This window comes from Sminthopsis crassicaudata, chromosome 4 (genome assembly GCF_048593235.1).
Source record: "Sminthopsis crassicaudata isolate SCR6 chromosome 4, ASM4859323v1, whole genome shotgun sequence".
Taxonomy (NCBI): Eukaryota; Metazoa; Chordata; class Mammalia; order Dasyuromorphia; family Dasyuridae; genus Sminthopsis; species Sminthopsis crassicaudata.
The window spans coordinates 345,001,406-345,073,494 of record NC_133620.1 but is presented as its reverse complement, the minus strand read 5'-3'; the positions used below and the strand labels follow the sequence as shown (position 1 = coordinate 345,073,494).

Sequence of the window (72,089 nt, the reverse complement as noted above, 5' to 3'; positions counted from 1 at the left end):
ATTCAAAATCATCACCTTTAAAAGCTCTTAAATGCCAATTAAGAGGTGGTGGGAAATGGGAGGGAACAAAGACCTGCAACTTTAAGCTAAAATTCTAGTATTATAAAGTCTCAAGTCACAATTAAAGTATAGTTTAAGACTATATTTCCTTGCATGTCTTTACTCAGTTAATTCCACACATTAGTACACGCTAAAATTGTGAACTTGTTTATTCTGATATAAGATTTTAGAAATGTATTTGCATTGATATTGAAGTATCATTACTAGAAATTAAAATCTGTATTTGATTTGATTTTAATTGAAAATGTTGGTTTTCTGGTAACTAACCTAAAGAGATCACGTTTGTGTCTCCTAATTTAATGAAATATATTTAAATACTATGTTGCTTGCCAAATAGTATATTGGTTAATTTGTAAATATTATGAGTTGTGTTTTAACATTTTGTCAGCCCACCTGGATATGGGGTATACATTTTGTGAAATTTAGTCCAAAATTATTAGAATGTTACATTTAAAGTCTTTTCTTACTTTCTCCTTTTAACAGAAAAGTACAAGCAAAAACATTTGGCACATAGGAATATGTGTAACTGGAGAACAAGTTGCATCTGAAAGGCATGTCTAAAACCAAATAAGAAAGTATTGAGGAGGTTTCCCTCTGGAGGGAGGGAGTCTAGCTCCAAAATGTTTAGGTTAGGTTTTCATGAAATGACACCAATGGTGAAACTAAAATAAGGGATGGGTAGAAGCTTTCCTCTGAGCTCTGCTGCTTTAGGAAGGGTTAGTGGAATAACATTGGAATAAATTGTACCTAAACATGGATTGGTGGAGACTACTGATTCTGATAATGGAACTTTACTTCTAAGGTTTTTTTAAAATAGCTTTTTATTGACAAAACATATGCCTGGGTAATTTTTCAACATTGACCCTTCCAAAAACTTCTGTTCCAACTTTTCCCCTCCTCTCCATTCCCTCCCCTAGATGGCAGGTAGTCCCATACATGTTAAATATGTTATAGTATATATTAAATACAATATATGTATACATATTTATACAGCTGCACAAGAAAAATCAGATTTAGAAAGAAGGTAAAAATAACCTGGGAAGAAAAACAAAAATGCAAGCAAACAATAACAGAAAGAGTGTAAGTGCTATGTTGTGGTCCACACTCATTTCCCAGTGTTCTTTCACTGGATGTAGCTGGTTCTATTCATTACTGATCAATTGGAACTGACTTGGATCCTCTCATTGTTGAAGAGGATCTTGATCCTCATCATCAGACTTGATCCTCATATAGTATTGTTGTTGACATGTATAATGATCTCCTCGTTCTGCTCATTTCACTTAGTATCAGATCATGTAAGTCTCTTCAAGCCTCTCTGTATTCACCCTGCTGGTCATTTCTTACAGAACAATAATATACCATAACATTCATATACCACAATTTATTCTTCCTTCCTTTTCCTCCTCCCCCTTCTCCCTTGGCCCAAGAAGGTGAGGCAGAGGGAATAGGAATTGGAAAATTCCCTAAAGGCTGATTTAAAATCCAACCTGAGCTTTGCACATAAAAAGAACTAAACTTCTACATGGAAAAGTAATCAATGAATTCCTTAAGACAATAATACACAAGGTAAACCAACAAAACGCTAAGAAGAATTTCTCCAACTTTAGTCCATGTGGTTCATTTATTTCCTTCCTTAGCTTCAGCCACTGGTTTGAACTCTTCCTGTTCTATCTGTAGTAACCTAGCTTTTTCTTCTTTCTCTATCTCAATTTGTATTTTAACCTGCAATTCCAGCAACTCTTGCTGTGGCATTTTATACCCTATACTGTCATACATACGCATTAGCTCTAGGTTACTCCCTCTCCGAGCTATATTTACTGGGTGTGGGGATAGCCTTCTGGGAGCTTGATTACAAGCTTCCTGCTGTTCTTCAGTGGTGATCTCTGTTAAAAGATCTTCCATCTGGCTCTTTAACCTCTTTATATAAGCATTATGTTCAGCTGTGTCCTTGAGCCTGATCCCGGAGTTACTTGGACCATATTGCTATTGTGTAACAGTCTGGTTATCTTTAGTGGAGACCCGTGTGCAAAATTTGGAGCCATAGTTAATAAAATTTGCCACTCTGGATGGTTTCACAGCACACATTAACTTGTGCATTAGTATAACAGGTGTATATCTTGTCAGGTCTTATCCCAGATAATTGTACTGCTCGTTTAATGGCCTTTAATAAAATTCTAGCCACAAGCACTGGGTAAGGAATAAGGCTTTGTTCTGGTTGTGCTGGGAGGTTCACCCACTCTATCACCCTGTCTCCTTGATGAAGGACTGCTGTGGGTGCCTCTTGTGTAGCAAAAACTGATATTTCCAAGGGTTTTTGAGTGACTCTTTCAACCACATTGGATAAAGCCAGTTCAACTTGTCCCAAAGCCTCTTGAGCTTCTTTTGTAAGCTGGTGTAGTGAATTTAAAGCACTGTCTCCCCTTAAAATGTCATATAATGGTTGCAATTGACAGGTAGTCAAGCCTAGCACGGGACGCATCCATTGGATATCTCCTATCAATTTCTGGAAGTCATTTAAGGTGTTTAGCTTCTCTGTTCTTAAGGAGAGTTTTTGTACTGTAAGCACCTTAGGATATACTTCACATCCTAAATATTGAAAAGGAGCATGTCTTTGAATCTTTTCTGAAGCTATGTGCAATTTATAATTCCTTAGTGTTTCTATGGTTTTTGTAGACATGCTTCTAACATTTGTTCCTCAGGTGCACATCCCAATATATCATCCATGTAATGTAATAACATTACTTTTGGAAATGCTTTTCTTACTGGAGTAAGAGCAGCAGCAACATACATTTAACACATAGTAGGGCTGTTTTTCATTCCCTGTGGCAAAAGTGTCCATTCATATCTCTTATAAGGCTCAGCTAAGTTAACGCTGGGCACTGAAAAGGTAAATCTTTTAATATCCTCCTTATCTAGAGGGATAGAATAGAAACAATCTTTAATGTCTATAACCCAGGCCATTCTCTAGGCAACTGAGTAGGAGATGGAAGTCCAGGTTGAAGAGATCCCATAGTTTCCATCTGTTCATTTACCTTTCTTAAATCAGTCAACATCCTCCATTTTCCAGATTTCTTTTTTACAACAAATACTGGGGAATCCCAAGGACTTAGAGAAGGTTGTAAGTGTCCTTGGTCAAGTTGTTCCTGTACTATGTCTAGTAAGGCCTGAATTTTATTGTTATCTAAGGGCCACTGTTCTATCCACACTGGTGTATCAGTTTTCCACTGGATAGGAACAGGTGAAAGTGTTGGCAGGCCTTCAACAGCAGCCCTGCCTAAAAAACCGAAGTACTCATTTTTAACCCTAATTGTTGTAAAATGTCTCTTCCCCATAGATTGATGGGGATTTTTTCAACTATAAAAGGAGTAAAAACTCCTGTTTCATCTTCAAATATCCATCTTAAAGGGGTAGCACTAACTTCAGCTGCTATTGATCCTCCTACCCCAGACATGTAGGTGTCTGCCTTAGTCTTTGGCCAGTGACTGGGCCAGTTGGCACCTCTAATGACTGTGCAATCTGCACCTGTGTCCACCAGTCCTTCTAATGGTATGCCATTTATATAGATAGTGAGCATAGGTCGGTCAGCTGTCACAGCTGCTGTTCAGTATATTCCTGGGTTTTCTGGAGTCAGAACGTGGGTGACTGTCACCAGATTGCTTATTAAGGGTCTGTATCAATAAACCCGATGCTACTACTTCCCCTGGTTGATAAGTCACACATTGTCTACCTGTGTTAGTGACTGGGATATTATCTACACATTCCCCAGTTTCCCACATCAGTGTATGAATGAACACTGTCTTGTAAGTACTCTCAGGAGGTGAAATGGTCAAGCCTACTGTCCCTGGAGGCAAAGGATCCATAGGCTGGAGAGGAACAGATTTCACCTCTCCAGGGGATATCTCAGTTGTCCCAGCTGCATACGACTCTATCCTCCCTAACTGTAGTCCCTTTCTCCCATCATGTTGCTTCCTGGCTGACTGATTGTGTAATCCCTTTCTCTCATTAGATGGCTTCCTGGCTGATTGGTCATGTCTGGGTATTGCACTTGGAGGCACTCTCTGGGTGTGGCATTGGCTGCCATCATGCCCCAAGTGTTTTTTGCCTGGGGCCCTGGAGCTGGGCCCCTCATCCAGTTTCCCTGAATCAGTCTACACTCTGAGGCCCAATGGAGTCCTCTGTTGCATTTTGGACATGGGGTTTTGGGTCTTGTTCTCCCAGCCTGTCTTCTCACTCTGTCTCTATGCCAACATTGAGCTTTCAGATGGCCTACTTTACCACATTGACAGCATTGACGAGTCTCTCTGGAAACCCCTTGCCAAAAGGGACTCTGTCTTCCTATGTTGGGATCTTGGGAAGTCTGCACCATAACCTGGCTATAAAAGGTATTTGTGCCCACTGTGGCACAGTGTCTTATGATCTCCTCTAAAGGAGCATCCCTATGTAGTCGTCCTAGTATAATCCTTCTACAAACCTCATTGGCATTGTCTCTAGCAAGTTGCCTTACCAAAGTGTCTGTTACTTCATTTTCTCCATTAGTCTGTATGACAGCTGTCTGCAAACGTGCCACAAAATCAGCAAAGGGTTCATTTGGTCCCTGTACAATTTTTGTGTAGGTCTCACCCTTGTAGTTTTTACTGGGGAGAGAAGCCCATGCTTTGATAGCAGCAGCAGCAATTTGCTCAAATGCTGTTATGGAGTAATTAATCTGTGCTGAAGCATCTGCATAAGAACCTACACCTATTAGTAGGTCACAGGTGATTGAAGTATTTACTCCACTTTGACTCTTTTGTTGGGCTTGAATCCTACAGAGCTCACTAAATTCAGAAAACCACAACAAATTTTGTCCAGATTCTAAGCACACCTTTGCAATGACTTTCCAGTCACTAGGGGTTAAGGTTTCATAAGCCAAATTGTGTATTAACATCTTAACATAATTTGATGTAGCCTCAAAGACAGTGCAAGATTTTTTCAGGTTTTTAAGGATATCCATATTAAAAGGAGCATATCTTCTACTCTCTTGACCTGCAGAATTATACTGTTGAATCACGGGGAAAATTTGAAGTTTGAAATCATTATCTACTTCTTTTCCATTTCAGATCGATTCAATAAGCCCTCTTTCTAATCTAGTTATAGGGGTTGGTAATTGCTGGGGGGGAGGTGCTGATGATGTCACCGCCCCTCCCACTACTCCTCCTCCCTCCATCCCTGAAGGTGGAGTTGATGTGGGCTGATCAATAATCTGCTCTCTAGGCAGGGTTGAAATTTCTTCGGGACAATCAGAGTCAACACACTCTGATTCCTCATTCAAATCCCCTTGCCCTCTGGCAATGTCTTGAGTTTGCTTCTCTTCTATCTTTTGTTCCTCACACTTCCTTCTCTGTTCATTTTTAGAACTTTTCCTTCTCCTAAAATCTGCTCGATAGCTTAATTCTAATAGAATCATGTTGTATAGATAAAATACCTCTGGGGAAATTGAACAAAGCCCATTTTTTGCGTAAAATTCTTTCATTTCAAGTCCCACTAGCTTCCATTTATATACATAGTTTTTCTTCATTTAAGAACCAAGGGGACGTGAGATTCAATGAGTCTAAGAGATAATTCATTTGTGGGATGGTAACAAGTAAACTTTTTTCATCAATTATCTTAATTATATCCTGTATAGCATTTCTAGATGAGGCTGAAGCAGGGACTGGGGTTGGAGCAGGGTTGGCTGAGGCTGAGGAAATGTTTGTACCTAACATCTGCCCCATCTCAGCTATTAGAGATTGCTGATTTAGTCCTTAACAAGGTAAGTTCCTTATTTCTATTAGAATACTCACCTAATCTCCTGGTCACCAGAGGACTTTGGTGGAAGTAGGGTGCCAGCCCCATGTTTGGATGCCAAATGCGTGTAAAGGGCTAGAACTGAGCAATGCACTTGGATAATGAAGCACGTGAGACTAATTGCCAATTGGACAGTTCCCTATTAACTTGTTTGAAGGTTGACCCTCCCCAGCTGTTCTGTGCTGACTTGATTGGTGGGAAAAAGAGAGGGAAGTGACTTATGTGGGAGGAGTAGGAGGAACTTGGGTGGTGGAACTCACACTCTCTCGAACTCGTGACCTGGTCTTGGAGGATGATGGTAAAAGATTTAGAATAAAGATGTTTAGTGATCCTGACTCCGGCTGATTTCTGGGAAGATAGAGTTCCAGCAATTCACTATCTTTTCCTATCATCTTAGCCAACCTGAGAAGTATGTAGTGGTGTCTCAGAGTTGACTTAATTTGGATTTCCCTGATTCATAGTGATTTAAAGCACTTTTTCATATGACTAGAAATGGCTTTAATTTCTTCATCTGAAAATTGTCTTTTCATATCCTTTGATCACTTGTCAAATAGAAAATGGCTTGAATTCTTAAAAATATGAGTGAATTCTCTATATATTTATTCAAACCCTTAAATGTAAAAATGTTTTCCCAACTTATTGCTTCCCTTCTCATCTTGTCTGCATTCGTTTTGTTTGTACAACAACTTTTTAACTTAATATAATCAGAGTTATCTATTTTGTGTTCAATTATGAGTTCTAGTTCTCCTGTGGACACAAATTCCTTCCTTTTCCACAGATCTGAGAGGTAAACTATCCTATGTCATTCTAATTTGTTTATAACATCACTCTTTGTCTAAATCATGAACCCACTTTAACATATCTTGGCATAAGGTGTTAGATGTGGGTCAATGCCTAATTTCTGCCATGTTAATTTCTAATTTTCCCAGCAGTTTTTGTCATATAGTGAATTCTTATTTCAAAAACTGGGATCTTTGGGCTTGTCAAATACTGTTACTATAGTCATTGATTATTTTGTCTTGTGAATCTAACCTATTCCACTGATTAACTATTCTATTTCTTAGCCAGTAACTACTGCTTTTTAATAGTTTCAGATCTGGCATAGCTTGGCCACCTTCATTGGCATTTTTTTTCATTAATTCCCTTGAAATTCTTGACCTTTTGTTCTTCCAGATGAACTTTGTTATTATTTTTTCTAGATCTATAAAATAATTCTTTGGGAGTTTGATTGGTATGACACTAAATAAGTAGATTAATTTAGGTAGTATTGTCATTTTTATTATATTTGCTCAGCCTATCCTTGAGCACTTGATTAAGTGCTGATTTTTCCAGCTGATTAGATCTGATTTTATTTGTGTGGAAAGTGTTTTGTAGTTGTGTTCATATAGTTCCTGACTTTCCTTTGGCAGCTTATTATTATATTAGACTCGTAAATAATTTATGTTACCAACAGTTATTTTAAATGGAATTTTTCTTTTTTATTTCTTGATGCTTGACTTTGTTGGTAATATATAGAAATGCTTGTGATTTCTGTGGATTTATTTTGTATCCTGCAATTTGTTAAAGCTTTGAACTATTTCTAGTAGATTTTTTAGTTGATTCTCTAAGGTTCTCTAAATATACTATCATATCATCTACAAAGAGTTATAATTTAGTTTCCTCATTACCTAATTCCTTTCATTGCTTTTTCTTCTCTTATTGACAAAGCTAACATTTCTAATACAAAGTTGAATAGTAATGATGATAGTGGGCAACATTGTTTTACTCCTGATCTTATTGGGAATGGTTCTAGTTTGTCTCCATTACATATGATGCTTGCTGATGATTTTAAATAGATGCTACTGATCATTTTAAGGAAAAGTCCATTTATTCCTATACTCTCTAATGTTTTTAATAGCAATGGGTGTTGGATTTTATCAAATGCTTTTTCTGGATCTATTGAGTTAATCATATGATCTTTGTTAGTTTGATTATTGACATAGTCAATTATGCTTCAGGTTTTCTTAATATTGCACCAGCCCTGCATTCCTGATATAAATCCTATGTAGTCATGTTGTATATCCTGGGGATGACTTTCTGTAATCTCTTTGCTAATCTTTTATTTAACATTTTTGCATCAATATTCATTAGGAAAATTGGTCTATATTTTTCTTTCTCTGTTTTCACCCTACCTGGTTTAGCTATCAGTACCATGTCTATGTCAAAAAAGAATTTGGTGGGATGCCTTCTTTCCCTATTTTTTCAAATAGTTTATCTAATCTTGGAATTAAGTGTTCTTTAAATGTTTGGTAGAGTTCACATGTAAATCTGTAAAGGGCTGAAACTCTTGAGTCAATGCACTGGGACAAGACAATCAAGTATGGGAGGCTAATTACTGATTGGACAATATTCTATAAGCATAAGCTTGGAAAATGGCCCTTCCCACTATTCTGTGCTGGCCCCAGTTGTTTGGTGTATACAGAGAATTGTGGGAGGGTCTAGGAGGTGCAGTGAGATTAGCCAGAGTCATTTCGGAGAGAGAGAAGAGGCGATGAGGTTGCAGAGATCCTATGCGTCCACTCTCTTCACTTCTAAGGCTAAAGACCAAGAATAAAGACTTTTGCTTATCCTGATTCCAGCTGATTCCAAGGATACCAGGGTGCTAATGCAGGTCGCCACATAAATCCATCTGGCCCTAGAGATAATTTTTATTATTATTAATAGCTTGTTCTATTTCTTTTTCTAAAATGAGACTATTTAAAAAACTTAATTCCTCTTTTGTTAACCTGAGCAATCTATATTTTTGAAGATATTCCTCCATTTCACTTAGATTATCAAATTTATTTCCATATAGTTGGGCAAAATAACTCCTAATTATTATTCTAATTTCTTCTTCATTGATGGAAAGTTCTCCCTTTTCATTTTTGAGACTAACAATTTGATTTTCTTTTTTTCTTTTTCTAATCAAATTAACTAAATATCTATCTATTTTGTTGATTTTTTCATAAAACTAACCTAGTTTTATTTATTAATTCAATAGTTTTCTTATTTTCAATTTTATTAATCTCCCCTTTTATTTTCAGAATTTTAAATTTGGTATTTAATTGAGGGTTTTAATTTGTTCTTTATCTAGCTTTTTTAGTTGTAATCCCAATTCATTGATCTCCTTTTTCTCTATTTTATGCAAGTAAGCATTTAGAGATATAAAATTTCCCCTAATAACTGTTTTGGCTGCATCCCACACATTTTGTATGCTGTCTCATTATTGTCATTCTCTTGTATAAAGTTATTGATTGTGTTTATGATTTGTTGTTTCACTCATTCATTCTTTAGGATTAGGTTATTTAATTTCCAATGAATTTTTGGTGTATTTTCTGCTGGCTTTTTATTGCATGTGATTTTTATTGCGTCATGATCTGAAAAACTGCATTTATTATTTCAGCCTTTCTGCATTTGATTTTGAGGTTTTTATGTGCTAATATATTTCAGTTTTTGTATAGGTTCCATGAACTGCTGAGAAAAAAGTAAACTCCTTTCTCTCCCCATTCAAATTTTCTCCAAAGATCTATCATACCTAACTTTTCTAACACACTGTTTACTTCCTTAACTTCTTTCTTATTTATTTTGTTTTTCTTTTTTATCTATTTCTGAGAGAGCAAGGTTTGGGGGGTGGATCCCTTACTAGTATAGTTTTGCTGTCTATTTCTTCTTGCAGGTCTCTTAACTTCTCCTCTTGGAATTTGGGTGCTATACCACTTGGTGCATATATATTTGGTATTAATATTGCATCATTATATATGGTACCCTTTAGTAAGATATAGTTTCCCTCCTTATCTCTTTTAAGTAGATCTATCTTTGCTTTTACTTGATCTGAAATCAAAAAAATTTTTTTAAATTTTTTTTTTTTACTTCACCTGAAACATAATAGATTCTGCTCTAGCACTTTCCTTCACTATATGTATCACTCTGATTTAAATGTGTTTCTTTTAAAGACATATTGTAGGATTCTGGTTTTTAATCTAGTCTACTATCCACTTCCATTTTATGGGAGAGTTCATCCCATTCACATTCTCAGTTAAATTAACCAATTCTATATTTCCTGCCATCTTATTTACTCCAAGTTATGTTTTTCTCTTTCCTATCCCTCATCCCCAGTATGTTGCTTCTGACCACTGCTTCCCTTAAACAGCCCTTCCCCTTTTACAGCCCCTCCTCCTTTCTTATATCTTTTCCCTGCTACTGCTGTTTTCCCTTCTATTAGCCTCCCCCTTTTATTTCCCCATTCCTTTCTCACTTCCCTATAAGGTGAAACAAATTTCTCTGTAAAACCAAATATGTCTGATATTTTCTCTTTGAGCCACACACATCTGATGAGAATAAGATTCACACAATGTTCATCCCCTTCTCTTCTTGCCCTCATAGGTCTTCCTTACTTCTTCATGAAATGTAATTTCCCATATTTTTACTCCATTTTCCTCTTTTTCCATTACAATCCCCTTTCCACCTCTAGTTTCTTTTTTATATTACCACAATAAAATCAAATTATACCTGCATCCTCTAAGTATATCCATAACAGAGATACAGTTTTCAAGAGTTTTTTTTTTTCCTTTTTACCTTTTTATTCTTCTCTCATGTTCTGTATTTGAAGATAAAAATTTTGTTCAGTTCTCATCTTTTCATCAGAAATAAATGAAATTCACTTGTGTCATTGAATGTCTATCTTCTTCCCTGAAAGAGAATGCTTAATTATGTTGGATAGTTGATTCTTGACTGTAATCCAAATTCCTTTGCCTTCTTATCATATCCATTTCTAGGCCCTTTGATCCTTGAAGGTGGAAACTGCAAAGCTGTAGGTAATCCTGATTGTGGCTCCTCACTATTTGAAAGTTTTTTTTCTGGCCAATTGCCAACCACAATGACCAAAAGACCTTCCTTTTTCCATGCTTCAGCTGATACTACATTTTTTAGTTTATTTATTTTTAATATACTTTGTTTTATGAATTATGTTGGAATAGAAAAATCAGAACTAACTAGAAAAATCATGGGAGAGAGAAAAAAAGAGAGAAAAATGAAACAGAGATAGCATGTGCTGATTTATATTCAGTCTCCTTAGTTCTTTCTCTGTTTGCAGATGACATTTGCTGTCCAAAGTCCATGGGGATTCTTTTGGATCATTGAACTACTGAAAAGAACCAAGCCTTTCATAGTTGATCACTGCACAATCTTGCTGTTATTGTGTACAACATATTCCTGGTTCTGCTGGTTTCACTCAGCATCAGTTCATGTGAATCTTTGCAGGCCTTTCTCTAATCAGCTTGTTCATCATTTTTTATAGAACAGTAATATTCCATTACCTTCATGTATCACAACTTGTTCAGGCATTCTCCAATTGAATCCACTCCTTTTTCAATTCTTTGCTATCATAAAAAGAGCTGCTACAAACATTTTTGCCCACGGATAGTTTTTTTCTGTGTTCTCTGGCTCTGAGTGAGTAGCCTCCCTCCCTCTCTGACAAAAGACCCGAGGTGGAGATACTCAGTGAAAAGCAGAATTGAAGATAAAAAGGAGAAATAGAGTCCTGACGAGCCCGCGGTGGTCTAAGCAAACACGTGTTTCTCCAGGTGAGCTTAGAAATCTGGGGGCCTATTTGCTGGGTCAAGGGAGACCCAAGGGATTAGCCCTCCTAAAAATTGCTTTGTTCGGACTGCTTCTCTGACCCCAAGGGAAGGATTTCCTAAGATGATTCTCTCTGAAATGACCACGCAGCAAGACAATTGGTCTTCACTGACAATTTGGTTTGAGACCAAGTTGGAAAAATGGGATAGAAGCAGTCAAAAGAATTTGTCAGGACGGTAGCTAGGTATAAAAAGAAATGTAAAAGGTGAAAATAAGAGCTCTACTTGTGTCTGTGTATGTATGTTTGTGCTTTGTATTGTTTTTCTCCGGTGTTAAAAGTTAGCAAGTTGGTAAGAAATAAGAGTTCAGCTTCTGTGTTGCATGCTTAGGGAAATAGCAGGCTAAATTGCTGGGAATTGGGATTCAGTCAGAGTAGTAATTCTTTCAGAGTGGCTCAGAATGCATTGGTCTTAAATCATGCAATGTCTAGGCATTCTCTGGGAAGGCAGAGAGATGCACTAAATGGGCTTGGAAGTTTAGAGACACTCCGTTTGGATTCTGGGAGGGAAGAATGTTCAAGGTGAAACATTCTCTCCAGGGGCAGGGGTCCTGGGAAAAGCCCCTAGTCTGTTTTGCTGATTTAAAAGCCCTGTTAAGTTGTAAGAACAATGTTAAGAAATTTTGAAATTGGTTATTTGAAAATTTGCTCATGATTTTAAATATTTTTAACCTGGTATACTAATTTGTAAGTAAATGGAACTTGGCTATTTTAAACTGGTGGGAGAGTTTTTCCCTTAAAGCAGTTTTCAGAGCCTACTAGGGGAAAGAGCAATAAAGCCTTATCTGATGAAAAGCTGGCAGAAGAGATCATAAAAGCTGCCTGAGAGAGAGCTGCTAATACTGTCAGAAGAACACTCAGACAAAAGAAAAAGAAAGAAAACTTTTAAAAGCAGCTGTATTAGTTTGATTTAGTATGTTACCTTCTGAAACATGTGGGGTAATTTGTTAATATTGTTATATTTTATGGAGTTATCTAGGTATTATAAATCTTAAAAGTTCTGAAGGGAATTGGAGAGGAGAATGCAGATTTATGAAGGATTGATTTATAGTAGTAAATTGGAAACTTGAATGATATCAAGAAGGAATCAGTTAGAAAAAGAAAGGAAATTAACTGATTGCCTAAATCTTGAGAATTTCTTTGTAGGAAATTGAGTGGGGGGAAGGGCAGCAGTGGAAAATTGCCTTTGTTTCTGGTTCCCATCAAACTGGTAAAGTTGAGTGGGGAGGATAAGCTGCTCTCACAAGATGTTAATTGACTGAATATTTGTTTCTTTGAAACATAATGGTTTTTTTGTTTAAAGAATATGATCAGAAATGTGATGTTTTTAAGAACTTTTCAGGTTCTTTTATGTGAAAATAGGAAGTTTTAATTAATTGTATAGATGCCAATTATTCAAAGGGAATTCAAGTATAATAGTTTTTGCCTTTGTCCTTTTGAAAATGTTTTTGTTATGGCAATATGTAATTGGGGATTTTTCTGTGTATTGGGTATTTTAAAAGCAAAATAACTGGTATAATGTTCAATTTATGAAACATATACTTGGGTATGTAAGAATTGTGTGAACATTCTGGGATAGATTTCTTACTGTTAAAAGTCTTACAATATGTAGATGATCCTCTTGTGGCAGGGAGGAAAAAGAGTGACCTTGCCCAAGTTACTATCAGTCTGTTAAGTAATCTAGGGGCACAGGGATTAAGAGTTTCCCAAGACAAATGGCAATTTGTGAAATGTGAGGAAAAATATTTAAGCCATTTTATAAGCTTAGGGGAAAAGAAATTAGACCCTGTATGGGTGGAAGGGATTCTTCAAATTACTAAACCTAGGACGAAAAAGAGTCTCCAGAGATTTCTAGGATTGGTGGGGTATTGTAGAACCTGGATTGATGAATATGCATTATTAACTAAGCCTCTATATACTCATTTGTTGGAAGAAAAGCCTGATATAGTGCAATGGGATTCAAAAGGAGAACAAAGTTTTGAAATGTCAGCCCCTGTATTACTTTTGCCATCATTAAAAAAGGCTTTTCATTTATATGTAAATACAGTAAACGATGTGGCTTTAAGAGTATTGGCACAATTAAGCGGAGGGCAGCCACAGCACTTTTGGTAGAAGAAAGTCAGAAATTAACTTTTGGGGGTAGTTTAATAGTGAGTGTCCTGCACCAGGTTCAATCAATTCTGAATCAAAGGGGCTGGAAGGTGGCTAACTGATTCAAGGATTTTAAAATATGAAGCAATATTATTGGAAAGAGATGATTGGGTACTCTCACCAGACCATAACTTTAATCCAGCCATGTTCTTATCTACTTCCCCTGGGGAACATGTGTCCCTTGAACATGATTTTCCAAATGTGATTGATTACCAAACTAAGATTAGGGAAGATTTGCAGGAGGTCCCTTTGTTGAAAGGTGCTCAATGATTTATAGATGGTTCCTCACGAGTAGTTAATGGGAAAAGGAAAAACTGATATGCTATTATTAATGGGGAAGATTTGACTCTGGTTCAAGCTGGATTCTTGCCAAAAGAGTGGTCAGCTCAAAATGTGTGAATTATATGCAGTAAATCAAGCCCTAAAATTGCTTGAAGGACTGATTCAAAATATGACTGGGGAATTGTTCATATATTTGGGAAATATGGGAAGAAAGGGGAATGGTAAATAGCAAAGGAAAGGGATTGGCACACAGGGCATTGGTTAATGAAATTTTAACTAATCTTATGTTGCCTAAGAATATTGCAGTGATTCATGTGCAGGGGCACTAAAGAGGAGATTCATTTGAGATAAGGAGAAACTGCTTTGCAGATGAGGAGGTGAAATGTAAGTACGGAGGAGATGATGGTGCTAATTCTGGCATTTCTGCCTCCAATGCCTCCACCTTCCTTTATCCCAGAAGAGAAGCAGGAAACCCAAAGCCTTGGCACTCAGGAGGATAAAGAGGGCACTGGTTCCTCCCTGACGGCAGAGAGGTACTGACCACAACAGGTATGAGACATGTACTCCAACATTTACATCAGGGCAGTCATTGGGGTGTCCAAGGCCTGTGTGATGTGCTGTTAAGTTTGTGGCACTTGCTTGTACACTGTTAGCAGGCAACTGGTCAGCGGGTGTCCTGTTTGTCAGAGGATGAATAGGGCGGCCCAATGACAAGTCCAAAAAGGAGGAGGGTCCCCTGGTATCAGGCCTTTCCAAAACATACGGGTGGACTTTACCAAGCTGCCATCAGTGGGGTGTCTCAGATATCTGCTGGTCGTAATGGACCATCTGACCTCATGGGTGGAGGCCTTTCCCCTTACCTGGGCAACTGCCTCAGCAGTTGTAAAAGTACTCCTTGAGCATTTCATTCCAGGGTATGGGATGGTGGAGCAGGTAGATTCGGAGCAAGGCACTCATTTCATGGCTAAGATGCTCCAATCTGTGGCCCAATCATGGGACTTATATACCCCATGGCATCTTCCCTCATCAGGTAAAGTGGAAAGGATGGATAAGGAAATTAAACAGCAACTGACTAAATTGGAGTTAGAGACACAATTTCCTTGAACCAAGTGCCTTCCCCTTGCCTTATTAAGAATTAGAACAAAACCCCAAAGGAATGTGGGATTATCACCTTATGAATTATTGTATGGTCACCCTTATCTAAAAGGGATTCAAAATTACTCCTTGGATCCAATGTTTGAGACCAAGGATTTGTTTTTAGGAAAATATGTCATGTCTTTATTGCAACATCTAAAAACTTTATACCTAAAAGGGCTTATTGCTCAGGCTCCTCCCTTAGGATTCATAGTGCATAAGTTCTAGCTTGGAGACAGGGTCCTGGTTCAGACATGGAAGGAGGACAAGCTGACCCTGAGCTGGAAAAGACCATTCCAGATCCTGTTGACTTCAGATACAGCAATATGCACCAAAAAGAAAGGTTGGACACATCACACTCGAGTCAAAGGTCCTGTGGATGCGCCAAAGAAGTGAGCAGTAGAGACTGATCCAGGAACATTGAAAGTGTGGCTGAGCAAAGACTGATGAATTGTGCATGTAAAATCTTTTTGACTTACCTCATTTGGGGAACTGTCTTGGAACTTTTCTTGTTTGTACTAGATATTACAATTTGTTGAACTGTATTGTTAGAAATTAGGGGTATTATATACTAGTAAGGAGAATGGGGTGTGAACCAAACCCAAAGGGTTGGAGACTGTGCCTTGTATATGCATGTATGATTTTATGTGGGTACACCCTTTGTACTGGTATCTCAAGACCCTGATCCAAACAATAGCCACCAGCTTTAAATTGACTGGCTGTTGGATATGTGGGGGACCTGATCAACTTACACAGTGGCCCTGGGTTTATGTTCCCCTGTCTCTGGCCTGGAGCTTGAGCAACAGGTCAGTAATACACAATGGAACAGGTTTCTAGTCAGCAGAAGAGAAGCATCACTGGACCCTGACCAGTACAGTTTTAGGGAGATATTGCCTACGTCAGACTGGTACAGGGCCATGGATGGGAGAAAGTGAGTGTACATGGACATTTACTTGCAGGTCAGAGAAGAGAGCTATCATAGACTACAGTAGGTATGTGAATAGATGGAATCAAACCAGTATAATTTGTTATGATGGATCAGTAATTCACTGTATCCAATGTTCTAATAGTAATGTGGGGTGTGCGAGGAAAACACCATCTGTCTGTTTAATCCCTGATCTAGAGGGACCCCAGATATGGACATGTATAACCTTGAATAGCATAGCAACAGGTTCGATTTACACTTCAATGGAATGGAAGTGGGAGAATAGAGAAGGCACTGTTAGGAAAATGTTTAATAGTTCCTGGAGCCATCAGGATCTAACTGGGGAAAATGATTGCATCTGCCAATGGGTAGTTGAAAGTCATCTTTGGAGATATAATTCTAATAGGGGAGGGGGGGGACCCTTAGGTCCCTGGGATGTGAGGTATTTTCCACCTTCAAGTAGACCCTTCATATTTTAGTATGAAAATAATCCTGCCCTGAAGGGGCGTTATTGGATCTGTGATCAGACAGCTTATACTCATTCACCCAAAAAATAGTACTGGGGTTTGTTATATAGGTATAATTAGACCTAAATTTTTCTTTCTCTCATCAAGCATTGGCAGGTAATTGGGGATATGGTTATACAAAGATTTGGAAAGGGAAACACGAAGTGTGGACAGCTCCCTAACCTGCATTGATTCTTCTTTGACCCAAACAAATGATGCCAATGGGTAGGAAAATGCCTGGCCTCCAGAGAGAATTATAAAAGAATAGAGACTGGCAACGTGGGCCCAGGATGGTAGTTGGGGGTATCAAATACCGATATATGTGTTAAATCGGTTAATTAGGCTACAGGCAGTCCTTGAGGTAATAATTAACCAAACTGCTCAGGCTCTTGATCTATCAGTTGATCAGGCCACCTAAATAAGGGAAGCTGTTTTATAACATAGATTAATTTTAGATTATCTGTTAGCAGAGGAGGGAGGGCTCTGTGGGAAATTAAACTTGTCTACTTGTTGAATCCAAATTGATGACAAGGGACAAGTAGTAAAAGAAATTCCAAAAGGCATTCACAGAATAGTTCATGTGCCTGTACAGGTGTGTAAATCCCCTTGTTCTAATAGCTGGTGGTCTTGGTTTGATGGTAGCTGGTGGAAACAACTTTTAGGGTATGGACTAATTGCTATCAGTGGTATTATATTGTTACCATTACGCTTACCCTGTATGATTACACTAATAACCAAAATAGTCCAATAGTCCCTTTCAAAATTATTGCATACAGAGGATGCTGTTAAAATGATGATTCTCCAGAAAAGAGGCTGGAAGGTGTTGGAAGGGGATAATTCTGATAGTGAACTTGATAAACAATGTTTAAGCTTGTTACCTGATCCTGAGCAATGTGTAAGTTCTTCATAGAGCATGTGATAAAAATCACTTACATATTAGGAGTGGGGAGCTGTGTGGAGTAAGATATGGTGAAGAACTTACAGATTAAACACATATTGTTCAGAGACAGCTAGCTAATGTAAAATCAGGCCTATAGGCCCCAGACACGTGAAGGCCTACGCTGCATTCCTTTACCCAAATAGGGATTAACTTATACGTGGCTGAAGAAGCTATAAATCACATTGCCAGCTGCATTCCACTGACCAAATATGACCAATCACAACCTATGGAGGGTGGGATTTTGAAGGTTCTTTGTCTGAAATGATTAAAAGTCGTGAGCATCTTCAAGGGAGTGGCTCTCTCCTGCTGTGAATCTGGCTCACAGACCAGGATGGGGTCTGCTTCTGGAGATTCTAATAAATAATTCTGCTTTTCTATGAGTGATCTCTGAGTAGTCATTTTTGGATAGGATTTTCAATCCCTCACACCCTCATGAATAGGAAATATCCTGGACAAGCCCCCAAACTGTGTGGGACAGTGCCCCTTACCCAAATTAAAAGTAAAGACTCTTGAGATTAAAAAATAAAACATAAACAACAACAAAAAAAGGGATGTATTACAATCTCTCAAAATAGGGCAATTTCTAATAAGATGTCAATAGAGGAATGTAAAGAACAAACTGCAAAACGCAAGATTCTGCCCTGATTCTGCACTTTCTGGTTGTCATGTGAATCCACTTTCCTTTGCAGGAATTCTCAGCCTTCCATTGTCCATGGGTCAGTCAGTCCTTGCTTTGACCAAGTGCGGGGTTGGTCACCCAGAGGCAGAGCCAAAACTAGCAAATGTGGAATGGAGGACAAACTCCATAACGCAAACCCCAGATGAATTTCAAGACCAATTCACTGGGATACAACTGAGAGTCCTGCCCTGTTGAGGAAGGATGCACAAAGACTTTGAGCAGGGTTACTGGGACTCCTCAAGGCCATTTCACTAGGGAGACTGGTGTCTGAGGGCTCGATGAAAAGGGCCCTCTGGGGCATATTATCTTTGGAAGTGGGCTTGGGCTACCTTGCTGCTTTCTGTTTTAACAAATTATTCTTGCTCTCTGAGAACTTAGTTCAGTTGTTTCCACCTTGCTGAGACAGGGAGGGTGTGTGCACAAGTGTGTTGTCCTATAATGGAGGCCCTGGTCATGTAAGAAGTTCTTTGGGGAGCGAGGCTGGATGGGAGCTGAGGGGAGAAGATGAGTGAGATATCAGAGGAGTCAGGGGACTGGCAGTTCTGCTCTTAGTCTCTCCTTGGAATGATCATTGAGTATCCAATTTTCCAGGGGTTCTTCTGGTTCTTAGGCATCTGGAACATTCTTGCATTGCTCCCTCTCTGTTTCTCTCTGGTGTGATCTGTCGCTTGCTCTTCATCTCTGTGTCTGTCTTTCTGTCTCTTTATCTCTCTGTAACTCTGTATCTCTGTATCTCTTGTCTCTGTCTCTGTGTGCCTTTCTGTGTATATCTTTTTCTGTCTGTGTCTGTTTCTCATCTCTGTCTTTCTCAATTTCTGTCCTTGACTGTCTCCATCTCTTTCTCTTGCTCATTTCTCTTTCTTTATCTCTCTGTCTCTCTCCCCTTTCCTTTCTTTATTCCTCTTTCTTGTTCCTCAGTTAAACAGTTAAAACTGTTTCTTTCCTTTCCTTTTTCTCTGTTCTCTTCTGCCTTGCTCTGTTCTTTTCTCCTTTATCCTAACATCTTTTTTTTTTCCCTGTCCCTTCTCCTCCCCTCTCCTTTTTTTCTTTCCATTTCTCTTCTACTTCCTCCCCTGGCCTTCCCTTCTGACTCTTCTCTCTCATCCTTTGTTCCTCAGATGGCTGCCCTCAATACTGGCTCTCTCTTCTGCTCCTCTCCTGCTCTGTGGCTCTCTTGAGTGCTCAGGGGGTTCCACAGAAGCCACTTTACCCTGGAGATGATGCTGCCAAAGAGCAGATGGACAAGTTCCTAAGATATATGGGTAGGATCCTCCAGTCCAGGTGTGTTAAGTGTCTCTATGTCAATGCAAACAGAGCTGGGCTCTCTGGCTTTGCAGACAGAAATGTGAGGTAGTGAAGGTAGTATGTTCCTCCTGGACAGGAGGCTGGAAAGGGGTAGGCTAGAAAGTACTCCTGGAAGTCTTTTCCAACTTTGCATTCTGGGGATATGTAGAGTTTACTCTTGCATATATGTGAGCAAATGTGAGTATGGACTACTTTTCATAGCAGCAAGAGCTTCATGTTAATGTGACCAAATTTAAGCAGACGTAGTGGGAAAAAAAATCCTCAAATCCCTACTAATTCTGATACTGGAGACAAACCACCCACCTAAAACATGCTTCTCCACCAAATACACATTTCACATCCTAGCTTTCTCTTTCAGATAGGGCTTAGGCTGCAGGGGATCTCTCTGTGTGTCTAATGACTATGTCTGAATTTGTGACATTATATTTGTGTGAGTATGTAAGCTAGGTCTACAGGTATGTGGGGCAGGGAGTATGGACAGCTCTGGTTCTAGATGTATTTCCCACATTGCTCTGCAGGTATCAGAAAAGGGCAGTAGACCAGAGATTCTACCAGGATGGTGTGGATATCTTGGAGTAGATGGTTTTGCTGTAATATTCCCAGTTACCAAGTGCCCCCAATCTCTGAATTTCTCCATATTGGGGCAAGGAGGGTATAATGTATGTGTGTGGCAGGGAGGGGGAATGTAAATGCACATGTCAGTAGGTTTGTGTGTGTGTACATGCCCTCCAGAAGTAGGCAATAAAAGGGATGGGAGAAGGAGGGAGGTTTGGGGGGGTAACAATGGGCCTTCAGGGTTGGAATCAGGGTCCCTGGGAAATAACATGGGCAGAGTCTCTAGGAATGGGGACAAACAGGGTACACCATCAGCTGAACTTCACTGCTCTTGCCTCTCTTGTCTCTCTCTTTTTCCAGAACCCTGTAGGCAGTCCTGGCCCTTGCTCCCCTGGGTCTAGCAGAAGCTGAGCCACAGAATTCTATCATCATCCCTGAACCAGGCTTAATAAAGCTAAGTCAAAAATCAGAGCCTCTTTGTCTCTCTGTGGGTTTATCTTTATAAATTGATTGCCTCCAATTTACAGAAAGATTGTATAACTATTATCTGTTTTGTTCATGATATAGATAGGGTAAGTAGAATTTCTTATTTTGCATATAAGTATCATAAGACTTTTCAATGATAAGATCCTTGTCCAAGTTTTTCAATGAAATCATAAGGACTTGAATTTGTGTCTCTGAATCTGAGTCCATGAAAAATGGGGGAGCTGAGGCTTCAGTTAAGAAGATGATGACCATGTTGATGGTCTGCTATTGTAAAAGCTGTTCTCCTGAATATGCAGAAAATTGTCTCTAGAACTCCTTGTCTCATGTTCAGGGTGACTGCATAAACAATTGGACAAATCCTGGTCCATGACCCCATTCAGTATTATTGCATCTATTACAAGAGTCACTGATCCACTCATCAAAATGTAGGTATATAAACATTGCAAATGATGAGAAAGAATCAAGTAGAAAAGTCATTCTCTATTCCCACCCTCCTACCCTATTCCCCAAGACCCATCTCCAGTACTCCCCCACAGACATAGAGAAATATATACACAGGAAGACTCTCTACTATACTCCAAGTCCCAAAAAATGTAGAATGTCTGACGTAGAAGGGACATTTGAGCCAATTTAGCTCCTCTCTCATTTTTTGAAGCTAGGTTACTCAGTAAATCCCCAGAGCACTGGATCTGGAGGCAAGAAAACATAAGCTTAGAGCCCAACTTTAAAAGTTACTAATTCTGAAGATCAAAAGTAAATCACTTAACCAATTTCAGCCTCAGTTTTCTTAGCTATCAAATGAAGATAATAGCCCCAGCACTCAGGTAAGAATATGAAGATGAAATGAAATAATTTTTGTGAAGAGCTTTTCAAAATGTAAAATGGTATAAAAATAATGGTAGCTGCTATTATTATTTTCTATGGGAGAAACTGAATCTTTGAGAGAAAGATGATTTGCCCAAGGTCACAGAGCTAGTTATATGGCCTAGTTGGGATTAGAACTCAGGTCTTTTGAGTCCTGAACTGTGTCCTTCCCACTCTTCTGTTTATTCTTTAGATCTCTCTCTCTCTTTCTCTCTCTGTGTGTCTCTCTCTCGGTCTCTCTTTGTCTCTATTGCTCTCTCTATCTCTGTCTCTCTCTGTGTGTCTCTCTCTTGGTCTCTCTCTTTGTCTCTATTGCTCTCTCTATCTCTGTCTCTCTCTCTCTTTCTCTCTGTCTGTCTCTCTCTTTTAGTTTTGTTCATTTTATGTCTCCCTGTTTCTGTTTTTGCATCTCTCCCCTTCTGTCTTGATCTTGATCATTCTCATCTATTAACTCTGACTCTGTCCCTTTCTACATACTAGGACTCTGGTTCTGTACACATGATGTCGCAGTAGAATGGAAAATGGAAAATAATGAATGTATTTTATTGTAATTATATGTCTTCTAGAAATCACTAGCTACTTTAGAATAAAGCAGATATACCAACACCCTGTATCATCCACCTTCCAAATCTTCCATAGGTTTAAAAAAACTGTTGAACGTCCTGGATTTTCCATCTGGCTTCTCCATACATTCTTTTACTTAGAAAAAAAGGAGTTCAAGTTCTAGGCTTCTCTTAGTGTGATGCCATTGATTTAATGATGACATGATCCCTGTACATTTTTGGAGTAATTCTTGTTTTCAGACTTCAACATAAGTTAGTTGGATTGGGATGGAGTGGGTGAAGAGTCATTTCTTATATTTCATAAGAGTTGAAGGAGATTTTTCTTTCACAATATGGCTAATATGGAAATCTGTTTAAAATGATTGTACATGTATAACCTATATCAGATTGCTTGCTGTCTTGGGGAGGTGTGAGGGAAAGATAGGAAGGAGAAAACATTTAAAATTCAAAACATTGCAAAAATGAAATTATCTTGAAAACAATCTTTGCATGTAACTGGACAAAAAACAAAATGCTATTAAGTGGGTTCTCCCACTTACAACAGCTCTCTCTATGGGAGAATTAGAACCTTAAGAAGATAGCTCTCCTTCTTGGAAAAGGGCAATGGTCTTGGATGGCCTCACCATTCCTTAGACAAGTGGTATTGAATGGCTAACCAGGCAGGATATACATATATTTTCCCCCCTTATTATGAGGTTGCTGAGGGCAGGGACTTCTGCATTTTAGTCCTTGTGTCTCCAGTGCCTATAATAGTACCTAGCACATAGGAAGCACTTAATACATGCTCCTTGACTGATTTTCCATCTCCCAGACTCTTGAAAGAATGAGGATCACATTGCTCTGGGAGGGATGATAAAGGGAGTAGTACCATGCCTTAGGAATTCAATACCATAGAATTCAATAGTATGCCCAGCTGTATTTAGTTTCTCCTGTACTTCCTGTTAAGTTTCTGCTATTTAATTGCAGTAAGTTAATTAAAGTAACTATTGTTACATTTGAACTATAATAAAAATAATATTAGTTCACCATTGTTTATTTGAATCTCTAGACGCCTTAAATCCTAGCACCCCTCACACCACTTGGGGTCTAATCCAGGAAGGGACACAAATTTCAGGATGGGAGAGATAAAGGGACTTTGAAGATTGATTCAGAAATAGATGTTAGCAAATAATAAAGTTCCCTTCTGTCGTCTTCTTCAACTGCAGGAGTAATAACACTGCAGAACTTTTTGGAATTGAAATGAGCCTGGGAAACTCAATGATAAGCTACCAAGGACTGAATCACCTCCAAATCCATCATCAGCATCAATTCTTCAGGATCAAGCTTTCTGAAAAGCATCTGCCCATTGTGACTAAGCAATAAGAATCACATCTCATAAAATAGGTCCAAGAATGGCTATTACCCTAATCATAGAATTGCTCTCTTCCTTGGAAAATGGAGGGATTAGGAATGCTACTGTGCTGTAAGAAATGATGAGTTGGTTGATTTTAGAAAAACATGGAAAGACTTGCTTGAAATAATGAAGAGTGAAATGAGCAGAACCACAAGAAAGTAATACACAATTACAACCGGATTCTTCTAAGAACAACTTTGAACAAATATTAGCAATATTCAAATCAACAACAAAGAACTTCTGAAGAAAGAATTTAAACCAAGAACTGCACACAAGTATAGATGAATGGCCATTTCCAAAATAAACAAATAAATGAAATAAAAAAAAAAAAAAGACAAACACCTAGCATAGTTCCTGGGTTTAGTTTGAAGATAAGGAAAGGTACTAGAACTAGTTCCATTCTATGAGCCTCTTTGGCCTGCCTATTAGATCTTTATCTCAGACTCTGGTCCTTGTTTATTTTACTTTGTTTCTACTTTAAGTTAATTTCTGATACTTATTAAATACAAATTTGCATTATCATTACCTGAAGTCTAGGAGGAAAAGATTAAGATTCTTCACCTCTGTTTGGAATATGAGAGCATGATTTTTTTTTTATTGTTTTTTCCCAATTGTTCCTCCAGAGGCTCTTTCCATTTTAGGCATATCCTTGGGCATGTTCAGGGTAAAATAATGGTTGCTTCCCCAACTTCCTATTAGTAAAACATGATATTTGGGCTCACCTTTTTCCCTAGGGGAAAAATGAATTTTTAAAAATTATGTGTTCCTTTTTGATATATTTAATTTATTAGTTATAAATATTTGCTTCTATAATATTTTGGGGCAGCTAGGTGGCTCAGTGGATAGAGCACCAGCCTTGAATTCAGGAGGACCCCAAGATCAAATCTGACCTCAGACACTTAACACTTCCTAGCTATGTGACCCTGGGCAAGTCACTTAACCCCGGCCTCAAAAAGAAAAAAGAAAAAACAAAAAGATGTATAATATTTTGCTTTCCATTTTTTCTCTCATTCCCTCTGCTTCCCCCTGCCCAAAATAGTAATCAATCTGAATTAGGTTATGCATGTACAATCTTGTTAAACATATTTTCTCATTAGTCGTTACAACTTAGTCATGTTGGACTTCAGTGATTGGAGGAGAAAATGAGGCTGATGACCTTGATCACTGCTCCCTTCCTTAAATCCAATCCAATTGAAAGTTAATAGGATGCCATTGATCCTCTTTGATAACTCAAAACAAACAACAAAAGCAGATTTCTACCCAACCAGCTTTATCAACAAGCTCCTTAGAGCCATCCCAAATCCTTTTGTACAGGGGGCGCTTCACTTTAAAAGCTTTGTCCTTTCTCATCTCTGAATTTTTGCTTATATTGTCACATATGTCTAATTCTCAGGGAAATTTTTGGGAGAAGTCACCTCTGTGTAATCTCATGTTCCCCATCTCTAAAATGAGGGAGTTGATATTTCAGTTGTCATGCTTATTAGGCATCTTTCTCAGTGAAAGAAATTGATTCTCACTGCGAAGACCAGAGGCTGAATCTGTGCATCACATTGTTACTGCTTGAAATTGCTCTTGGACATACAGTGGCTCTAAATATCTAACCCCAGGCTACTAAGACTCACAGAGAAACAGCAGATGCCACACAAGCTCCTGACTTTCCTCCCAGAGGTATAGCAGCCAGGGCTGTGTACTTCACCACCAGGGAGGAAAGTAGTGGGAGATCTGCCATCAGCTCAGTGGACTATTTGCAGCCTTTCTGTCCATTTGAAATCTCTCCCAAAGGCAGAACTACACCAGAATTAAAGGCAGAGAAAAAATGGTTAAAATGCCTACTGGATCTCAATAGAATGCCTAAAGATGATCTCCAATCACACTCTCAGCTGATCTTCCCCCTATACTTCTTATTCTGTTGGTGAAGTCAAGTTGAAAATCATTTATTGTTCAGTTATTTGTCAATCATGTCTAACACTTTGTGACCCCTTTTGGAATTTCTTGAGAAAAATACTGGAGCAGTTTACCTTTTCTTTCTCCAGCTCATTTTGCAGATGAGGACACTGAAGCAAAGAGAGTTAACTGAATTAACCAGGGTCCCCTAGATAGTGTGTGAGGACAAATTTGAATTCAGGGGAAGGGTCTTCCTAACTCCAGCACTCTATCCCCTGGGCCACCCAGATGCTCCAGCATCAAGGTACTTGTTATATGTCAGGCATTGTGCTAGATATTAGGGACACAAAGAAAGACAGACTCTGCTCTCAAGGAGCTCCCATTTTAATGAAGGAGATAATATGTAAATAGCCAGACATATACAGTATAGCTTATATGGTTCCAGGAGCAATCTCCCAATTTTCACAGGCACAGAGAGATTTGGTCCTCAGAGTTTACCTCACAGTTCTAGGAGACAGCCCTGGAGGTTGGGCTTCTTTTTGGGCCCATTTAGCTTCCATCTGTTACCTCCCATAGAATGTGATTAACTAATATCATTGTAATATCATCTAACTGGTTACTATCACCCAAATATCAAGTAATCATTTGACATCAATAAGCTTTTGCAGAAGGATATTTACTAGGTGATTGTAGCAAGAATTGAAGTACAAAAACATTTTGTTTCCTGTCTCTTCTTTCAGAGAGTTTGCTGAGAAAAAGGTCTGCATCTCCTTCATCAGATTGGGAACTCCCTATAATTGGAATCCTTTCTCAGATTCCAGAATCTAGAACTGGGTTGTTTAAGGGAAATGAGTTCAATTCAATTCACATAATAAAATTTACTGATTAAAGAATAACTTCCAGAATATCATAGTGTTTTTACTTACAAAGTGGTACTTTGTAAGGAGCCATAGAATTGCCATCCCTAGAAAACTTTACAAATTACCTGACAATAAAATTTGGATTTTGTTGTCACAAACCTGGACAGAGGCAGAGGCCAGGAGAATGTAATCCCAATTGCTTTCAATGTTTCCCCCTCGGGGATGATTGTTTAATAAATTTGGTTGACATTTTTAAAATTTTATTCATTTCAATGTAATTGATTTCCTTTATAGATCCATGTATTTTATATATTTATCTGAGAAGGATGGATATGATAAACTTTGCCAGAGTACCAGAGGAGTCCATGACACTAAAAAGCTTAAGAACTTGCTCCTTAAAGGAGCTAAAAACTCCCCAAAACCTTCTTCTTTCTCCAGGATGGAGGATGAGAAGTCCACAGTTCCATCTTCTCAGTCATATTAAGACTATGACCTGAGTGAAAAGTAAAAAACCAACTCTATTTCTCAACCAAAGGTTTGGAAGTAAGCCTGTTCTTGTCAGTCTCAAGTCTATGCCCATCAGCCATCTTTAGGTAGACTATGGTTCCCTTTCACTGTTGTGAACACTCCTCTCATCCCATATCAGTAAAATCTATCATTGAGTCTTTGTTCCATATAAAATTTTCTATCCTGATTATTGTTTCTCCTCTCTTTGCTTCTGATCTGTTTCACTATTCCTTGGCTTCTTTTCATTCTACTTGTGAATTCTATGAAAACCTTCTCTCACTATCCATTTCCCCATTGATTGATTCTTGGTTACTACTCCTCTCTTTCTCTCAATCTATTAGTTCTATGCATTTTATTTGTCTTCCTGTCTCCATCTTTCCATCACTCCCTTTCATCTTGATCTTGAATGCTCTCAGTATATTAGCTCTGGTTCCATCATTTTCCATATGCTATGACTCTGGCTCTGTACACAACATATCTCAGCAGAATGGAAAATGGAAAACAATGAATGTATTTTATTGTAATTATGTGTCTTCTAGGAATCCACTACCTGCTTTAGAGGCAAACAGAATCATCATATTGATATCCCTGTGTCACCCACCTTCCAAATCCCCCATGGGTCTAAAGGACTTGTTGAAGGTATTGAATTTGCCATCTGGCTTCTCCATACAGGTAGGATACTCTTACTTAGAAAAAGGGAGTTCAGTCTTTAGGTTTCTCTTAGTGTGATGCCATTGGTTGGAAAGAGTCACCTCATATTTCATAAGTGTTGGGGAAGATTTTTCCCTTTAGTTCTGATTTTTCTTTCACAATATGACTGACATGGAAATCTGTTTAATATAATTGTATGTGTATAACATTCATGCTGTCTTGGAGAGGGTTGAGGGAAGGGAAGGAAGGAGAATACATTTAAAATTTAAAATATTGGTGAAAATTATCTTTAAAAGTAAATGGAAAAAAATAAAATGCCACTATATGGGGACAGAATAAGGCTTGGGGGATATGATATCCCAAGTAACTGAATGCTTAGCTCTCTGCTGGAGAATTAGAACGTTAGTTAGTTAGCACTCTTCCCTAGAAAAGGGCAAGGGTCTTGGTTGGGCTCACCATTCCTTAGGTGCTGGTATTGAATGGCCAACCAGCCAGGATTCCAATCACTGACAGCCTCTTTGGCCCCTTTGCCTGGTTTGTACCTGATGGGCTTCAGCATCAACTGAGAGGCAACTATATGTGAGAGTGGAAATTTGTAAAGTTGCTCCCCACACCTATCCCAGTTTACTTAGAGTTACAAGAGGCTTGTTTGTACAGTAGAGATAGAACAAGAGACCTGGAGCCAAGGTCATCTAGGTATAAATCTAACAGCAGACATTTACTAACTGTATGATTATGGGGAACTCACTTAAACTCTTTCTGCCTCAGTTTCCTTTACTGCAAAATGGAGATAACAAGAGGCCTAACATCCCTCATGAGGAACAAATATAGTATTTGTGAAGCACTTAGCAAAGTGTTTAGTATGGGCTTCATAAATACTGGCTTCCTTTTGGAGTGAGGACATGAGCAAAGCACACATTTCAATGGAATTCTAATTGTAGCTCCCATCACCAAATCCCAGAGAAATCACAGGAAATAAATAAATAAATAAAAACAGGTCAGCCTGCCCTGGTGACTAATTGAGACATACCATAGAAATCAGTCAATAAGAAAGTAGCACCAACAGGATGTGGAACAGGACACTGAACTATCAATCTCCATAAACCTTTCCCATGACATAATGCCTGCCTAGTTCCCTTCTTTACTCTCATTGAGTGAACCTATGCTAGCTACAATATCATAATCATACATTAATACCCCTTGAGTGGGCATTCTATATAACTCCATCTATATAACTTCCATCAAGGCTTTAGGACCTTCCCAATTTCCTCCTGTAACCTCAGAATTTCTATATCTTCTCATGGAATCAGCACCATTGACTCTTTCAAAATCCTTGTCTTGGTTGACTGGGCTGCTGTATCCTCCAGGGAGCTTGGCCACCCATTGAGTGTTTAAATGTCATTAAATGCCTTTGCTTGAGTTGGAAAGTAAGACTGAATTCCTTCAGAGAAAACACTGTGACACTTACCAGATAACTCGACATTTTAGACCTGACACATGGCACTTCCACCTTTCCACATGAAGTCCAGTTACCAACCATGATGACCAAAAGACCTTCCTTTTTCCATGCTTCAGTGACACCTCTTAGTACTCCACACCAAGTCTTTGTTCTCTCTCTTTTCTCCACCCAATTATGATGAACAAACGTTGGGATGAGACCTTAGAGACCTTCTGTTCTTGTTCCTTCTCCCTCTGATGGTGGGAGATCATTCTGAGAAAGAAGTTATTATTATCAGGGGGGGAAATTATCTAGATGGCCAACTGTGGTGGAAAGGCAGGTTTGGCATGGATTCATGGAAGTGCACTCACCCTACAGATTGTAAATCCTCACCTCACCTGGTCCTGTCTTTGTTAGTGAGGAAGTCAGGTAATCCTGTTGGATTGGGAAGAAGGGACGGCTCCCTTTCTTGATCATGCTGTCTTTTGCTCCCTCCTCTGTGATTCACTGTCCTTTCCCTCTCCTTCTTGCCAGGCAGTTATAAAAGGAGGCCCAGTGGACAAGAATCCAGGAGCGAGTCATCTGGGGCCAGCAAACAGCTCAAACCCCTACACCAACTCCTTCCTTGCTATATCTGCCTCTTGCTCCCAAACTCTGATATTGATACAGTGACTGTTTCAGCAAGGTACAAGCAAGGGATAGTTTGGGGGCAGGGTGAAGGGAGGGCAAAAGGAGACTACTCAATCCAAGAAAGTGAGGGAAACTGAGGAAGACCAAGAGTGGGACTGAGGGGGCTTAGATGAGACACTTGGCTGTGAGAAGTGGAGACCAGAAGAGTGATGGGAGAAGGTGGGACTGAGGAAGAATTCAGGATTGAGACTCCCCCATTAGGCAGACAGAGGCAAGAGGAAGGGAGACTTAAGGGAGAACGGGGTGTTCTGGGGATGGAGGATCTAGATGGTTTTTTGAGAGCCCCAGTCTGAGAGTCTTGACCTCTGAGGAGGGAATAAGGAGGATGCTACCAGGGCCTAGCAAGGTTGTGCTAAGAATGGATGAAGAAGGCCCCAACAAAGCCTCTGACTGGCTCCTTTTTCATGGTTTTCTCCTTTCTTCTGATAGCCAGGATTCTGTAGGGAGAGGTCAAGGAAGAGCCAGGGTAGTGTTGGGAAGGTGGGCCAGTCAATCAGAACCCACACCTGGCAAATGTAAAAGCTGGGCTTGGGAAAACAGTTAATGTGTGGATGTTTGTGAGTACATTTAGGTGTTTATTCCCAAGTCTGCCTAAATGTGTGTTCTTGCCTATGTGACCCTGGGTAAATCCGTCCTGAGTTTCAGTTGTCTCCTGTGTAAAATGAGAGGGTTGGACTCCAAGGTCCCTTCCAGCTCTGAATCCTAAAATGCTTTGGGTGCTGCTGAGGGCCTTTGAGAAGGTGAATGGGAAGGGGTTGGGAAGAAGAAGGGTAAGATGTGGTGGGGAGACAGCTTAGCCATCTCTCCCTTTTGCAGATGATGAGTAATCCGAGGCAGTGGATAATGTTGGCTGTCACAATACTGGCTCTGCTGTCCTGCCTAGAAACTTTTGTGGAAGCAGATCCCAGCAAGATTGAACACCCAGGTCCCAATGCCTCTAAAGAAGAACTGGGAAATTACTACTTTCAATGTTTTAGAGAATTACGTAGGAAGCGGTGAGGCTTTGAGGCTGTGTACAAGGAAGTGTATGTGTATGTGTGTGTGTATGTGTTTTGCACATCCACAGGTGCCCTCCATGTCTTTGCAGGGCTTCTCTCCTGCCCACAGCAGATGAGGAAAAACTTGGCTGATGGGATGGGGCAGGACTTACTTTGAAGTCACCTCTTGTTTCTCCTCATTCCCCTCTATTCTCATCTGTCACTCTCTGACTTGGCAGCCATTGTGCCCAAGATCTCCTCCACCCAGGGGAGCACAACCAAGCCTCCCAATGTGAAGAGGGGAGCCAGGGGCAGCCCAGTACTGACCCGTCCCCTCACCTGGCTCTTTTTGCTTCTCCAACAGGCCTGAAAGTAGAGACGTTTTGGATGTAGAAGCCCGGGGAGCTGAGAGCTTGGAGATAGCAGAGGAAACAAACAGAAGTTTGGGTAAATTCATCCCCTTCTCTTTTTTTTTCTCCTCCCAGTTCCTCTCACCACAGTATATTAGATGGTAAATGCCTTGAGGGCAGGGACTAGAATCTTTGGCACTTAGCACCGGACCTTACACAAGATAGATTTCATGTAGAGTTGTTGAAAGACTGGTGCCTTCTTTTCCCAATTAACCTCTGAAGGAGTCCTGCAAGTTTCCTAGACTCTTCCTTCCTTCCACAAGCAATCATTAAGTAACTGCAATGTGGAAAGTGTGCTGGGCTAAGCAAAAGAGGAAATAGAAGGCAGGTAAGACTTGGTCCATGTCTCCTAGGAATTAGATGGGGTCAATCCGCTGGTTCTACCTTACAAAACTCCCTTCCTTTCTCCATTTCTCCTCTTCCCAAGACCAGGATTCTGTATTTCTGCCATATTGACTTAAGTCCCCTTCCATATTTTTTAATTTTCCCTGGACAGTCTTAGATGGCAATTCATGTTCCTCTCTGATCAGGTCATTCTTCCATAAAGAAGTCTTCTCCTCCTCCCCAGGTCCTACCTACATTCCCTAAATTTTGACTGAGAAGCTTCCTTCTTCTCCCTCCTCCCCTCCAGGTAAGAAGAGCTTTAGGTTTGCTGATGGTTCCAACTTCTGATGGATCTCACTTGCAAACCAGAGAAGGTCCCACCTGGCCAGGCCTCCCTACTCTGCTGAATCTGAACCTTCCACTCTTGGGGGAGCACCTGAGGGCTTCCAGTTGAGTTCTGAGTCTTACACCTCTGCATCTGCAGGAGGGCTGTCAGTGCTTCCTGGCTCCTTAATAAAAAGCAAGTTTCATAGAAACATTGTATCTGTCTTCTTTCTGCTCCTTCCATCAGTCCTTTTTTATTGTTCCTTGGCTCTCCACCCTATCAAAGAGAAATGGCAGAGAAACCTGAGCCCAGCAGTGTGAAACAGGCTGAGGAAATGGGGAGCCAGTCCCAATGAGAGAATGTTGAGATTGCTCTCAGTCAGTCAGCTGATCAAGGACATACAACATCCCCTGGGTTAGAGCTAATTCTCAAAAGTGAAAGGAAAGAGGAAAATCTGATTAAAGATAATTTGAAGCTCTCTCCTCTGATGAACAGTTATTCTCCCTTTCCCTCCTCACCCAAAACTTCCAATCTAATGGGCACAAACACTATTTCTTCTTTCTGAGAACTCTCAGTCTAATAGTGCACACACAAACCTTGTCCTCAGTGAACACACAGAGCAGAGAAAACCTCTGCCCAGATCTCAGGAAATAAGAGAAAACCACAGACTTAAATAAAATCAAATTCTGAAAACCAGGGTTGGGAAGAGCATTGAGGGGAAGCAAAGAGGGGTAAGTATTCATAGAATCTTCCTGAAGGAGGGAATGCCCTAAACCTATTGGGAATGAGCCTTTGAAGTTTGAGAGGGGCTGGAGTATGGAAGGCCCAGTTAGAGAAGCAGCATGGGGAGAAGACACAGAATAAGAGTGGAAGGTCTAGGAGGAGGAAGAATGGGAATGGCAGCAGATCCCTGAGAGCTGGTGGGGGGAGGTGGGGCAGAGATGAGATTGAGATCCAAAGAGGGGCAGCATAGGGTGTGATCCAGGGTTGTGAAGCTGCTTAAGAAGAAAGTAGATCAAAGGTGGGAGGGAGGGAGAGTTGGAGAAGAGATCATCTAATGTTTCTCCACTCACAGCTTCCACCCTAGTTCAGGTCACTGTCATTCACGTGGATCATTGCAAGAGTCTGTTTCTTCTTATTGCCTCAAGTCTCTTTTCTTTCCAACCTTTGTGCTTGCAGATGCTTAAGTGATAGTAATAAAACACAGATTGGCTCATGTTCCTTCTCTGCTCACCAAGCTTCAGTGGCTCCCTATTGCCTCTAGGATCAAATTCAAACACATCTAACTTTAAAGCACTTCACAGTCTGAATCCAGCCTCCATTTCTAAACTTATTACACCATATCTCCTTCTGTGCAACTAAAATGGTCTCTTTGTTCTTGCCTTACATGATAGGGCCATCTCCTATCTAGATGCTTTTCTTTGTTAAAGCTGTCCCCTATTCCTTGAATGCACTCCCTCTTCATCCGTAACTCTCAAAATTTCTTTCTATCTTTCTTTGAAAGTCAATTCAAAAACCATCTTCTCCTACATGTGCCTCTTTCTGATCCCCCCAACTTCTAATGCCTCCAAATTATCTTATGTGTATATTTGTTGTTTTATTTGGGTTGCATAAATATAAATATGTACAACTATATAGTTTTATATGTACACACCTTTGTATATGTATGAGTGTATACACACACATGTACACATTTTTTCCCCCTATTATGAGGTTCCTGAGGGCAGGAACCTTCTGCATTTTAGTCCTTGTGTCTCCAGTGTCTAGAATGGTACTGGGCACATAAGAAGCACTTAATAAATGCTCCTTGATTGATTTTCCATCTCCTAGACTCTTTAAAGGGTGAGTATTTCATTCCTCTGAGAGGAATGATAGAAGGAACAATTCAACACAGCAAGGAAGGAATAAGTCCAGTTATATTTAATTCCTCTTGTATTTCTTCTTAAGTTTCTGCTATTTAATTGCAGTAAATTAATTATTATAACCATTGTTATATTTGTACTATTGTTCAAAAACTATTAAATCATTATTGTTTATATGAATCCCTAGCTCCCTCAAACTGTAGCACCACTCACATGATAGACCCTACTTGGGGCCTAATCCAGGAAAGGGTTCAAATTTCAGAATATGAGAGGTAAGGGAATTTTGGGAAAGAGAAAGAAAAGATTGATTCAGAAATAAATGTTAGCAAATAATAAAATTGTCTCCTGTCACCATCTTCAATTGCAAGAGATAATACTTCAGAACTTTTTAGAACTCTAATGAGCCTGGGAAACTCAGTGGTAAGATTATAGTGGTTACCAAGGATTGAATCACCTTCATATCCATCACTAGCATCAGGTATTCAGAGTTTTCTGAGAAGCATCTGTGTATTGTGACTGACCAGTAGGATCCACATATCATAAAATTGTTCCAAAAATGGTTGTTACTCTAATCACAAAATTGCTTTTTTCTTCTGAAAATAGGGAGATTAGGAATGCTATTGTGCTGTAAGAAATGAGGAGCTAGTAGATTTTAGAAAAACATGGAAAAACTTGCATGAAATAATGAATTGAAATGAATAGAACCATGAGAAAGTCATACACAGTTACAACTATGTTGTTCTCTTTGAACAAAGAATAGCAATATTCAAATCAACAACAAAGGATCTATTTTAAAAAGATGCTATTCATATCAGAGAATGAACTGATAAGCAGAAATATATATAGTCTGGTTTTATGTAAATATATATATATGTACATATATATACGTTGTTTTATGCCTAACAGTAGACTTCTCTAGGGTGGGATGGCATGACAGACAAAGAAAACTTAGAAAGAAACACAGAAAAGCAGGGTAGCTTTGAAAATGATATGTACTCAGTAATACATGGTTTGGAAAAAAGCAAAGAGTATGAAATGGAAATTCATGATTTTATATGAAACCATCTTTGATCTTTTTATGTTGTGTTATATACTTGGATATGTTCTCTTTCTTTTTCTTTTGTATTTAAGTTCAAAATGAATTTTTTGCCTTCCTAATATTGTTTAATATTTCTTCCATTCATAGCATTATGGGTTTTAAGTTCCTTCTTATTTATTTTTCTATATATAGTTCCTTTCAATCAATTGAACAGTCACCAGATCTTTATTAAAACATTACTCTGTATCAGACACTGTGTTAGGCTCTAAGGATCAAAATTCATTGAATCAAACAATTCCTTCTTGGAAAGGAAGAAGCTGATATTATAAAGGGGGAGGCAATGGGCATATGCTGATATAGACCAAACAAATATAAAGCGAATTAATAGAAATAATTACTAAATTATTAAATACAAGGTAATATGGGAGAGAGGACTCTAGAATTTTGCTTATCAACAAAAACTTCATAGAAAAGATAAGATAAGAAAATATAAGTTCGTCCTGAAGGATCAACAGAATTTGGCTTAGACTGAAGAGAGGGAGAATATTGTTGGGGAGAGAAAACAAAGGCATGGAAGTGGAACTCAGTGAGTGTACCTGAGATATTCAGTGAAGGAGCAGCCTACAGTACAGAAAGAGATACAAGAAAGGGAGGCAAAGGAGATTGCTTAAGGTAGATAGGCAGGGGCTGGAGTGTGGAGAGAGCCTTGAAAAGCCTAACAGAGGAGTCCAGATGTAGTAGTGTTAGCATCATTCTTCCTCTTCCATTCCTCTCTTTGGGACAGAACTCTCAAATCAGGTCTCTTGTTAGCAGGTTCAGTAATCTTTCAACTAAATATCCATGAATGAGACTTGGAATTCAAGAACTCTAAATTGTTGGAGCTGGAAATAACCTTAGAAAATAAAACAGATGTTTCAAAATACATTTCTTTATTCATCTTATTTTTTTTTTTGCATTAACACAATTTTCTACATTATCCTTTCATCTTCCTCTCCAATAGAGCCATGCCATTTAACAAGGAGTACTTTTGAAGAGAAATAAAGGGGTAAAAAAATGGACAAGATCAGGGTGATTGATCAATATATCAAAAAAGCCTCAAACTACATGCAGTGTACACTTCTGGTGGGTCTCTCCCTTTCCAAAAGGGATAGTAGAGGAGGGTACAATAAGAATGTCTTCTTGCATCTCTTCTTTTCAGCTCTTCTATATATAATGTAGAATTTCTTTTTTTAAATGTATTTTTATTTCATTAAGTATTTCCCAATTGCATGTAAAAAAAATTAACATTCACTTAAACACATTTTAAGTTTCAAACTCTGGGAGCCTGTGGGATACATTCTTAGGCCTGGATAATAAGGACTCTGGTGTGCCCATCAGTATATCACAGAGCTTAGCAGAGACTCATAGATGTTGGAAGATCCTTAATGCCCATCTAAGTTAAAAATGGGGTAGTAAAGAATAAAGTTCTAGATTGAGAGTTCCAAAGCCTTGGGTTTGAATGCTGTATGAGGCATTTATCATGTGACCTTTGGTCACTTCTTTTATCTTTCTCAACCTCAGATTCCCCATCTCTAGAATGGGGATGCTGAAAGCACTTACCTCACTGGTTTGATGTGAAAATACAAGAAGATGATACTATCTTTGTGGCATCCATTGTGGACCTCAAATTGCTAGATAAGTGTCAGCTCTAACTACTAGTCATATGATCACGGACAAATCATTTCACCTCCTCTGGAAAATAAGACTAGAAATGCCTACAGCACTCATCTCATGGACTTGAGAGCATTAAATGAGACTGTATTAGAGAAAGTACTTTGTCAATCTAAACAACCCAATGCCTTTATTTTAGAAAAGAAAAAGAATCCCAGGAAGGGAAAGTGCCTTGCCTAAGGTGACTCAGCAACTTAGCATCAAATAAAGCCCAGATTTTCAGATTCTTGTTAATGCTCTTTCCACTCCAGCACATTGTGTGTTTCCCCCACATATGGGCAAAAGCATTCTGGATTAGGAGTCAGAGGACCTGATCATTCAGTTCTCTATCTGGAGCTGGACACCATTTTTCATTATGAGTCGCTTGGAATCGTTTTGGATCACTGGATGATCAGAGTAACCAAGTGTCTGGCAGTGGATCATCATTACAACATTGTTGTTACTATGGACGACGATCTTGCACTTCTCACTTCACTTTGTCTCAGTTCATGCTTTTCTGAAACCGTAGCCCTCATCATTTCTTACGGCACAATAAGATTCCCTCATGCCACAATGTGTTCAACCATTCTCCATTTGATGGGTATCCCTTCAATGTCCAGTTCTTTACCACCACCAAAAGAACTGATACAGACTATTTTTGGACATAAAGATTCTTTTCTCTTTGATCATTTGAGGGGTACCGACCTAATAATGGTAATGCTGGGTAAAAGGGTTGGCACAGTTTGATAGCATTGTTCCAAATTATCCTCCAGAATGCTTGGAATAGTTCGAAACTTTACCAACAGTGTACTATTTTTCCACATTTATCAGCATTTATCATTTTTCATTTCTATGATATGAGTTGACATGATTGGTGTGAGGTAGAACCTCAGAGTTGTTTTAATTTTTAATTTGTATTTCTCAAGTCAGTAGCAATTTAGAGCATTTTTTCCACACAATCTCTTCTGAAAACTGCGTGTTTATAGCCTTTGACAATTTATCAATTGGGGAATAGCTCTTATTTTGACATAGTCCTCAATACATTTGAAACTGACGTACTTAACAGAAGTTAAGGTTAACAAAGAAACAGTGTAAGAAACAGCATTTTCTATGCTACCTACCATGTACCAAAATGTAGTTATTTTGGTGGGGTATTGGAGGAGGTGATGTTAGTGAAAGGAGAGGGATGATGATGAGCATGTAGAGACTTTGAGGAGTCAGACAGGGAGGAAGAATATAAGAGGGACAGAATGGCTTGTGGGGAAGACCCCGTCTGATCTGAGGCACTAGTAGCTCCTGACCCACTAGACTGGTTTACTTTCTTGGACTCAAGGTAAGTGGGCACAGGGATGAAGACACTTGGGGGTGGCACCTCTGTCCCTTGGGTGTAATAGACCACTTGGGAAGGAAGGCTTTTGAGAGATCACAATTGGGCATTGGAGGCTGACACAGAGGAAAGAGTCTTGGAACTCTTGGAATGATGCAAGAGTAGAATGAAGGGAGGTTTAGATTTAGGAGCTGAGTTATAAAGTGCCCCTCTACAGAAGGAAGGGCTGAGGCTGTGGGATTGGAGGTTTTCCCTTGTGACATCCAAGGGGCCCATTTCTGACACAAGGTGCCCTGTGTAGCAGAAAGGAGACATGCCCTAGGCACTCCTAGGTGTGAGTGGCCAGTCTTTTGGAGGAAGTTTGCCCAGGTATGTTCATATTCCCCCGAATATGTCTGACTCTGTGCATACATAGCTGTGTGCCTGTGTTGCCGTGTGGCACAGTGGAGGCTGTACCATTTTCTCAGCCTTCGGCTATACATGGGTCAGTCAATCTTCGCTTTGACCAAGTGCGGGGTTGGTCACCCAGAGGCAGAGCCAAAACTAGCAAATGTGGAATGGAGGACAAACTCCATAATGCAAACCCCAGATGAATTTCAGGACCAATTCACTGGGATACAACTGAGAGTCCTGCCCTGTTGAGGAAGGATGCACAAGGCAGAATGCCAGGACGTTGGGCAGAGTTACTGGGACTCCTCAAGGCCATTTCACTAGGGAGACTCGTGTCTGAGGGCTTGATGAGCAGGGCCCTCTGGGGCATATTATCTTTGGAAGTGGGCTTGGGCTACCTTGCTGCTTTCTGTTTTTAACAAATTATTCTTGCTCTCTGAGAACTTAGTTCAGTTGTTTCCACCCTGCTTGCTGAAGGGCTGCCAGTAAATGCTGTTGGTGCTCTTTGGATTTCAGTGTCCTGGATAAAGACCCAAAGCAGTTATGTTCTACCCCTGAGACAGGGAGGGTGCGTGCACGAGTGTGTTGTCCTATAATGGAGGCCCTGGTCATGTAAGAAGTTCTTTGGGGAGGGAGGCTGGGTGGGAGCTGAGGGGAGAAGATGAGTGAGATATCAGAGGAGTCGGGGGACTGGCAGTTCTGCTCTTAGTCTTTCCTTGGAATGATCATTGAGTATCCAGTTTGTCAAGTGTTCTCTTGGCATTTGGAACATTCTTGCATTGCTCCCTCTCTGTCTCTCTCTGGCTTGGTCTGTCTCTTGTTCTTCGTCTCTCTTTCCCCATCTCTTAGTCTGTCTCTGTCTTTCTCTGTATCTCTTTTCTCTCTCTGTCTCTGTGTGTCTTTCTGTTTCTGTTTGTGTCTTTTTCTGTCTATATCTGTGTTTCTCATCTCTGTCTCTCTCAATTTTTGTTCTGGACTGTCTACCTCTTTCTCTTGCTTATCTCTTTCTTTGTTTCTCTGTCTCCCTCTCCTCTCCTTTCTGTATCCCTCTCTTCCCTGTCCCTCCTTTTAGCTGTTTCTTTCCTTTTCTCTGTTCTCTTCTGCCTTGCTCTGTTCATTTCTCCCTTATCCTAACATCTTTTTTTCCTCTGTCCCCTCTCCTCCCCTTTCCTTTTCTTCTTTCTCTCCATTTCCCTTCTGCTTCCTCCCCTGGCCTTCCCTTCTGACTCTTCTCTCTCATCCTTTGTTCCTCAGATGGCTGCCCCTCGATATTGCCTCTCTCTTCTGCTCCTCTCCTGCTGTGTGGCTCTCTTGAGTGCTCAGAGGGCTCCCCAGGAGCCAGTTTACCCTGGAGATGATGCTACCCCAGAGCAGATGGCCAAGTATGCTGCTGAGATGCGAAGATATATCGATAGGCTCACCCGGCCCAGGTGCGTAAGTGTCTCAGTGGTCAGTGCAGACTGAGCTGGGCTCTCTGGTTTTGCAGACATAAATGTGAGGTAGTGAAGACAGTAAGTTCCTCCTGGACAGGAGGCTGGAAAGGAGAGGCTTTAGGTGGTTTGTTGCAAAGGGGTGGGCTGCAAGGGTACTCTTGGAATTCCTTTCCAACTTTACAATTCTGGGGATATGTAGAGTTTGCTCTTAGATGTATGTGAATAAATGTGACTATGGACTACTTTTCATAGCAGTGAGACTTCATGTTAATGTGACCAAATTTAGGCAGACACAGTGGGAAAAAACCCACAAATTCCTACTAATTCTGATCCTGGAGACAAACCACCCACCTAAAATACACTTCTCTACCAAATACACAGTTCAAATCCCAGCTTTCTCTGCCAGATAGGGCTTAGGCTGCAGGGGATCTCTCTGTGTGTCTAATGACTATGTCTGAATTTGTGAGACTATATTTGTCTATGTGTGAGCCAGATCTTAAAGAGGGTGGACAGCTCTGGCTCTGGCAAGCTCTGGCAGCTCTGGCAAGTATGAGAAGAGGGCAGCAGGAGGGTGATTCTATCAAGATAGTGTGGATATATTGGAGTAGATGGTTCTGCTGTAGTATTCTCAGGTACCAAGTACCCCGAATCTTTGGATTTCTCTAGATTAGGGCAAGGAGGGTATAATGTATGTGTGTGGTGGGGGAAAGATATGTGTGCATATGTGTGTATGTGTTTTGTGTGTGCTCTCTAGAAGAAGACAATAAATGGGACTGAAAAAGGAGGGAAGTATTGAATGGGCAACAGAACCCTCAGGGGCAGGATCAGATTTCCTTATGAAATCTCTGGGGATAGGGACAAGGTTTCATACTAACTGAGAGAGCCTTTACCTTTGACCTGTCATCCACCTATCTCTTCTCTTCTTTTACAGGTCATCCCATCAGCTGAACTTTCACTGCTCCTGCTTCATTTGCCTCTCCCTTTTTCCAGAGCCCTGCCGGCAGTCCTGGCCCTCACTCCCTGGTGCTAACTACAGAATTCTATCATTATCCCTGAAGCAGGCTTAATAAAGCTGAATCAAAAATCAGTCTCTTTGTCTCTCTGTGGGTTTCTCTCTATAATTTGATTCCTTCCAATTTATAGAATGATTGCATAGCTATTATCTGATTCGTTCATGAGGCAGAGTTTCCTATTTTACATATTAATATACTGAGAGTTATCTATGATAAGGTCCTTGTCCAAGTTTTTCAGTGAAAATGTAAGGACTTGAATCTGAGTTTCTGTGAATCTGGGAAGTGCATAAGGAATGGCTTTGATATAATGGAGGGAATCAAAGGACATGCAGGGGCAGAGGAAGCTGATGTTTTAGGACTTCAATGGCAGGTGATATCTAAGTTGGGTATATGTTATTATAAAAGCTGTTTTCCTGAATATACAGAAAACTGTCTCTAAGAGTCTTGGGTATCTTTCTCATGTTCAGGGTGACTGCATAATCCAATGGACAAATTTTGCTAAAGCTGCTACCCATTCACCCCTGACTATGGCACCAGTAATACCCCAGCTCCCTGATTCTTACACCCTTTCTTATAGCCCACAGGAACAAATCTTTCTCTTTCAGGATGGTTCCAAACACCTTCAAGCCAACTTTTAATTCCAGAGACAAGTCAGTGGAAACTTATTTTTGGTCTTCATCAGGCTACACACTTGGGAAAAAACGCATTTTTGCTGGTCACAAGCTGGGAGAAACGATCTGGCAGATCTGCCAGGCCTGCCCAGTTTGTGCCTAAGTCAATCCTAAAGGAGCTGTAAAACCTCCCCCTCTCCTGAAGCCAGAGAAGGGCACATACCCAGGGGAAGGCTGGCAAATAGACTTTACACATATGCCCCCTTGCAGAGGTTTCAAGTTGCTTTTGGTCTTTGTGGACACTTTTAGGCTAAGCCCTTTTGAACTTCTGGATGAGAGGCCCTTCTTAGCTTCTGACATTCTTGTAGATCCAGAACAGCATCTGGTCACCCAATTTGCCACATAGATCATTATAATCCAGAAAGCCCTTTCAGAACATGCAAAGGAGCATGTCCCTAAAGCTATAGATACTCATATAAAATGGAAAGGACCATTCTAAGTACTCCAAAGTCAGTCAAACTGGAAGGGTTCCCCAGCTGGACTCAGATTTCTAGGATTAAAAATGATGCCTCTGTTACCTCTCTTTCAGATATTTCAGAATATTCCTGTGAACCCCTAGAGGACTGGAAGCTCCCTCTTCCACGGGACCCCTGAAAACACTCTGGATAGAGAAGGAGGAAATTGTCTGTGTCCTTCTTTCTCTCACTATAATCTCCTCCCTTCCTTTTCCCACTCCACAGATGAGAACTTTGCTCCTAGCATTTTCCCCTCTGTTTTTTTTTTTATGTCATTCTATGGCCCATACCAGTATTTAAGTCCTTCTTAGCCTCTCAGCTAGGGAGCTCCTTGGGCACTTGGGACATTCAGGATTGTTGGGTAGGCCATCAGCATCCTCAGGGAAGCCCAAAGGCCCCATTCCCAAATGTCTCCATCTCTACCCTGGATGTCACCCCACTTTTAACCTGCTCGTGAAATTTTTTTCCTCCAAGCTCCAAGCTACAAACTTCCAGCTACTCACTGAGTCTGAAGATCATGGAACAACTGACTTGGACACACAACATCCCCTAGATGTTGTGGCTGCCATCTTTAAATCTCATTTCCTGGACTGAGCTCCCATTGAACAGAAGGACAGCTTTATGACCATTGTCAGCTTGAAGCAGCTCCAGAAGATGAATTTGGGGTGAGTGCTTGAGGGGGAATGTTGTGGACTGTGTCCCCTTGATCTTTGTGGGGATGGACCTGGGTTAGAGAAACCCTAAAATCTCAATCAACTCCAAGATGGTAACCTCCTACAATTCAATGGGAGAGACTTTATTGAATTGAAAATTAGTCCCTCAAATTCATCTGGATATTGCTTCCTGGCTCAGAGCCACAAAAACCCAATATAATCAAAGGCTGAAAGCCCAAACTTTTGCTATAATTCCTTTCAGGATTTAGCTCACTGAAGAAGCTGTTTCTTCTCAGTATATAATAAACCCATTTTTGCCGCAAACCTCACCTACCTTTGGGCTTGCAAATTCTTTCACAAAGCCTTCGACATGGGCAAGGGCATCTCTCAACCCTCATTTCTCACACCTGAACAGTTTCTCTTTCCTTTGGCTTCAGAATCCCCAGCCAGGAAGGTTCTGATAGTTCCCTACAGAGATATTTTCAATTTCTCATTATTTCTTTCTTTGAACATTCAGTCCTTGCTCTTTTCTATTACATCCCTTCCCACTAAAGAAAAATATATGGGGCAGCTAGGTAGCACATTGGCTAGAGCACCAGCCTTGAATTCAGGAGGACCTGAGTTCAAATCTAGTCTCAGACGCTTAACACTTCCTAGCTGTGTGACCCTGGGCAAGTCACTTAACCCCAGCCTCAAAAAAAAAATAAAAAATGTACAAGTCTTCTCTAGTTGATCAGCCTTTGACTTATACCGGCTTTCAATATGAAGTGAACAGAAACATAAACACAATCTGAACAACAGGCAGATTTTATATTTTCCTGCTCAAAGAGAGAAGTAGGAGCAGGCAAATCAGTGTCTCTTTTCAGTTCTCCCAAATGGAAATTTCAACCAAGACTGGTCCGTTCAGACATGGCTCTTGTCTTGGTCTCAGGCTGCTCCCCTCCTAGTCTCAGGTAGAGTAGTGGCAGCTGCAGCTATATTCCAGAGACCACTCAAATAAATACCAACAATTCCCCTCCCTTCCACTGAGGCTTCAGTGTCTCTTGAAAGACAAGAGGGGTGTCTGGCTGGCTCACCCTCCTGCCAAGGGCATCTCACCCTTCACAAGACATCTCCTTCAGGGCAAAGCCTTTACCTTTCACACTGTCTTTTAGAGGCATAATCCTTCAATATTAGACAGAAAATGCAAACAAATAAATAATGTCTATTTTTTGGATAGAATTTCTGAGGTCCTTCCCCTATGGTACTGATTTTTTTTTTCTGAAGACAAACTAAGCAACATTTTGCTTCAATTCTTACCTAGCTGATAATCACTAAATAGGCATTGCCTCATACAAACTGAGATCTGAGAAAGATTGGAGCTTAAAAGGGTCTAGGTTTCCCATTGTATGCTGGACCATATAGGCTCAGCAGGAGTTCTCAACCTGAAAAAGAATTCCAATTATAGGGAATTCCCAATCTGATAAAGGAGATGCAGTCCTTCTGAGCAAACTCTCTAAAGGAAGAGACAGGAAACAAAATGTTTTTCAACTTCAATTCTTGCTATGATTACCCAATAAATAATCCTCTGCAAAAGCTTATTGATGTTAAATAATTGCTATTTACATGATATTGTGAAGATATTAGTTGATCCAATTCTATTATATGGAAGAGATGGAAGCCAAATGGGAGCAAACAGGAGCCCAGTCCCAGGTTTATCCTCTAGAACTGTGAGGTAATCTCTGAGGACCAAACCTATCTGCACCTGTTAGAATTGGGAGATTGCTCCTAGAACCCTGTAAGCTATACTCCATATCAGTGGTTCTCAAACTTTTTAAATAGGGACCAATTCACTGTCCCTCAAACTGAGGGAGGGCCAATCTATAGTAAAAACAAAACTTCACACTCTGTCTCCGCCCCCAGCCCATTTGCCATAACCCAGTGGGCCGAATAAAGGTCCTCAGCTGGCCACATCTGAGAACTCCTGCACTAGCTGCTTTAGAGTCAAACAGAATGATCATATTGATATCCCTGTGTCACCCATCTTCCAAATCCCCCACAGGTCTAAAGGAGCTGTTGAAGGTACTGAATTTGCCATCTGGCTTCTCCATACAGGTAGGATACTCTTACTTAGAAAAAGGGAGTTCAGACTTTAGGTTTCTCTGAGTGTGATACCATTGGTTTAATGATGACATGATCTCCTGTACATTCCTGGAATAATTCCTGTTTTTGGACCCCAAAATAAGTTAGGCTGAATTGGGAAGGGAGGTGGGGGAAAGAGTCACCTCATATTTCATAAAAGTTGGGGAAGATTTTTCCCTTTAGTTCTGATTTTTCTTTCACAATATGACTGACATGGAAATCTGTTTAATATAATTGTATGTGTATAACATTCATGCTGTCTTGGAGAGGGTTGAGGGAAGGGAAGGAAGGAGAATACATTTAAAATTTAAAATATTGGTGAAAATTATCTTTAAAAGTAAATGGAAAAAAATAAAATGCCACTAAATGGGGACAGAATAAGGCTTGGGGGATATGATATCCCAAGTATCTGAATGCTTAGCTCTCTGCTGGAGAATTAGAACGTTAGTTAGTTAGCACTCTTCCCTAGAAAAGGGCAAGGGTCTTGGTTGGGCTCACCATTCCTTAGGTGCTGGTATTGAATGGCCAACCAGCCAGGATTCCAATCACTGACAGCCTCTTTGGCCCCTTTGCCTGGTTTGTACCTGATGGGCTTCAGCATCAACTGAGAGGCAACTATATGTGAGAGTGGAAATTTGTGAAGTTGCTCCCCACACCTATCCCAGTTTACTTAGAGTTACAAGAGGCTTGTTTGTACGGTAGAGATAGAACAAGAGACCTGGAGCCAAGGTCATCTAGGTATAAATCTAACAGCAGACATTTACTAACTGTATGATTATGGGGAACTCACTTAAACTCTTTCTGCCTCAGTTTCCTTTACTGCAAAATGGAGATAACAAGAGGCCTAACATCCCTCATGAGGAACAAATATAGTATTTGTGAAGCACTTAGCAAAGTGTTTAGTATGGGCTTCATAAATACTGGCTTCCTTTTGGAGTGAGGACATGAGCAAAGCACACATTTCAATGGAATTCTAATTGTAGCTCCCATCACCAAATCCCAGAGAAATCACAGGAAATAAAAAATAAATAAATAAATAAAAACAGGTCAGCCTGCCCTGGTGACTAATTGAGACATACCATAGAAATCAGTCAATAAGAAAGTAGCACCAACAGGATGTGGAACAGGACACTGAACTATCAATCTCCATAAACCTTTCCCATGACATAATGCCTGCCCAGTTCCCCTTCTTTGCTCTCATTGAGTGAACCTATGCTAGCTACAATATCATAATCATACATTAATACCCCTTGAGTGGGCATTCTATATAACTCCATCTATATAACTTCCATCAAGGCTTTAGGACCTTCCCAATTTCCTCCTGTAACCTCAGAATTTCTATATCTTCTCATGGAATCAGCACCATTGACTCTTTCAAAATCCTTGTCTTGGTTGACTGGGCTGCTGTATCCTCCAGGGAGCTTGGCCACCCATTGAGTGTTTAAATGTCATTAAATACCTTTGCTTGAGTTGGAAAGTAAGACTGAATTCCTTCAGAGAAAACACTGTGACACTTACCAGATAACTCGACATTTTACCCCTGACACATGGCACTTCCACCTTTCCACATGAAGTCCAGTTACCAACCATGATGACCAAAAGACCTTCCTTTTTCCATGCTTCAGTGACACCTCTTAGTACTCCACACCAAGTCTTTGTTCTCTCTCCTTTCCCCACCCAATTATGATGAACAAACGTTGGGATGAGACCTTAGAGACCTTCTGTTCTTGTTCCTTCTCCCTCTGATGGTGGGAGATCATTCTGGGAAAGAAGTTATTATTATCAGGGGGGAAATTATCTAGATGGCCAACTGTGGTGGAAAGGCAGGTTTGGCATGGATTCATGGTAGTGCACTCACCCTACAGATTGTAAATCCTCACCTCACCTGGTCCTGTCTTTGTTAGTGAGGAAGTCAGGTAATCCTGTTGGATTGGGAAGAAGGGACGGCTCCCTTTCTTGATCATGCTGTCTTTTGCTCCCTCCTCTGTGATTCACTGTCCTTTCCCTCTCCTTCTTGCCAGGCAGTTATAAAAGGAGGCCCAGTGGACAAGAATCCAGGAGCGAGTCATCTGGGGCCAGCAAACAGCTCAAACCCCTACACCAACTCCTTCCTTGCTATATCTGCCTCTTGCTCCAACCTCTGCTGTTGATACAGTGACTATTTCAGCAAGGTACAAGCAAGGGATAGTTTGGGGGCAGTGTGAAGGGAGGGCAAAAGGAGACTACTCAATCCAAGAAAGTGAGGGAAACTGAGGAAGACCAAGAGTGGGACTGAGGGGGCTTAGATGAGACACTTGGCTGTGAGAAGTGGAGACCAGAAGAGTGATGGGAGAAGGTGGGACTGAGGAAGAATCCAGGATTGAGACTCCCCCATTGGGCAGACAGAGGCAAGAGGAAGGGAGACTTAAGGGAGAACGGGGTGTTCTGGGGATGGAGGATCTAGATGGTTTTTTGAGAGCCCCAGTCTGAGAGTCTTGACCTCTGAGGAGGGAATAAGGAGGATGCTACCAGGGCCTAGCAAGGTTGTGCTAAGAATGGATGAAGAAAGCCCCAACAAAGCCTCTGGCTGGCTCCTTTTTCATGGTTTTCTCCTTTCTTCTGGTAACCAGGATTCTGTAGGGAGAGGTCAAGGAAGAGCCAGGGTAGTGTTGAGAAGGTGGGCCAGTCAATCAGAACCCACACCTGGCAAATGTAAAAGCTGGGCTTGGGAAAACAGTTAATGTGTGGATGTTTGTGAGTACATTTAGGTGTTTATTCCCAAGTCTGCCTAAATGTGTGTTCTTGCCTATGTGACCCTGGGTAAATCTGTCCTGAGTTTCAGTTGTCTCCTGTGTAAAATGAGAGGGTTGGACTCCAAGGTCCCTTCCAGCTCTAAATCCTAAAATGCTTTGGGTGCTGCTGAGGGCCTTTGAGAAGGTGAATGGGAAGGGGGTTGGGAAGAAGAAGGGTAAGATGTGGTGGGGAGACAGCTTAGCCATCTCTCCCTTTTGCAGATGATGAGTAATCCGAGGCAGTGGATAATGTTGGCAGTCATACTACTGGCTCTGCTGTCCTGTGTAGAGAGTTGTGGGATCGAGGATAGGACCCTGCCCGGATTCCCGGGTGACAATGCCTCTAAAAAACAACTGGCACAATTCTACTATCGCCTTTATAGAAGGATGATGAAGAAGCGGTGAGGCTTTGAGGCTGTGTACTTGGGAGTGTATGTTTATGTGTGTGTGTGTGTGTGTGTGTGTGTGTGTATGTGTGGTGTGGGTGGGTAAGTGTTGCACATCCATTGTGCCCTCCATGTCTTTGCAGGGCTTCTCTCCTGCCCATAGCAGATGAGGAACATCTTGGCTGATGGGATGGGGAAGGACTTACTTTGAGGTCACCTCTTGTTTCTCCTCATTCCCCTCTATTCTCATCTGTCACTCTATGACTTGGCAACCATTGTGCCCAAGATCTCCTCCACCAGGGGAGCACAATGAAGGTTTCAATGTGAAGACAGGAGCGAGGGGCCAGCCCAGCACTGACCCTCTATCCTTACTGGGCCCTTTTTGCTTCTCCTACAGGCCTGAAAGTAGAGACATTTTGGATGAAGAAGCCCCAGCAGCAGAGGAAACAAACAGAAGTTGGGGTATTCATCCCCTTCTCCTTCTTTTCTCCTCCCACTTCCTCTCACCACAGTATATTAGATGGAAAATTCCTTGAGGGCAGGGCCTGGAATCATTGGCACTTAGCACTGGACCTTACACAAGATAGATTTCATATAGAGTTGTTGAAAGACTGGTGCCTTCTTTTCCCAATTCACCTCTGAAGGAGTCCTGCAAGTTTTCTAGACTCTTCCTTCCTTCCACAAGCAATCATTAAGTAACTGCAATGTGGAAAGTGTGCTGGCCTAAGCAAAAGAGGAAATAGAAGGCAGGTAAGACTTGGTCCATGTCTCTTTGGAATTAGATGTGGTCAATCTACTGGCTCCACCTTATGAGACTCCCCTCCTTTTTCCATTTCTCCTCTTCCCAAGACCAGGATTCTGTACTTCTGCCTTCCATATTTCCCAATCTCCCCTGGACAGTCTCAGATGGTAGTCCATGTTCCTCTCTGATCAGGTCATTCCTCAATTGAGAAGTGCTTCCCTCCCCCCAGGTCCTACCTACATCCCCTAAATCATGACTGAGAAGCTTCCTTCTTCTCCCTCCTCTCTTCCAGGTGAGAAGAGCTTTACCTTTCCTCATGGTTCCAACTTCTGAGGGATCTCATTTGCAAACCAGAGAGGGTCCCACCTGGCCAGGCCTCCCTGCTCTGCTGAACCTGAACCTCCTACTCTTGGGGGAGCACCTGAGGGCTTCCAGTTGAGTGAGCTCTAAGTCCTCCATTTCTGCATCTTCAGGGGGGTATAAGTGACTGTTTCCTGGCTCCTTAATAAAAAGCAAGTTTCATAGAAACAACATGTCTGTCTCCTTTCTGCTCCTTCCATCAGTCTTTTATTGGTCCTTGGTGTCCATTCTGAAGGAGAGACCCCAGAACTGCTAAACAGGCTGAAGGAGTGGGGACCCAGTTCCAATGAGAGAATGTTGAGGTCACCTTCAGTCAGGCAGCTGACCAGGGGCATACAGCATGCCCTGGGGCAGAGCCTGCTTTCAAAAGGGAAAGGAGGGGAATAAATCTGAGTAAATAAAGATCAGATGCAGCTCTCTCCTCTAATAAGAGCAAATATTCTCCCTTTCCCTCCTCACCCCCAGCTTCCATTCTAATGGGTGCAAACACTATTTCTCCCTTTGAGAACTCTCAGTCTGATAGTGCATTCACAGACTTTAGTCTCAGTGAACACACAGAGCAGAGAAGACCCCTGCCCACATCTCAGGGAATAAGAGAAAACCAGACTCAAGTAAAATCAAATTCTAAAAACTAGGGCTTGGGGAATGGGGGGGGGGGGAGCGCTGAGGGGAAGCAAAGAAGGATAAGTAGTCATAGACTTTGTGAAGGAGAGGAAAATGGAAGAGAGCAATCAAGAGGGCCCTAAACCTATTGGGAATGAGCCTTTGAAGTTTGAGAGGGGCTGGAGTATGGAAGGCCCAGTTAGAGAAGCAGCATGGGGAGCAGACACAGAATAAGAGTGGAAGGTCTAGGAGGAGGAAGAATGGGAATGGCAGCAGATCCCTGAGAGCTGGTGGGGGGAGGTGGGGCAGAGATGAGATTGAGATCCAAGGAGGGGCAGCATAGGGTGTGATCCAGGGTTGTGAAGCTGCTTAAGAAGAAAGTAGATCAAAGGTGGGAGGGAGGGAGAGTTAGAGAAGAGATCATCTAATGTTTCTCCACTCACAGCTTCCACCCTAGTTCAGGTCACTGTCATTCATGTGGATCATTGCAAGAGTCTGTTTCTTCTTCTTGCCTCAAGTCTCTTTTCTTTCCAACGTTTTTGCTTGTAGATGCTTAAGTGATAGTAATAAAACACAGATTAGCTCATGTTCCTTCTCTGCTCACCAAGCTTCAGTGGCTCCCTGTTGCCTCTAGGATCAAATTCAAACACATCTAACTTTAAAGCTCATCACAGTCTGAATCCAGCCTCCATTTCTAAGTTTATTACACCATATCTCCTTCTGTGCAACTAAAATGGTCTATCTGCTCTTGCCTAACATGACAGGGCCATCCCCTATCTCGATGTTTTTCTTTGTTAAGTCTGTCCCCTCTCTCTTCATCCACAACTCTCAGAATGTCTACCTTTTTTGAAACTCAGTTCCACAATAGTATAAAATATCTAGCAATCTATCTGACAAGGGAAAGTCGGGAACTATATGAACCCAACTACAAAACACTTTCCACACAAATAAAGTCAGATCTAATCCACTGGAAAAATATCAAGTGCTCATGGGAAGGCTGAAAGAATATAATAAAAAGACAATACTATCTAAATTAATCTATTTATTTAGTGGCATACTGATCAAACTCCCAAGAATTATTTTACAGAGCTAGAAAAAATAATAACAAAGTTCATCTGAAAGAACAATAGGTCCAGAATTTCAAATGGATTAATGAAAAAATGTCAATGAAGGTGGCCTAGCTGTGCCAGACCTAAAACTATATTATAAAGCAACAGTTATCAAAACCATTTTGTATTGGCTAAGAAATAGAGTAATTGATCAGTGGAATAGGTTAGATTCACAGGAAAAAAAATAGTCAATGACTGTAACAATCTAAGGTTTGACATACCCCAGCTTTTGGAATATGAACTCACTATTTGACAAAAACTGCTGCAAAAATTGGAAACTAGTATGGCAGAAACTAGGCATTGGCCCACATAGAGTGGTGTTATAAGTAAATTAGAACATAGAATAACCCTCAGATCTGTGGAGAAGGGAGGAATTTGTGAAGACAGAATAACTGGAACTCATAACTGAACACCAAATAGATCATTTTGATTATATTAATCTAAAAAGTTTTGTACAAACAAAACTAATGCAGAAAAGACTGAAGGGAAGCAATAAATTGAGAAAACATTTTTACGTCTAAGGGTTCTGATAAAGGGCTCATTTCTAAAATATATAGAGAACTGACTCAAATTTATAAGAATTACAGCTATTCTCCAATTGATAAATAGTCCAAGAATAGGAACAGACAATTTTCAGACGAAGAAATTAAAACCATTTCTAAACATATGAAAAGGTGCTCTAAATCACTATTGGTCAGAGAAATGCAAATTAAGGCAACTCTGAGATACCGCTACACATTTCTCAAATTGGCTAAGATGACAGGACAAGATAATGCTGGGCTGTTGGAGAGGATGTGGGAAAACTAGGACACTGATACATTGTTGGTGGGACTCTGAACAGATCCAGCCATTCTGGAGAGCAGTCTGGAATGATGTTCAAGAAGTTATCAAACTGTGCAATAGAAACACTACTGGGCTTATATGGCAAGGAGATCTTAAAGGAAGGAAAGGGACTCATATGTGCAAAAATGTTTGTGGCAGGCCTCTTTGTAATGGCTAGAAACTGGAAATGGAGTGGATGCCCATCAATTGGGGAATGGAGAATGGCTGAAAAAGTTATGATATATGAATGTTAATGGGATATTATTGTTCTATAAAAAACGGTCAGCAGGATGATTTTAGAGAGGCCTGGGGAGACTTGCATGAACTGAGGCCAAGTAAAATGAGCAGAACCAGGAGATCATTGTACACAGCAACAACAATATTATATGATGATCAATTCTGATGAACATGACTCTTTCCAAAAATGAAATGACTGGTGTCAGGTCCAGTGATCTTGTGAAGAGCCCTCTACAACAGAGAGAGGACTGTGGGAACTGAATGTGGATCACAACATTACACTCTCACTCTTCTTCTTGTTGTTTGCTTGCATTTTGTTTGCTTACTCCTTTGCTTTGCTTTTTGATCTGATTTTTAATTTTTAATAAAGCTTTTTATTTTTAAAACATGTACACCAATGATTTGACAGCATTGACCCTTGCATAGCCTTGTGTTTCAGATTTTTTCCTCCTTTCCCCATCTCCCTCCCCTAGATGGCAAGCAAATCAATATATGCTAAACACATTAAAAATATGTTAAATACAATATGTATAAACATATTTATACAATTCTCTTGCTGCACAAGAGAAATCAGATCCAAAAAAAAAAAAAGTAAAAGAGTAAGAAAACAAAATGCAAGCTAACAACAACAAAAAGAGTGAGAATGTTATCTTGTGATCCAGTTCCCACAGTCCTCTCTCTGGATGAATTGGCTCTCTTCATCACAAGATCATTGGAACTGGCATCAATCTTCTCATTATTGGAAAGAGTCTCGTTCATCAAAATTGATCATTGTATAATATTGATATTGCTGTGTACAATGATCTCCTGGTTCATTTCATTTCACTTAGTATCAGTCTCACCAGGCCTCCCTAAAGTCATCCTCCTGATCATTTCTTGTACAACAATAATATTCCATAAGATTCATATATCATAACTTATTCAGCCATTCTCCAGTAGATGGGCATCCACTCAGTTTCCAGTTTCTTGCTACTATATAAAAGAGCTGCCACAAACATTTTTACACATGTGGGTCCCTTTCCCTCCTTTAAGATCTCTTTGGGATATAAGCCCAGTAGAAACATTGCTGGGTCAAATTTGTTTGATCTGATACCTTGCCATCTAGAGGACGGAGGGGCTGCCTGAAATAAAGGAGTATTGGCCAACATGGTTAGAAGGTTATCTGCCTTTGAATTACTATCAAAAATAGGACCTGGAAGTCCAATATGAGAGTGGACATGCAAGATATAAATATTAACTGTATGCTTTCTCGCTTAAAGAGCTGATATATATTATTGTTCTGTAAGAAATAACCAGGAGGATGAATACAGAGAGGCTTGGAAAGACTTACATGAACTGATGCTGAGTGAAATGAGAAGAACTAAGAGATCATTATACACTTCAACAACAATACTCTATGAGGATGTATTCTGATGGAAGTGGATATCTTCAAGAAAGAGAAGATCTAATTCAGTTCCATTGGCTCAATGATGAACAGAATCAGCTACTCTCAGAGAAGGAACACTGGGAAATGAGTGTGAACTGTTTGCATTTTTTTTTCTTCCCAGGTTATTTTTACATTCTGAATCAAATTCTTCTTGTGCAACAAGAAATCTGTACAGTTCTGCACACATATATTGTAACTAAGATATATTATAACATATTTAACAAGTATAAGACTGCCTGCCATCTGGGAAGGGGGTGGAAGGAGGGAAGGAAAAAGTCAGAACAGAAGTGAGTGCAAGGAAGAATATTGTAAAAAATTACCTGTGCATATGTTCTGTCAATAAAAAGTTATAATAATTTAAAAAAAAGAAAAAAAAGCTGATATATATTAGAATCTAAAATTTTTATTTAGGCTGTGACAATTCTTTTTACCAAACCTACTGAATTGGCCTAATCAGATTTTATATTTACATCTAGTAAATAATAAGTAAGAGCTAGAATGATTGCATACTATTCATTCTGCTGAGTAGACTGAAAGGAGTTCTGACTACTCTATAGTTATACAGCATAAATGTTAAGTTTGGATGTATCTGTAACGGTAGTTGGTCCTTTTAGAGGAACTTTAGAAACCTTTTCTTCAAGAATCTGTCGCCAATTATATAATAGTCTGGTTATCTTTAATGGAGATACATGTGTAAAATTTGGAGCCTTGGCTGACAAAATTTGCCACTCTGGGATGGTTTCACAGCATATATTAATTTGTGCATTGGTATAGAAGGTGTATATCTTGTCAGGTCTTATCCCAGATAATTGTACTGCATGCTTAATGGCCTATAATAAAATTCTGGCCACAAGCACTGGGTAAGGAATGAGGCTTTGGTCTGTTGTGCTGGGAGGTTCACTCACTCTGTCACACTGTGTCCTAGATGAGGAGCTGCTGTAGGTACCTCTTTTGTAGCAAAAACTGATATTTCCAAGGGGTTTTGAGTGACTCTTTCAACCACATTGGATAAAGCCAGTTCAACTTCTCTTAAAGCCTCTTAAGCTTCTTTTATAAGCTGGTGTGATGATTTTAAAGCAATGTCTCTCCTTAAAATGTCATATAATGGTTGAAACTGATAGGTCCTCAAGCCTAACACTGGACACATCCATTGGATATCTCCTATCAATTTCTGGAAGTTATTTAGGGTGTTTAGCTTCTCTGTTCTTCAGGAGAGTTTTTGTACTGTAAGCACCCTAGGATATACTTCATATCCTAAATATTAAAAAGGAACATGCCTTTGAATTTTTTCTAGAGTTATATGCAACTTGTAGTTCCTTAGTGTTTCTATGGTCTTTTGTAGACATGCTTCTAACATTTGCTCCTCAGATGTACACCCCAATATATCATCCATTTAATGTAATAACATTACTTTTGGAAATGCTTTTCTTACTGGAGTAAGAGCAGCAGCAACATATATTTAACACATAGTAGGGCTGTTTTTCATTCCCTGTGGCAAAACTGCCCATTCATATATTTTATAGGGCTCAGCTAAATTAAACTGGGCACTAAAAAAGCAAATCTTTTCATATCTTCCTTATCTAGAGGGATAGAATAGAAACAATCCTTAATGTCTATAACCCTAAAGGGCCATTCTCTAGGCAACTGAGTAGGAGATGGAATTCCAGGCTGAAGAGTTCCCATAGTTTCCATCTGTTCATTTACTTTTCTTTTTTTTTTTTTTTTTTTTTTTTAATTTTTTTATTTTATTTTATAATTATAACATTTTTTGAAAGTACATATGCATGGGTAATTTTTTACAACATTATCCCTTGCACTTACTTCTATTCAGATTTTTTCCCTTCCTCCCCCAACCCCCTCCCCCAGATGGCAAGCAGTCTTATATATGTTAAATATATTACAGTATAATTTAGATACAATATATGTGTGTAGAACCGAATTTTTTGTTGCACAGGAAGAATTGGATTCAGAAGGTAAAAATAACAGTTTACATTCATTTCCCAGTGTTCCTTTTCTGGATATAGCTGGTTCTGTCCATCATTAATCAATTCGAATTGGATTAGCTCTTCTCTATGTTGAAGAAATCCACTTCCATCAGCATACATCCTCGTACAGTATCATTGCTGAAGTGTATAATGATCTTCTGGTTCTGCTCGTTTCACTCAGCATCAGTTGATGTAAGTCTCTCCAAGTCTCTCTGTATTTCTCCTGTTGGTCATTTCTTATAGAACAATAATATTCCATAACATTCATATACCATAATTTACCCAACCATTCTCCAATTGATGGACATCCATTCATCTTCCAGCTTCTAGCCACTATGAAAAGAGCTGCCACAAACATTTTGGCACATACAGGACCCTTTCCCTTCTCTAGTAGTTCCTTGGGGTATAAGCCCAGTAGTAGTATGGCTGGGTCAAAGGGTATGCACATTTTGATAACTTTTTGGGCATAATTCCAGATTGCTCTCCAGAATGGTTGGATTCTTTCACAACTCCACCAACAATGCATCAGTGTCCCAGTTTTCCCACAGCCCCTCCAACATTCATCGTTATTTGTTCCTGTCATCTTAGCCAATCTGACAGGTGTGTAATGATACCTCAGAGTTGTCTTAATTTGCATTTCTCTGATCAATAGTGATTTGGAACACTCTTTCATATGAGTGGAAATAGTTTTAATTTCATCATCTGAAGATTGTCTGTTCATATCCTTTGACCATTTATCAATTGGAGAATGGCTTGATTTCTTATAAATTAAAGTCAATTCTCTGTATATTTTGGAGATGAGGCCTTTATCAGAACCTTTAACTGTAAAAATTTTTTCCCAATTTGTTACTTCCCTTCTAATCTTGTTTGCATTAATTTTGTTTGTGCAGAAACTTTTTAATTTGGTGTAATCAAAATGTTCTATTTTGTGATCAATAATGGTCTCTAGTTCTCCCTTGGACACAAACTCCTTCCTCCTCCACAAGTCTGAGAGGTAAACCATCCCATGTTCCTCCAATTTATTTATGATTTCGTTCTTTATGCCTAAATCTTGGACCCATTTTGATCTAATCTTAGTATGTGGTGTTAAATGTGGGTCCATGCCTAGTTTCTGCCATACTAATTTCCAGTTTTCCCAGCAGTTTTTGTCAAATAATGAATTCTTATCCCAAAATTTGGGATCTTTGGGTTTGTCAAAGATTAGATTGCTATTTTTATTCACTATCTTGTCCTGTGAACCTAACCTATGCCACTGATCAACTAGTCTATTTCTTAGCCAATACCAAATGGTTTTGGTGACTGTTGCTTTATAATATAGCTTTAAATCAGGTACACTTAGACCACCTTCCTCTGACTTTTTTTTCATTAGTTCCCTTGCAATTCTCGACCTTTTATTCTTCCATATGAATTTTGTTGTTATTTTTTCTAGGTCATTAAAATAGTTTCTTGGGAGTCTGATTGGTATAGCACTAAATAAATAGATTAGTTTGGGGAGTATTGTCATCTTTATTATATATGCTCGGCCTATCCAAGAACATTGAATGTCTTTCCAATTATTTAAATCTGACTTTATTTTTGTGGCAAGTGTTTTGTAATTTTGCTCATATAATTCCTGACTCTCCTTTGGTAGATATATTCCCAAATATTTGATACTATCATCCGTTATTTTGAATGGAATTTCTCTTTGTATCTCTTGCTGTTGGATTGTGTTGGTAATGTATAAAAATCCTGAGGATTTATGTGGATTTATTTTGTATCCTGCGACTTTGCTAAAATTCTGAATTATTTCTAATAGCTTTTTAGCAGAGTCTTTGGGGTTCTCTAAGTATACCATCATGTCATCTGCAAAAAGTGACCATTTGATTTCTTCATTTCCTACTCTAATTCTTTGGATCTCTTTCTCGGCTCTTATTGCCAAGGCTAGAGTTTCTAGTACTATATTGAATAGTAATGGTGATAGTGGGCAACCTTGTTTCACTCCTGATCTTACAGGGAAAGGTTCTAGTTTATCACCATTACATATGATGTTTACTGAAGGTTTTAAATATATGCTCCTTATTATTTTAAGGAATAGTCCATTTATTCCTATACTCTCAAGCGTTTTTACTAGGAATGGATGTTGGATTTTATCAAATGCCTTTTCTGCATCTATTGAGATGATCATATGGTTTTTATTAATTTGATTATTAATATGGTCAATTATACTAATAGTTTTCCTAATATTAAACCAGCCCTGCATTCCTGGTATAAATCCCACTTGGTCATAGTGTATTATCCTGGGGATGATTTTCTGCAGTCTATTTGCTAATATCTTATTTAAGATTTTAGCATCAATATTCATTAAGGAAATTGGTCTATAGTTTTCTTTCTCAGTTTTCAATCTACCTGGTTTAGGTATCAGTACCATGTCTGTGTCATAGAAGGAATTTGGTAGGACTCCTTCAATCCCTATTTTTTCAAATAGTTTACATAGCATTGGAGTTAGTTGTTCTTTAAATGTTTGGTAGAATTCACCTGTAAATCCATCTGGTCCTGGGGACTTTTTCTTAGGAAGTTGGTTAATAGCTTGGTCTATTTCTTTTTCTGAGATGGGACTATTTAGACTACTTACTTCTTCCTCTGTTAATCTGGGCAAGCTATATTTTTGAAGGTATTCTTCCATTTCATTTAAGTTATCGAATTTATCGGCATAAAGTTGAGCAAAGTAGCTCCTAACTATTGTTTTAATTTCCTCTTCATTAGTGGTGAGTTCACCCTTTTCATTTTCAAGACTATCAATTTGCTTTTTCTCTTTCCTTTTTTTAATCAGGTTTACTAAGGGTTTGTCTATTTTGTTGGTTTTTTCATAAAACCAACTCTTAGTTTTATTAATTAATTCAATAGTTTTTTTACTTTCAATTTTATTAATCTCACCTTTTATTTTTGGAATTTCAAGTTTTGTGTTTGTCTGGGGGTTTTTAATTTGTTCCTTTTCTAGCAATTTTAGTTGTAAACCCAATTCGTTGGCCCTCCCTTTCTCTATTTTATGCAGGTAGGCCTGTAGAGATATAAAACTTCCCCTAATTACTGCTTTGGCTGTATCCCACACATTTTGGTATGATGTCTCATTATTGTCATTTTCTTGGGTGAAGTTATTAATTATGTCTATGATTTGCTGTTTTACCCAATCATTCTTTAGTATAAGATTATTTAGTTTCCAATTATTTTTTGGTCTATTTTCCCCTGGCTTTTTATTAAATGTTATTTTGATTGCATTATGGTCTGAAAAGGATGCATTTACTATTTCTGCCTTACTGCATTTGATTTTGAGGTTTTTATGCCCTAGTATATGATCAATTTTTGTATAGGTTCCATGAACTGCTGAGAAGAAAGTATATTCCTTTCTGTCTCCATTTAGCTTTCGCCAAAGATCTATCATATCAAACTTTTCTAGTATTCTATTTACCTCTTTGACTTCTTTCTTATTTATTTTGTGGTTTGATTTATCTAATTCTGATAGTGCAAGGTTGAGATCTCCCGCTATTATAGTTTTGCTATCTATTTCCTCTTGCAGCTCTCTTAATTTCTCTTTTAAGAATTTAGATGCTGCACCACTTGGTGCATACATGTTTAATATTGATACTGCTTCACTATTGATGCTTCCCTTTAGCAGGATATAATGCCCTTCCTTATCTCTTTTAATTAGATCAATTTTTGTTTTTGCTTGATCTGAGATGAGGATGGCTACTCCTGCTTTTTTGGTTTTGCCTGAAGCATAATAGATTCTGCTCCACCCTTTTACTTTTAGTTTGAATGTCTCATCCTGTTTCAGGTGTGTTTCCTGTAAACAACATATAGTAGGATTCTGACTTTTAATCCAGTCTGCTAACTGCTTCCTCTTTATGAGGCAGTTTGCCCCATTCACATTTATGGTTAGAAGGACTAATTCTATATTGCTTGCCATCCTATTAACCCCTGCTTATGCTTTTCCCCTTTCCTTCCCTTTTACCCTCCTATCCAGTATTAAACTGGTAAACACCACTTGCTTTTCACAGCCCTCCCTTTTTAGGATCCCTCCCCCTCCTTAAAGATCCTCCCCTTATTTTATCCCTTTTCCTCGAAATTACTGTATTCCCTTCCCCTTAGCTTACTCCTTCCCTTTCACTTTTCAATGAAGTGGAAGAAGTTTCACCATAAATCGAATATGTCTATTGATACACGCTATGTTCATCTCCCTCCTTTCTTTCTCTCAGATATAATAGGTTACCTTTGCCTCTTCATGAGATGTAGTACCACCACTTTATACTTTTTTATGATATAATCTCCTTTCCACCTCTAGTTTCTAAGACAAATTGTACATATGTTCTTTACATATTTTTTTGACAGAAGTATAGTTCTCAAGATTTCTTTTTACCTTTTTTAGAAGTCTCTTGAGTTCTGTATTTGAAGATCAAACCTCTTATGTAGGTCTGGTTTTTTCATCAAAAATAGATGGAATTCATTTATTTCGTTAAATGTCCATCTTCTTCCCTGGAAAACGATGCTCATTCTTGCTGGGTAAGTTATTCTTGGCTGCATACCAAGTTCCTTAGCCTTTCGGAATATCATGTTCCAGGCCCTGCGTTCTTTTAATGTGGATGCTGCTAGATCCTGTGTTATCCTTATTGTGGATCCTCCATATCTGAATTGTTTTTTTCTAGCAGCTTCCAATATCTTTTCCTTTGTCTGATGGTTCTTGAACTTGGCCACTATATTTCTTGGCGTTTTGATTTTAGGGTCCCTTTCAGTAGGTGATCGATGAACTTTTTCAATGTCTATTTTACCCTGTTTCCAGAATGTCTGGGCAGTTCTCTTTGATAATTTCCTCGAAAATGGTGTCCAAGCTCTTTTTTTCCTCCCATTTTTCAGGGAGTCCGATTATTCTCAAATTGTCTCTCCTGGATCTGTTTTCCAGGTCTGTTGTCTTTCTGGTAAGGTACTTGACAGTCTTTTCAATTGTTTCATTTCTCTGGTTTTGCTTGACTCCCTCTTGGTTTCTCCTTGAGTCATTCATTTCTACTTGTTCCAGTCTAATTTTCAATGATGTATTTTCTTCACTCACTTTTTTTATCTCTTTGTAATTGTCCAATTGAGTTTTTATCTTCTATGGAATTTTTTTCCATTTTATCCATTTTATTTTTTAGAGAGCTGATTTCTTTTTCCAGCTCTCTAATCCTGTTTTCCTTGAAGTTGTTTACCTTTTCCAGCTCACTAATCCTGTTTTCCTTGGAGTTGTTTACCTTTTCCAGCTCACTAATCTTGTTTCTCAATGATTTGATTTCTTTATCCATTCTGTCTTTGAATGCATGGGATGACTTCTCCAGGCTCTCTTGCCAAGCTTCCCTTTCCTTTTCCCATTTCTCTTCCAGCTCTCTTGTGAGAGCCTTTTTGATTTCCTCTATGAGGTTCTTTTGTATTGAGGAGCAGCTTATATCCCTCCCAGGGGATACATCTGGGGACATTCTGTTCCTAGTCTCCTCAGCATTTGAAGTCTACTCCCTCTCCACACAGAAGCTGTCAATGGTTAGAGCCCTTTTGAATTTTTTGTTCATTTTGTCAGAATAGGAATCAAAGAAAACAAACTGACAAGAGAAACAATTGGTCTGTTTTGCGGGGGATGGGGCTGGATGTTATTAATGGGCTTCCTCTACAGACTGGGGGTAGGGCAGCAGAGAGCCACTAACAGAACAGCAATGACTGTACTGAGTCTGTGCTCTGAGGCTCTGAGAACTCACCGAGTCAGTCCAGGTGGGGGTTGGGGGTGGCCGGGCTCTGAGAGACGCTGGCTTTCTGGGGTTTTAATCTTCACCTCCGGTGTTTACACCCTCTCTGCTGCTCCTGGCTTGCTGCCAAGACGGAGCAATCACACTGGGGCAAAAGCCCTTTCGCAGAAACGGCAGAGATCACACCCCTCCCCCTCCGGTCTGAGCTGTGTGAGCTGCCTGTCTTGCTCTGGCTGTCTGCCCTCTGTCTGTGCCCAGTCTGATTGACCCTCCCCCGAACAAACACAGACCTTTTCTGGCGACTCTCAAGGATGTCTTCTCTTGGTGATTATTTGTGGATTTCTTTCTGGGTCAAGCATTAAGTCAGAGGCTTGTCATGAAGTAAGTTCTGAGAGAAAACGAGGAGCTCAAGCAGCTGTCTGCCTCCACGCCGCCATCTTGGCCGGAAGTCCATTTACTTTTCTTAAATGACTCAACATTCTCCATTTTCCAGATTTCTTTCTTATAACAAATACTGGGGGATTCCAAGGGCTTAGAGAAGGTTGTAAGTGTCCTTGGTCAAGTTGCTCCTGTACTATATCTAATAAGGCCTGAATTTTATTGCTAGCTAAGGGCCACTGTTCTATCCACACTGGTGTATCAGTTTTTCATTGGATAGGAACAGATGAAAGTGTTGGCAGGCCTTCAACAGCAGCCCTGCCTAAAACACTGAAGTACTCATTTATAATCCTAACTGTGTAAGATGTCTCTTCCCCATAAATTGACAGGGATTTTTTCAATTATAAAAGGAGTAAAAAACCCTGTTTTGCCTTCAAAAGTCCATCTGAAAGGGGTAGCACTAACTTCAGCTGCTATTGATCCTCCTACGTCAGACATGTAGGTGTCTGCCTTAGTCTTTGGCCAGGGACTGGGCCAGTTGGTACCTCTAATGACTGTGCAATCTGCACCAGTGCCTACCACTCCTTTTAATGATATTCCATTTATATTGATGGTGAGCATAGGTCGGTCAGCTCAGTCAGCTGTCACGGCTATTGTCCAGTATATTCCTGGATTCTATTGCTTGGAGTCAGAATCTGGGCAACTATTACCAGATTGCTTATTAGGGATATGTAACAGTAAGCCTGATGCTACTACTTCTCCTGGTTGATTAGTCAGACATTGTCTACCTGCATTAGTGACTGCGATATTTTCTACACATTCCCCAGTTTCCCTCATCAGTATATGGATGGACACTGTTTTGTAAGTACTCTCAGAAGGTGTAATGGTCAACCTTACTGGGCCTGGAGACAAGAGATACATAGCCTGGTGAGGAACAGGTTTCACCTCTGGGGGGGGGGGTTATCTCAGTTGTCCCAGGTGCATACAATTCTATTCTCCCCAGTTGTAATCCCTTTCTCCAATCAGGTTGCTTCCTGGCTGATTAATTGTGTAATCCCTTTCTCCCATCAGGTTTCTTCTTTGATGATTGGTGATGACTGAGTACTGAACTTCTAAAGACTCTCTGGGTGTAGCATCAGCTGATATTATGCCCCAAGTATTTTGGGGCATGTATTTTTTGCCTTGGGCCCTGGGGCTGGGCCCCTCATCCAGTTTCCCTGAATCAGTCTACATTGTGATGCCCAATGAAATCCTCTGTTACATTTGGACATGGGGTCTTGTTCTCCCACCCTGTTTTCTCACTCTGTCTCTATGACAACATTGAGCTTTCAGATGGCCTACTTTACCACATTGAAAGCATTGATGAGTCTCTCTCGAAGTCTCTTGCCAAAAAGGATCCTGTCTTCCCAGGTTGGGATCTTGGGAAGTCCGCATTATAGCCTGGCTATAAAAGGCATTTTTGCCCACTGTAGCACAGCATCTTATGATCTCCTCTAAAGGAGCTTCCTTGCATAGTCGTAGTATAATCCTTTACAAACCTCATTAGCATTTTATTTAGCAAGTTGCCTTATCATAATGTCAGTTACTGCATTTTCACCAATAGTTCCTATGACAGCTGTCTGCAAACATCCCACAAAATCAGCAAAGGGTTCATTTGGACCTTGTGCTATTTTCGTGAAGGCCTCACCTCTGTCCTGTTGACCTGGGATAAAACCTCATACTTTGATAGCAGCAGCAGCAATTTATTCATATGCTGCTCTGGGGTAATTAATCTGTACTGAAGCTTCTGAATAAGAACCTACACCTGTTAATTGGTCACAGGTTATTGGAGTATTAACTCCATTTTGCCTATTTCATTGGGCTTGTATCCTACAGAGCTCACTATATTCAGAAATCCACAAGTTTTGTCCAAGTTTTAAGTATGTCCTTGCTATAGATTTCTAGTCACTAGGGATTAAGACTTCAAAAGCCAAATTCTGTAATAACATCTTAACATAAACTGATGTAGCCCCATAAAGAGTGTAAGCCTTTTTCAGATTGTTGATAATTTCTAGATTAAAAGGAGTGTATCTTCTCCTTTCTTGACCTGAAGAGTTAAGCTGTTCAATCGCAGGATACATTTCTATTCTCAAATCAACTGTATAAATCAACCCTTCCTCTTTGGCTTTAAGTAGAGCCTTTTGCAATCTCATAGGAGGGGGTGATTGCTGGGGGGGGGGGGGGGAAGTGCTGGTGATATCACTGCCATTCCCACACCTCCTCCTCCCTTCACCCAGGAAGGTGAAGTTGATGAGGGAGGATCAAGAGCCTGGTCAGGTGGAGGTGGAGGTGAAGCTGGGCTGTGAGAGTGAGAATCACTAGGCCCTTCAAGTTCACTTAATTCCTCATGCTCTCCAGCAATATTTCCATTAATCTATCCCTTCTCTTCCTCTTTCTTCTCACACTTCCTCATCTGGCTATTCTTAAAACGTTTCTTTTTTCTAGAACTTGGAATTCTTTAAGGCCAATTGTATTATGTTGTATGTATAGAATGTTTCCTTAGAAATTAAATCAGAACCTTTAACCTTGATTTCCTACTAGTTTCCAATTATTTGCCTCTATTTCATTATACGTAATCACATTATATAAGAAAAATCATAAATAACAGTTAATAGTATTTACATAGTGCCTGAACTTTGCAAAGCACTTAAAAAATTATCTTAATTTCTTTTCACAAAAAGCCTGAGAAATAAGTGCTTTTGTTATTTACATGTAATTCATGTTGCACAGTTGAGAAAATTGAAAAAGACAAAAAGGATTTGCTGAAGGTCAAACAGCTAGTTACTAAGGCAGCATTTGAACTCAGGTTTTCCTTAGTCCAGACACAGTGGATAGGGAGAGCTTTGGCTTGGAATAAAGAATATTAAGCTCAGTTATAGCCTTGAACACTTAGTATTCCATGTGGCCATAGGCATTTAGTTAACCTCTGCCTGCTTTAGTTTCCTTTACTGTAAAATAGAGGATATTAATTATAACATTGCCCTCCCAGGCATGTTGTAAAGATCAAATGCGACAATATTTGTAAAGAGCTTAGCACAGTGGCTTGCACAAACTAGGGTTTTAAGAAATACTTATTGCCTTCCCTTTCCTCACTTTGGCACCCTACTGGGCCGAACAAATTGGGATCAATTTGCATCAAACCAGGTCCTTCCCACTGGATAACATCCTCTCTTTGGTACTGAATCCCAGACATTTTCTAAGAATTAACTGAAAAAAACTTGATTCAATAATTATCATTTGGTTTTGGGCTTCTCCTCCCACACTCAACTGGGGCCCTCAATCCTCTTCAACTTAAAATCCTCTTGCCTGATTCCGTTGTCAGGCTGGCTTTGTTGGGTATTTAGCATTAAGTTAAGGCTCCTCCTCATGGTGTATTTTTAAAACTGCAGGACTTTGTGTTAGCCTGAATCTGAAAAATGCTGGAATTCAGAAATTTTCATTCAATTCATTTCCCAAGCTTATATTAAGTGCCTGCACAGTGTTGTTACTGGGGATGTCCTCAAGACATCTGTCTAAGAGTTTCTTCTTTCCCTTTCTTTTTCCAATTCTCCTCTGGTTCCTTTCCTTGCCTTCTCCTTTCTCAATGCCTTAACCATTATTCTTCATCTCTCCCTCTCCCTCTCTAATGTTTCTTCTCCCTTGAGAATGAAGGGAATGAAACAGTCCAGTGGTTCCTGTTGGCTGCCATAGGAGAGCTTCTTGGTTTTTGGTGAATCAGTAGTGGGATCCTACCAGTATCAGTAACCTAGGGGGTTTCTAGAGTGATGAGAGGAGGGAAGTCTACAGTCACAGGGAAAAATGAGCCAGTCCTCCTTCCTCTTCTCCCCCAAACCCACAACCCCTGGATCTGAATCCAGTGACCTGATGAGGAGAGGAGGCTGGGGGATAACAGTGATCAAGGTTATTGTATAGAAAAGGGAAGGAAGTCCCCTAGATTCAGTTATTGTCCCACAACTACTTGCCCTTTTCAAGCTTTACCCCCCACTTTGGTGGGAAATTGGAGGAGGTGATGTTAGTGAAAGGAGAGGGATGATGGTGAGGAGGCAGAGGCTTTGAGGAGGCAGGCAGGGAGGGAAGAATATAAGAGGGACAGAATGGCTTGTGGGGAAGACTCCATCTGATCTGAGGTACTAGTAGCTCCTGACCCAGAAGACTGGTTCACTCAAGGTAAGTGGGCACAGGGATGAAGACACTGAGGGGTGGTACTTCTGTTCTTTGGGTGTAATAGATCACTTGGGAAGGAAGGCTTTTGAGAGATCACAATTGGGCAATGGAGGCTGATTCAGAGGAAAGATTCTTGGAACTCAGAAGCTGATGCAAATTAGGACCAAAGGAGGTTTATGTGTAGGAACTTATAAAGTTATAAACTACCCCTCTACAGAAGGAAGGGCTGAGGCTGTGGGATTGGAAGTTTTCCCTTGTGACCTCCCAGGGGCCCAATTCTGACACGAGGTGCCCTGTGTAGCAGAAAGGAGACATGTCCTAGGTACTCCTAGGGGTGAGTGGCCAGTCTTTTGGAGGAAGTTTGCCCAGGTATGTTCATATACCCCCGAGTAGGTGTGACTGTGCATATATATGTCACCCAGGGTGTGTAGCGGTGTGCCTGTGTGGCCATGTAGCACAAGAGAGGCTGTACTAATACCTAGGTCAGGCATTCCAAGCATCTTTTCCTTTAAAAGGTTCCTACAATTTCCTCTTATTCAGGAAGGTCTCCCTGAAATGAATCATCTTGGGGTACATATTCTTCCTCCTGGCCCTGATTCTGCACTTTCTGGTTGTCATGTGAATCCACGTTCCTTTGCAGGAATTCTCAGCCTTCAGCTGTACATGGGTCAGTCAGTCCTTGCTTTGACCAAGTGCAGGGTTGGTCACCCAGAGGCAGAGCCCAAACTAGCAAATGTGGAATGGAGGACAAACTCCATAATGCAAACCCCAGATGAATTTCAGGACCAATTCACTGGGATACAACTGAGAGTCCTGCCCTGTTGAGGAAGGATGCACAAGGCAGAATGCCAGGACGTTGGGCAGAGTTACTGGGACTCCTCAAGGCCATTTCACTAGGGAGACTGGCGACTGAGGGCTTCATGAGCAGGGCCCTCTGGGGCATATTATCTTTGGAAGTGGGTTTGGGCTATCTTGCTGCTTTCTGTTTTAACAAATTATTCTTGCTCTCTGAGTACTTAGTTCAGTTGTTTCCACCCTGCTTGCTGAAGGGCTGCCAGTAAATGCTGTTGGTGCTCTTTGGATTTCAGTGTCCTGGATAAAGACCCAAAGCAGTTATGTTCTACCCCTGAGACAGGGAGGGTGCGTGCACGAGTGTGTTGTCCCTATAATGGAGGCCCTGGTCATGTAAGAAGTTCTTTGGGGAGCGAGGCTGGATGGGAGCTGAGGGGAGAAGATGAGAGAGATATCAGAGGAGTCGGGGGACTGGCAGTTCTGCTCTTAGTCTCTCCTTGGAATGATCATTGAGTATCCAGTTTGCCAGATGTTCTTCTGGTTCCTAGACATCTGGAACATTCTTGCATTGCTCCCTGTCTATCTCTGTGTGTGTGTATTTCTCTTTCTTTCTATCTGTCTCTTTCTTTTCCTCATCTCTCTCTCTTTGTCTCTCTCTCTCTCTCTCCCCCTTAACCTTCTTTCCTTTCACCTCTTTCTTCCCTTTCCTTTTTCTCCATTCTCTTCTGCCTGGCTCTGTTCATTTCTCCCATATCGTGACATCTCTTTTCTCCTTTCCCTTCTCCTCCCCTCTCCTTTTCTTCTTTCTCACCATTTCTCTTCTGCTTCCTCCCCTGGCCTTCCCTTCTGACTCTTGTCCCTCATCCTTTGTTCCTCAGATGGCTGCCCCTCAATATTGGCTCTCTCTTCTGCTCCTCTCCTGCTCTGCGGCTCTCTTGAGTGCTCAGGAGATATAAAGAAGCCAGTTTACTCTGGAGATGCTGCTGCTCCAGAACAGATGGACCTGTACAATGCCAAGCTCTGGAAATATATCAGTAGGCCAGGTGAGTAAGAATCTCTGTGGTCAGTGCAGACTCGTCTGAGCTCTGTGGTTCTGTAGCATGGAAACGTGAGGTGGTGAAGATAGGAAGTTCCTCCTGCACAGGAGGCTGGACAGGAGAGGCTTTAGGTGGGATGTTGCAAAGGAGTGTGTTGGAAGGGTACTCTGGAGATCCTTTCCAGCTTTACAAATCTGGGGATATCTAAAGTTTGCTCTTGCTTGTATGTGAACAAATATGAGCAATGGACTATATTTCATAGCAGTGAGGCCTTCACATTAATGTGACCAAATGTGACACAGTGGAAAAACCCCACAAATTCCTACTAATTCTGATCCTGGAGACAAACCACCTACCTAAAACACACTTCTCTACCAAATACACATTTCACATCCTAGCTTTCTCTGCCAGATAGGGCTTAGGAAGGCATTCTCAGAAAGGAAGGAAGGGATCTCTCTGGGTGTCTAATGACTATGAATTAGACTATGTCATTAGACTATGAATTCCTGAGATTATATTTGTCTGTGTCTGAGCTAGGTCTTAAAGAGGTGGATAGCTCTGGCTCTAGATGTATTTCCCACATTACTCTGCAAATATGAGAGGAGGGCAGCAGGCCAGTGATTCTACCAAGACAGTGTGGATATCTTGGAGTAAATGGTTCTGCTGTAGTATTCTCAGGTACCAAAAGTCCCCAGTCTCTGGATTTCTCTAGATTGGGGAAAGGAGAATATAGAGTATGTATGTGGTAGGGGAGGGGTATGCATGCATGCATGCCTGTGTGTGTGTGTGTGTGCCATGTAGAAGCAGACAATAAATAGGATTGAAAAAGGAGGGAGGTGTTGGATGGGCAAAAGAACCTTCAGGGGAAGGATCAGGTTCCTTATGAAATCTCTGGGGATGGGGACAAGGTGTCATACTAACTTAGAGAGCCTTTGTCTTTGACCTGACACCCACCTATCTCTTCTCTTACAGGTCACACCATTAGCTGTTCTAGGATGCCTAAACTGGGAATTCCTGCATTTTTAACAGAAGCATTTAACGAGGGAACTTCTGTCACCTCTCTCCCTCTCCGGTGACGCCTAGGAGAATGGGGTGCTATAGAATCCGGGGGAAAATCTAAGACTTGTGGCAAAAAAGAGACATCTACCTCTGTTTCTATTCCTAAGGATTCTCCCTTAGGCTATTTCTTAAACAGAGACAAATTTGGCTGAAAAGCTCTCAAAACTAAAAAAACTTAAATTAAAACAGTACTGCAGGATGCTGTTAAAATTTGCTGAAGAAAAATCAAAATTAGATACCAACCTTCAAATACCCCCCTCCTTCTTGCTCTCTGGGGACACAGGATCCCTCCTCGGTACCCCTATGCAGTCCTTATCAGGAGGCCAGTGAATCCCTTTCAAAACCACCTCCTTATCAAAGACAGGACCTTATGTCTGACAAGATTTCCTCAACTCTGTCCCCCTTACCTCCTGAACCAGATCCTGAAACTTCCCAGTCCCCTCCTCAATCCCTTTGATACAGGGAGTGGAACCCTTTTTGTCCTCCTCAGGATCCGAATTCAGCTACACCTTCTAACTCTGCCTCCTGGAAGAAGCAGCAGACTGTCAGGGAAGGACACTCAGGGTAGAGGTGCCTTTTTCAATGTCAAATCTCTCCCAGACTAAGGAAGAACCTGGCCATCACTCTGAGGACCCCACCAAGTTTATTGAGTACTCTAAGGCCAATGGCCTCCAATTTGATCTCTCCTGGGGAGATGTTAATATTAAACAATCTGCCCCAGATTTATGGAGGAAGCAGCAAAAGACAGATTTGGGCCCTCAAACTTCTTCAACTCAGCTGTTAGAAACAGCTTTTGGACTCTAATAATAAGGATCAAACTGCAGCAGAGGAAAAAGACACAGAGTTAAAGTGAGAAATGGAGACAGTCCCATATTTTGGCTGCTGACATTTCCAGGAAACATAGGAGATGGTGCTTCAGGTATCATGGACAGGGCCATCAGGCCCAAAACTGTCTGGCCAAGAAACTCCCTGGTCCTTGGCCTGAGTGCAACCAGGAGAGGCAATGGAGGAGAGACTGCCTACAGGGGACAAGCTGCTCCCCCAATGCCCTGCCCTCTGACAGGAGTTTGGGGCTTGGTCAAGCTCTCCCTCACTCCACCCCAACAGTCCAACCCCAGATGTGGCTGGTAAGACCCCTGAATTTCTTTTTGCTATGGGGACTTCTCCTTCCTTCTTGCTCTGGCACTCTGGTCTTACTTGCCCCTCCTCCCATATAATGGGGATTGAAGGGAAATTTAAGAATTGTTTTCAGACTTTCCCTCTGCCTTGCCAGATTAGAGACCTGTTATTTAAATACTCCTTTCATATTATTCCTCCTATCCTGCTCCATTATTGGGGCATGATTTAATGGTGAAATTGGGGACCCAATTTTCTCTATTCAGACCTCCAGGTGGTCTTTTTGTGCTGCTTTCACAGCCCTCCCATATTTTCTCTGAAATCTGGGAGAAAATAAATTCCTCTGTCTGGGACCAAGGAATTCCCAGGTGAGCCACTTCAGCCTTAGACAGGATTGAGAAATTTCTTCTGCCCCTGCTCTGGCTATCACTCTGTATGTAGATGAAACACAGGGCCAGGCCCTGGGCTCTTAACTCAGGCCCTTGGATATGATCCCAGACCAGTTGCCTATTTCTCAAAGGAAGTGGACTTGGTTTACCTAGAATGGCTTTTGTGCCTTAGAGCAGTGGCTGCTACAGTCTTTTAAATTGAACAAACCTCATAACTTTCCCTAGGGCACCAGAGCATTTTAGAAGTCAAATGGCATCAGTGCCTTACTAGTGGGAGGTTTACCCTCAATAGCACCTAGGAAGCTAAACCGCTGCCTCCTAGGACTTCTGCCCAGAAAGCTGAACTCATTGTCCTAACCAGAGGTTTAGACCTGGGGAAGGGAATGAGAGTGAATATCTACACTGACTCCCAATCTGCTTTTCCTATTTTGCATGCTCATGGGGCTATATGGAAAGAATGTGGATGTTGACAGCAAAGAGTTCTTCTGTTACATATGCAGGAGAAATTCTACAGCTACTACAGGCTGTCCACAAACCCAGAGAGGTTTCAGTCGTATTTTGTAAAGGACAGCAGAAGGGAGATTCACTTCAAGTCAAGGGGAATAAGTTTGCAGATTTAGCTGCTGCCCATTCACCCCTGACTATGGCACCTGAAATCCCCCAGCTCCCTGATTCTTATACCCTTTCTTATAGCCCACAGGAACAAATCTTTCTCTTTTGGGATGGTTCCAAACACCCTCAAGCTAACTTTTAATCCCAGAGACAAGTCAGTGGAAACTTATTTTTGGTCTTCATCAAGCTACACACTTGGGAAAAAACGCATTTTTGCTGGTCACAAGCTGGGAGAAATGATCTGGCAGATCTGCCAGGCCTGCCCAGTTTGTGCCTAAGTCAATCCTGAAGGAGCTGTAAAACCTCCCCCTCTCCTGAAGCCAGAGAAGGGCACATACCCAGGGGAAGGCTGGCAAATAGACTTTACACATATGCCCCCTTGCAGAGGTTTCAAGTTGCTTTTGGTCTTTGTGGACACGTAAGCTGAGCCCCTTTGAAATTCTGGATGAGAGGCTCTTCTTAGCCTCTGACATTCTTGTAGATCCAGAACAGCATCTGGTCACCCAATTTGCCACACAGCTCAGTGTAATCCAGAAAGCCCTTTCAGAACATGCAAAGGAGCATGTCCCTAAAGCTATAGATACTCATATAAAATGGAAAGGACCATTCTAAATACTCCAAAGTCAGTCAAACTGGAAGGGTTCCCCAGCTGGACTCAGATTTCTAGGATTAGAAATGATGCTTCTGTTACCTCTCTTTCAGATATTTCAGAATATTCCTGTGAACCCCTAGAGGACCAGAAGCTCCCTCTTCCACGAGACGCCTGAAAACACTCTGGAGAGAGAAAGGGGAAATTGTCTGTGTCCTTCTTTCTCCCACTATAATCTCCTTCCTTCCTTTTCCCACTCCACTGATGAGAACTTTTCTTCTAGCATTTTCTCTCTGTTTTTTTTTTATGTCATTCTATGGCCCCTGACAATAGTTAACTCCTTCTTAGCCTTTCAGGTAGGGAGCTCTTTGGGCACTGGAGGCATTCAAGATTGTTGGGTAGGCCATCAGCATCCTCAGGGCAGCCCACAGGTGGGACCTGATGCATTATTTGCAAAGGCCCCATTCCCAAATGTCTCCATCTCCATCCTGGATGTCACCTCATTTCTCACCTGCTTGTGACATTTCTTTCCTCCCAGCACCAAGCTACAAACTTCCAGCTACTCACTGAGTCTGAAGATCATGGAACAACTGACTTGGACCCACAACATCCCCTAGATGTTGTGGCTGCCATCTTTAAATCTCATTTCCTGGACTGAGCTCCCATTGAACATAAGGACAGCTTTATGACCATTGTCAGCTTGAAGCAGCTCCAGAAGATGAATTTGGGGTGAGTGCTTGAGGGGGAATGTTGTGGACAGTGTCCCCTTGATCTTTGCGGGGATGGACCTGGGTTAGAGAAACCCTAAAATCTCAATCAACTCCAAGATGGTAACCTCCTACAATTCAATGGGAGAGACTTTATTGAATTGAAAATTAGTCCCTCAAATTCATCTGGAGATTGCTGCCTGGCTCAGAGCCACAAAAACCCAATATAATCAAAGGCTGAAAGCCCAAACTTTTGCTATAATTCTTTTCAGGATTTAGCTCACTGAAGAAGCTGTTTCTTTTCAATATATAATAAACCCATTTTTGCCACAAACCTCACCTACCATTGGGCTTGCAAATTCTTTCACAAAGCCTTTGACATGGGCAAGGGCATCTCTCAACCTTCATTTCTCACAACTGAACAGTTTCTCTTTCCTTTGGCTTCAGAATCCCCAGCCAGGAAGGTCCTGATAGTTCCCTACAGAGATATTCTCTATTTCTCATCATCTCTCCCTTTGTAACATTCAGTCATTGCTCTTTTCTCTTACATCCTTTCCACTAAAGAAAAATGTACTAGTCTTCTCAAGTTGATCAGCCTTTGACCTTATACTGGCTTTCAATATGAAGTGAACAGAAACATAAACACACTCTGAACAACAGGCAGACTTTATATTTTCCTGGTCAAGGAGAGAAGAGAAGCAGGAGCAGGCAAATCAGTGTCTCTTTTCAGTTCTCCCAAATGGAAATTTCAACCAAGACTGGTCCGTCCAGACATGGCTCTTGTCTTGTCTCGGGTTGCTCCTCTCCTAGTCTCAGGTAGAGTAGTGGCAGCTGCAGCCAAATTCCAGAGACCACTCAAATAATACCAACAATTACCCTCCCTTACACTGAGGCTTCAGTGTCTCTTGAAAGACAAGAGGGATGTCTGGCTGGCTCACCCTCCTGCCAAGAGCATCTCACCCTTCACAAGACATCTCCTTCAGGGCA

The 72,089-nt window shown here is 40.6% G+C and overlaps 1 protein-coding gene across 1 annotated transcript; it reads left to right on the top strand.

Moving 5' to 3' along the window:
* Positions 1-37,251: 37,251 nt before the first annotated feature.
* PPY (pancreatic polypeptide) lies at positions 37,252-47,214 on the top strand. Its single transcript, XM_074264755.1, has 4 exons — positions 37,252-37,308; positions 38,947-39,122; positions 43,959-44,011; positions 47,099-47,214. The coding sequence occupies exons 2-4, from the start codon at positions 38,947-38,949 to the stop codon at positions 47,212-47,214; spliced, it is 345 nt and encodes a 114-aa protein (XP_074120856.1). The 5' UTR covers positions 37,252-37,308.
* Positions 47,215-72,089: the final 24,875 nt, after the last annotated feature.

Excerpts from the sequence above, each read along its gene's own strand:
- PPY (XM_074264755.1), top strand. The coding sequence starts at position 38,947 with ATGGCTGCCCCTCGATATTGCCTCTCTCTTCTGCTCCTCTCCTGCTGT. Across the intron at positions 39,123-43,958 it reads GATAGGCTCACCCGGCCCAG|GTCTAAAGGAGCTGTTGAAG; the intron begins GTGCGTAAGTGT and ends AATCCCCCACAG. Across the intron at positions 44,012-47,098 it reads CATCTGGCTTCTCCATACAG|AGAGTTGTGGGATCGAGGAT; the intron begins GTAGGATACTCT and ends TGTCCTGTGTAG.